General features: G+C 40.6%; 2 protein-coding genes across 2 annotated transcripts; both read left to right on the forward strand.

The window, feature by feature from the left end:
* Positions 1–10471: 10471 nt before the first annotated feature.
* ANXA10 (annexin A10) lies at positions 10472–44425 on the forward strand. The gene is made up of 12 exons (XM_033060703.1): positions 10472–10489; positions 19224–19305; positions 21218–21312; positions 26772–26885; positions 36143–36233; positions 36602–36681; positions 40017–40070; positions 40189–40282; positions 41628–41723; positions 42368–42426; positions 43460–43582; positions 44357–44425. The coding sequence occupies exons 1-12, from the start codon at positions 10472–10474 to the stop codon at positions 44423–44425; spliced, it is 975 nt and encodes a 324-aa protein (XP_032916594.1).
* A 2324-nt stretch (positions 44426–46749) lies between these two features.
* LOC116996824 lies at positions 46750–59129 on the forward strand. The gene is made up of 8 exons (XM_033060846.2): positions 46750–47059; positions 48610–48696; positions 48874–49107; positions 49944–49966; positions 51178–51323; positions 51867–51943; positions 52035–52130; positions 54189–59129. The coding sequence occupies exons 1-8, from the start codon at positions 46961–46963 to the stop codon at positions 55839–55841; spliced, it is 2415 nt and encodes an 804-aa protein (XP_032916737.1). The 5' UTR covers positions 46750–46960; the 3' UTR covers positions 55842–59129.
* The last annotated feature ends 1819 nt before the right edge of the window (positions 59130–60948 follow it).

Here is a 60948-nt window from a genome sequence, read left to right on the forward strand (position 1 = left end):
GTTAACCATCATTATTGTTCAGTTCTGTTCATAGATCCTCATATCCATTGTGTCAGGGCACCTGGGAAAGTGGCTAAGGCATTCACCTCAGTAGTATTATTACTTAGTCAAAGTCCTCACAGAGCTCAAAATATTATTCTTTGTTCTCATCTTAGAGGAACAGCCTAAATCCAGATGAGTATTAGCCTGGTTTTTATTTAAAATCTAACAGTACTTGTATCAACTGAATGTTTCTGCTTTTGCTCAGTAGCAGGTCAGCAGATTCATTTGGCCAGTAACACTCCTGTGCCCACACTTGCTACATATACCTCCAGGCTTAGCCACTGGAAAAAAGTTGCAGAAGCTCATAGTCTTTTCATAACTTGTCTCATCATCAACTGGAACTACTAAACCCACTGTATGCTGAAAAGCAGGAGTATTTTTGAAGGATGTGAAGTCACTTCTTTGTGTCCAGCCTGGATTTTGTGCTTTGCCAAGAAAAGTTAAACCATGACTCTTACAGAAACATGGAAACATTTGTAATCAAAATTTTGGTCAATTGAGGTTCAAAGACAAACAGCTATCAGGAGTGTAAATACAAGGCTGTATTCAAATTATAGTCCCTTCTGTGAAATCTTCAGTCAATCAGTCAATGATGAGGAAAATGTCAGATCACGGATATCGAATCAAAAACATGAACTAAAATATTCAAGGCTGAAATGTTTCCATGAATCATCTGTACAGCATTTGGAAGCTGTACACAACACAAAAGAGGGGAAAAAAGCAGAGTAGAGAAAAAGAGATACACTGACTAAAGTTTTCCTGGCAGATTTTGCAGAATTTGGACTGAATGTTACTGAAGTTACTCTAATTATCTTTTTATTAGAGATTTTGCACAACATCAAGAAAACACAAAGACTGTAACTGAGTAGGTTTCTCATTGATAGATAAACAAAAGGATTTGTGTATTTTTTTAAAAAACCCTTAAAAGACACCAAGTGTAAAGGAATAACTATAAAACACTGATTAAATACACCTATAACTTCACGATTATAAGCCGCACTATTTTGACTAAAATTTTGGTCAGAACCCAAAGTGCGGCTTATAATCAGGTGCGGCTTATATATGGAAAAAGAACAAAATGTTCCTGTTTTAGTTTGGAGGACAGGTGTCTGTTGAGAAAGGCAGGAACTTCTCTTTGAAATGGAGAATGTAAAACCCCTCTCTCCAAATTATTGTAATTTTGAGATCAAGGGGCTTTCAGGCAAAAATATGGGAATTAGGAATAACAGTTCTTTACTAGGGAAATTAAAATAGAAATACAGTACCACAAAGAAACAAACTCCAAACCCTGACAAAGTCACAGCACAACCTGACACCCCGTCAGGCAGGGTGTTGGTAGCAGTCCCATTAAATGGTGGCTGCATCCTCTTGCAGTGACAGATGTGATTCAGTTGAAGCAGTGCTCCTGTACAAGGTGCAGTTTCCCTCCAGAGGTCCAGTGGTGATGTGGAGAAATCTGGTTTTCCTCCGGAGTCCAGTAGAGAAAGGGGCTACCTTAGTGTCCCAAAACTTCTGTTTTTATCTTGGTAAGAAATGTTGGGCTCTTCCCCCTGGCTGGAGCAACTTCCAATGGGATGAAGTAATTTTATCAGTCATACAGTGGGACTCAGTGGGCCATTAGCAGAAAATGACTCGTTGGAGGAAGGATGGGTTGTGAAAAGATAAAGAACAATGCCCTGCCTGGTTTCAATGGATGGCCCATTAACAGAATAGCTGCCGTTTAGATAAGGATCACTGCCCCCACCCTCAACAGATGGTGATAGAACAGATACCTTTTATCACACTCTGTATTGTAATGTGCGGTTTATTATCAGGTGTGGCTTACGTATGGACAAAGAACGAAAAGTTGCTGACACCTGTAAGTGCGGCTTATACTCAGTGCGGCTTATAATCGTGAAATTACTGTAGGTTTCCTGGTATCATGCAGCAATGGCTCCCTTTTGTAAAGAGATGCTTATCAGAGTGCCTCAATGCTGCAGGAACATATAACTTGCTTTCACAAATTGTAATGGCTTTGAAAGAACAAAAAGGAATATAATCCAAGCTGCGTGAGTTTCTGCAAGATAAAAATTCTGTACAGCCATGTACATCCTCAGGCTTAAATATAAGATTCTGCATATAGAGGAAAATTAAAATTGTGTTTGGGTGTATATAAATTCTGCAGTCTGGAGGCCTTTGCAAAAATGAATGTGATCTTTCAATACAGAGATCAAAACAATCATAAGTGAAGCCTCCATTTGCCTCTGACCAATAAAATAACGGGTACTCATAACTTCTTTGCCATGGAGATATTGGAAACCAAGCTTATACTGTTTTCAGTCTAATGTAGTGTTTCCTGCCTCCTACTTTTTAAGTTATTTATACTCACAGAATAATGTATTGCATACAAGATAAAGACAAATGTACCAGTTCTTACTTAATGCTCTTCATGAACAGCATCTAAGGAATTTTATAAAAGGTAATGTTATACCTACTTATGGAGGGAAAATGGAGACAGACAGGGCAATTAACTTTCCTACAGAGCCTCAGGCCATTGGTTTCATATCTAAGAACACAAACCAAGTATCCCAAAGTGTCCTTGGGGGTATTTTTTGTCTTTTTCACAATTCAGAAAATTATGGCTAAACTACAGAAATCATAACCTCAAATTATCACAGAAAAGAGCCATGTTCTCAACACTGGGGTGCAGTTTAAGATGATTCTCTCTTTTCATGGCCGACTTTGAAAAGTTGGGCTAATGTTACTGACTGTCTAAGCTTTCTTCCCTAAGCACAGCAGACATAAATAATTATTTTTTTCAGATGAAAGTGCATATGCTAGTGCCAACCTTGCTCCAGTTACTAGGACAACAAGGAGAACACGCTCACAAAATGCATAAGCCAGATGAAATCAGCTCCATTTATGCATGAGTTGTGATGATCAGCATAGGCAAAGAATTTAAAAACAGATGACTGGCACTAGGCTATTAAACAGACAGCATTAATTTTACTCTTTCTTCTCCTGTATGCACTATATTTCTCTTGCATTTTTTTTACTTCAATTCCTAGCAGAAAATTGTTCTAGCTTAAGTATGGAAGTTATTATCATTCATTCCTTCCTTCAGATTCAGGCATCCAAATAAATGAAACCTCAACAGTGCTTAGCATCAAGCAGCTTCCAGTTTCCAAAGCTAATAGAACTGCTAGGATTAAAAGTAGTAGGAAGAGGCTTAACTACCTGGAATAATGTAGGCAAAATATCATGTCATTTTTATGTGAAGCAATTAGATAGTGAAAAAATAATATCAAGCCTTACATTGAAATAACCAAGGCTAAGTTATAGCATCATATCAAACCTTTATTAAACTAATCTTTGGAAAACAATTCTCAGAAATTCATTCACTCCATCAATAACACTTTAGTCACAGCAGTTGCAACTCTGGTGTAAACAACTTGCTAATTATATTTCTCAGTCTTTATGATGAGAGACATGCTAATGGATTTAAACATGTCATTACAAGAGAAGAGTCTCTTGCAAGAAACAAAAGCTCACAAACAAGCGCCTCTCCGGCTAAATCACAATCGCCCCACGTACACACAGCCACTTTGCTTCTTCCTGAGAGTTTCCATAGGAGAGGAGCAAAATCCATTGTCACTACAAACATTCAGTAGAAATGTTCCATCATCTGCAGGATCAAGTGCTTGCATAATGGAAACAGTGATTTCATTTGACAGTATACAAGAAATCATACATTCATTATGATTTCTACAAGTGTCCCTGTAAATCAGTGGTCTATAATCACTAACGTGTTATATACACTGATTTTGGTGTAAGTTCCAACACATGATAAGACTTAACAACATTTAAACCAGGATTAATGTAGAAAGTTATAGCAACATCTTCCAAATATATCTAGACTTAACAAATTGCCTAAACTCACAATATTTATATTTTATTTGCACACATTTCATTCAAAAAGTAATATGTTATCTATGGGAGCACAGTGAGCATTTCATTGTATATATAAAGTAATTCTTAAATGTTCATCATAAATACATCAGATCCTCCAAGTGCTTTCAGTAAATTATATATGTATAATTATCTGATTTATTTTTGAAATTGTTATTGGATAAGCAACATGTCTCCGAACCACATGCCATGAAATTGATAAAGCTAGTAATAAAATACTCTGTTAATCAGAATCAAAATTTCATCCTTGTATTTTCATAAAACCATATTAATCTAAATGGAACACCATTTTATTAAGAATGCTATGAAACACTGCTGCCATCTACACAAATTAGTATTGAAGAAAACCGGTAATTGCTTCCCTTTCATTTTGCAGTAATATTTTATGCAGCAGCTTTAGGAACCTTGCTGCTGGGATAACTATGCAGTTTATCGAATTTTCTTATTGTTTTTTCCTTTTTGTGTATTTTTTCTCAAAGGAATGGCTTCTTCTTCTGTTATGGTTCTCTAGCAAAAGTTAATTCTGTAAATTTAATAAAACAAGGCATTTTTGAACACTATTATAAACATCCAGGAGACTGTTTTAAATAGTATTCAGAACAATTCTGCTTAAGCATAAGAAAAAACTTCTAGGGAGACTCATTTCCATTTATGCACATTTCCACTACCACACTAGGTAACTTCCTGAATACATCATAGATATATTCTGTGTACTCTATAATTTTACATGTATCTCAGGTTCTCTCCACAAAAAAATCCTAACTCTCTTGCCCAACCAACCTCTGACAGCTACCCTTCATTAAAAAAGTCACTAAAGAAATAGCTCATATAGAGTTGGACTACAGCCAGTTTTTCTATGTCAGCAGAAATCTCACTTAGTTCACACAAATATTTCCTTTTCATGGTGAATATATTTCTGTTTATATTTATATTTATATTTATTTATATTTATATTTATTTATATTTATATTTAGTGACTATATTTAATTCCAGAAAGTCAAAAACACCAGTGCAAGCTTAGCATAATTCCCAAGTATCTAATTCAGTGACATTCAGGACTGAGAAGCAGTTTGTAGGCCCAAGTTTTTTCAGTTTTTTCTACTCATGAACCACTAGAAACTGCAATTCCAAATTATATTGACACAATGGTGAAATCAGAATTTTACACTCACTAAGTCATTGTGCTTCTGTGTTCCTTTACAGCTACACCCTACTACCTCTCATTACCCCCTGTTTCATTGAAACCCTTTTCTCTTTTTCAATAGTCCATATCACCTCATGTGGTCAGCCTGCTGTTGAAAGCTATATCCCAAATGGAACTGGCAGTCACCTTCCCAAGGCACAGAGTACCAGCACCACAGCCCTCACAGTATCTCAAATTGCCTCCTGTGTACACATATCGTGCTCAGAGTTCTTCTCAGAAAAAAGGCAGAACTTGGTCCTCGCAACCCTAAGCGGAATTGGCAGGTAGATAAATGTCCAAGTTCTTTTAGTAATATAAATGAAGACTTGGGAGTTGCAAAAGTTAGAATTTGAATCATAGGTCCTAGAGTGATTCACTGTGTAGAAGCATTTGACATCAAATACGTAATTTAATCATAGTGAGTAACATGCTCCACACATTCTACACAAGCTCCCAGAGACATATTTTTCAAATGCCCAAAGCTGTTACTACTACACTAGAGCTAGATATTATCTTTCCACCCCTTCTTCTTGACCTCTGTACTGTGCTCATGCATTCCATATTCTGATGAGAGCTAGAAATTACACCAGCTCCAGTTATATTCAGATTTTCTTTCCACCACAGAAAACACATGCTCAGCAGCACAAATTCTCATATTTTACTGCTTGCAGCTGCAGTAATACTGGACAAACATTTCAATTATTTGACTATTACAGAGCAAAACCTGAAGATTATTATACCAATATTAATTTATATGTAACTGATACACTGGAAGCTAATTTTCAGGGAAAACAAATAGAATAATTTAATATTTAGTATTATTTATTTCTCACTTTAAATAAAGAATAATTTTTAGATGGATTCCGAATAAAAATTCATTAGATTTCATTATTTTTACTCAAGGTTTCCATTAAAATAAGATGGAAATGGTCATCTGTAATGCCTAAGCATATCAATGAGCAGGATGAGGGAAGTTTGAGGAAGAGCCTTTAGCACAGGTGAGAAATTCCATTGGTTGTAGGGACCTGAATAAGATGAACTGGCCCCTTCTTTCTTCAACAGAAAATAATTAAGACTCTCCAAAAAAGAAGAACAGATAACAAAGTGAGGGAAGAGAAAATTAACTCAGAATAGAAACAGCAACATTTTTAGCAGGAAAAAGAAGAAGGAAAGCAAGCAAGTACCCAGAACAGTAATGAAAATCTCACCTGGTAACAGTGAGAGAATTGCAGATTAAATCAAGGTGAAACAGAGAAACAGGCTTTAATCTGTCCAGTTCGTTGGGAATTGGAGGACTTTTTTTTTTTCCCCTTTCAACATATTTTATTTTTTTTAACTTTTAAGGTCTCCTTCACTGTTCTTTAGTCTAAAACCACCAAGTTTTCCTGTTTTTCCACAGAAATAGCTGCTCTGTTCTACAGTACTTCCATGTAATCTTCTGGTTTCTTTTTTCCAAAGCGAGATTGTGAAAACCCCCGGGACCAGGTTTCTTTGGCTTTCCCCTAGATAAGCTCCTCCCTTAGAAATTACTCACACCTCTGACCTGCTGAGTCTTGAAGAAAATGTCAAGGTGTGCCTCACTCTGGTACACAAAGAGTGGATCCATTTTGCTGAGCATTACATGGACAAATACATTATTCATTTCCTTGTTGGTGCTGCCTCACCTTGGGGCAGAGATGGCAGGAAAGCACAGCCAAAGGACATTCAAAGGGATAGGGGGGTTGAAACCTTTCTCCCTTTTCCTCTAGATCCTCTTACAAATTTTCCCTGAACGTTTAATTAAAAACAGAATCTAGTTCCGTAATCAATTAAGTGCTTTTGTCACATTATATGCCAGGTATAAATATTTCATAGAACAACAGGTTTTGAGTATTTACTTACACCCTATTTTCTTCAAGATTTGGACACACACAGACTAAAATATAATCTTGGAAACTTACAGTAATTTCACGAATACAAGCTGCACTGTTTTGACCAAAATTTTGCTCCCATACCGGGAATGCAGCTAATATTCAGATGCGGCCAATATGTGAATAATTTTCTGACATTTTCAACCCTGGGAGTGCAAACCAAGTCAGTGCAAACTGCAAAGTTGAGCTCCTGCCAGTAAAACCCTGCATTTACACGGTTGTTACAAATTGATACTCTGTTGCACGGCGGGTGGAGTTGCTCCGTGCAGGCAGCACAGGGGGTGGGGAAGGCGGGCAGCTCCCTCCTGCTGGCCCCACGGCTCGGGGAAAGCAGGGGAAGCTCTCTCCTGCTGGCCCCGCGGCTCGGGGGAAGGCGGGCAGCTCTCTCCGCTTGGCTCCGCGGCTCGGGGGAAGGCAGGGCAGCTCTCTCCTGCCTGTCCCCGCGGCTCGGGGGAAGGCGGGCAGCTCTCTCCTGCTGGCGCCGCAGCTCAGGGGAAGGCGGGCAGCTCTCTCCGCTTGGCCCCGCGGCTCGGGGGGCTCCCGTCCCCGTGTGCTGCCGCCGCAGGAGGAGGCAGGCTACATCCCCGGCTCCCATGGTCACTGCAGGTGCTGGCGGGCTCTGTGCCACTCCCTGCCGCCGCGGGGCAGCGCCGGGTCGGGGTGACCAAGCCCAGCGGTGGCGGCGGCCGGCCCCAAGCGGGTTCGCCGAGCGGCAGCGCCGAGCTGAGCCACCCAGCCCTGTCGGCAGCCCCGAGCCCTCATGGCCCGAGTCAAGCCAGTAAACCCCGCCCTGCCGCGGTTCTGTTACTAATTGGCAACTTTGTTGCACGCGGGTCCTCGCTGCGAACACAGAGCAGCTTATACTCGGGTGCGGCTTATTTATGGACACAAACCAAAATGTTTGCCAACACCCAGCGATGCGGTTTATACTCAGTGCAGCTTGTATTCGTGAATTTACTGTAATCTGTTTTCTGTTGTACTGAAGATTAACTGTATTACATTTTAACCACAGCAAGAAAATAGACATAAAATTAAAAATCTATATAAAAAGGTATACAATATTTTATTCTTATCACTGCTTTAAAATATGTATCATCAGGAGACTGAATCCAACTCTAGGTATCACCTTCAGCACCTCCAACCAGCCAGAGCAGATGCTTTATGGATCATTTTTCTTACCTGTACAGTGGAACTGTATTCCCCAGCCACCTTCAAAGGGCACTCGAGATACAGAGATAAAGTACAGTAATTTCATGAATACAAGCCGCACCAATTTGACTAAGATTTTGCTCCTAAACCGGAAATGCGGCTAATAATCAGGAGCGGCTAATATGTGAATAATTTTCTGACATTTACAACCTCAGAAGTGCCTGCCAGAGTGCCGACCCGAGCAGCTGCAAAGTCGGCATTTTGTGATTGTTACAAATCGCTACTCTGTTGCACCGCGGGTGGAGCCTGGCTGCCTGCAGGCAGCACGGGGGGTGGGGAGAGAGGAGGGAGTCTTTCCTTCCCTTCTCTGCCACAGCCCGGGGAAGAGACGGGGGGCACCTGGGCCGCCACTGCCGCGGCTCTGGGAGGCGGCGGGGGACTCGGGCCGCCACTGCCGCGGCCCGGAGAGGCGGCGGGGGGACCCAGGCCGCCACTGCCACGGCTCTGGGAGGCAGCGGGGGGCTCCGTCCCCACCCGCCGCCGCGGGAGTGGGGTGGGCTCCGTCCCTGCCTGCCACCACGGGGCAGCGGCGGGCCGTGGTGACCGAGCCCAGTGGCAGCAGTAGCTGGCCCCCAGTGGCCCCGCCAAGCGGCAGCGCCGGGCTGGGCTACCTGGCCCCGTCGGCAGCCCCTAGCGGGCCGAGCCTGCACAGCCCGAGCCAAGCCAGTAAACCCCGTCCTGCCGCCGTTCTGTTAGTATTTGGCAACTTTGTTGCACGCGGGTCCTCGCTGCGAACGACGGAGCGGCTTATACTCGGGTGTGGCTTATTTATGGACAAAAAACAAAATATTTGCCAACACCCAGAGATGCGGCTTATACTCAGTGCGGTTTGTATTCGTGAATTTACTGTATGTACTTGGTACAATTACAATAAAGTAAAATACCCACCACAGCCCTAATGAAAAAAAGAGAAGGCAAAGGCATGCCACTGTGAAGTGTCTCTTTGTGAAACTCTTCCAACTGTTTCTAAGGATGCACATGTAGCCTTTACACATGGGGTGACATGAAAAAGCTTATACTCAAATCAACACTGCTGTGTTTATTCAAGTCCAGAGATTGTTTTAAATTATTAGAAGAGCTGCTAAGGTATTACAGCTACAAAAGTGACTTTTTTACTCTTTCCAAAATCTTCCTAAATAGTAAGGAAAAAAGGGCCCACACATGTTTTAGTAAGTGCTCCAAAGTCTGTGATGGATACACTAAGAAAACCAAGAAAATTTGGAGCAATTAAATTAATATTTTGAGCTAGTATCACTGTATGATTATTGGGAAATATTAACCCTCTAAAATGGACTTGATCAGGATAACAGTAGCCTATGCCTTCCATTCAAGTGTAGTAGAGGATATATAGGTGACTCGGTACCTCTATTTTTATGTTCCTCTATTTTATATTTCTTTTTTTGTGTATGTGTCTGTGTGTGTGTATGTGTATATGTGTGAGAAAAAACTGGTTTTTATCAATGGTTTATTACATTAATAGCTATCATGAACAGAAATACATGGTATTAGCTATGAAAATATGAGTTTACTCTCAGTTGGATAGTTAGGATTCTGTACAAGATCTTGAACAGAGCAACAGTACAGGATTTTTGATCAGCTCTTTGCAGGATTTTGCAAGTTGTAACTTGTTATGAAAAGATCCTCATTTACAGAGTTCCACTAAGGCTACCTGATAACTCTGGGTGACATATAAGGAAAGCATCTTCCTGTGCATGTCAACTACAAATAGTTATTAGAGCAAGTGATGAGCTGAGCAATTTCAGCACAAGGAAGAAAAAAGGGATCCAATCTGAAAAGTAAATTGTTAACACAGGCACTTTTGGTAGGTGAGTGTTTTATTCTGTGACTAGCTGAATTCTGATTCCTAAAATCAACACAGCAGAATAGAGGGTGTCGTGCTAATGACTTTGTTTACTTACATAATAATCACACTTATTCAATACATGGTTAATGACTAAACCCACAGTAAATCTATAAAGTCCAAGGACACAAGGTACCAAGAGGTGTTCTGCTTCATTGTTACTGTGGAGCCTAATGTACTTGGTATCAGTTTGATTGGATGGCTTCTCACAAATCTCCAAAACAGAGCAAGGTTTAACTACAAAAACTGTATTTACTTCTCTTTTAGTCTAGGAAAGCTACTATTCCATCTCAACAGAACTTGAAGACTTGTATCAAAATGTATTGTGGAGATTACGTGAGTATAATTATTTGTTCTCTGAAATCTTCCAAAATTTTCATTCCTCTGGAGTTGTCATCACATGTGTTGAGATCCATTTCCCTTCATTGGCAGAAATTAATCTTAGGTGAAGAAAATTTATTTGTGATTTGGGTATAATCCTGGTGTTAATTATTATATATATCACAATCCTGGTGTTACACATACAGATATATATATATATACATACATATATATATATGTGTGTGTGTGTGTGTGTGTGTGTGTGTATGTCAATGTCAGAAACTAAGATTGCAATATAAACAATTATCAGTTCCTGTCTCATAATTTCAGACCTTTCAAGAAAAAACAACTCAAACCTCCTTGTGAGGTCCTTTAGATGGGTTTTCTATGCTTGCACTTTGCTGCTAAACAAGAAACTAAATTACATTCTATCACCCAACTGTATTAAAGATAAAAATGTGACTTTTTCAGAAAATACCTATTTCTGGCACTATTTTTGGCACTATAATTTGACAAGACCATCTGTAGCTGCATAAAGTAACCGAATAACTTCATCATTTATAAATATTTAGTTTTGTTCATAGTGTGAAAAATATTTTAAATAAAAAAACACTACCTCTACAAGAGTCATAACCCAGAAAGAATTATCCATGATTGTTCCCCACCAAAATGCTGTACAGTATATTAAATGGTTTCACTAGTGTTCTTTGAGAAAAAAAAAACGTTTCGAGTAAAATTTTAATTCTCTATTCTGGAAACTATTGGAGTTAATATCTCATGATCAAAAATTGCATTAATTTCTTCTCTATTCTTCTTAAACACAATTCCAGATTGAGAAAAAGTCTTAGAAGCACTTTTTGGACTTAGGAGATACTTTTCAAGGAATCCCAGAACATTGAATATACCATTAATTCAGAAGCATAAGAAAAATGAAAAACGAAAAAAAAATCAGAATTATTGCTTTCAAAATGTGCTTTGTTCTTTTAAGATGACCTTCTTTATATTTTATGCAACCCGTATCAGTATTTACATACATTATCTGCGAACAATAAGATAGGATGGAATCCCTCAAGATCAAGAATGAGATGTACAAACCATTAACAGCAGCAGCCCTGTCTGATTCAGCAATGCAAGGCATTATCATTATCAGAGATCACCTACAAAAAATGGCTCCCTATAGTAAGTACCACAGCTAAAACGACCAAAAATTAGACAAGATGACATCTATGACCTTTCTGAAATACATACACAGAGATTGAAGACTTTAGAGAAAGAATTTTCTATGTTTAGAAGTTTCCCTTCTACTACTATCATATATTATTGAAATTAAACGTAACACATACAGTAAACTTACAGCAAACCAAAATACTAATGAAAATTTTATTTAATAAAGTTGCACACAAAGGATATCTTTGCAAAATTATAGATAGCTCATAGCATGTGGTTAGCTAATAAAGAAAGCATTTTATTTTAGTAGATATTCCCTATGGGAAATATTCAGACTAAGGAGTCTGACTTCAATTGTTTGTTATCAGCAGAATGACTAACTGAACAAATATTATTAGAAGGTTGTTCACACTTAAGAATACTTTTTTCATCACATGACTGAATTGCCTGAACTTTACACATTCATAATTTGATAAAAGCCTCACCTTTTACTGATACTTTTGTTGAACTGCTTACTACTTCAGTCAGAAAAAGCTGTTATTTTCTTGCTCTTGCATAGAAGGAAGGTAAATTCCAAGTATAATTTTCCAGAACCATTATAAATTTTTCAATCCCTTTCCAATCTCTTTTATTGTTTTGATTCATTCCACCAACACCACACAGACCTGTTCTGTCTGCTCATCTTATTTTGGAATAAATTCCTTACAGGACAGTTAGAAGAACATGTGCAAACACAGAAAGATATATATAAAGTGCCCACCTGGGCCACCTCGGTTGATCTGTGATTTTAAACATGAGGGTATCCTGAGATCAGAAAGAAGAATAAGTATCTTAATGTCAAAAATCACTGAATCACCTCTGGAGATTTACTTGCCTTATCTTTAAGTGCTTTGACACTTTGTGAGAAAAAAAAGCAAAATATTTTGATTTTTTCCTTCTGAAAAACAGATATCCCCTTTACTAGGATGCTGAAGAGGAAAAACAATATGAAAACCATTTGTCCATGTTCACATACAGCAGTTTGTCAACCCACAAAAAGGTCAAATTGCTCTTGGAAATCACTTTCCTCTGATGCTTTTTGAAGGCATTTTCTTTGTATTGTAGAAAAGTCTGTCACGCTGAATCCTAAGCTCTCAATGAGAGCTCCAATAAAATGATGAATATGTCATGAGGGATGCTAGAATCCAGATACCAAAATTAAACTGTGTGATTCTTCACATCCTTTCAGTGACTAAATAAGACATTTCTCCCATTTTCTCCAGAAAATTTGGCTCTGTTTGTGCATATTTGTCAATCCACCTGTTCCTAGCAGTAACTTTGAACTTTACAATGAATTTCAATCATATTAGTAGAGGAATGCAATCTCTACTGAAGTTTTGTGAAAACACTGTTCAGTGGGGGTGAGGGAACCAAATTCTATTACCAGTCCAAAAATACAGCAGTTGAAACTCAACAGTCACTTATTCCATTGGCCTAGCATAACCTAACTAATACATCCAAACTTTGGACTCAGCCACGGACAAACCATATTTTACGTAGCCAGTGGTTTTCTCAGAAAGGACCCCATGGTTTGTGAATGTAGACAGAACAAGGAGAGGAAGTTAACTGCAAGTAAGTAGAAGAAGAGAGACAAAAGAATGGGAGGGGGGAGGGAAAAACCCACTTATTTTTATCTGCAGTGTTCACAGAACAAGTTGACACCCAGAGCATAATGTAAGTTTCTTTATCACTCAACCCACATTACTAAGACTAATAGGTGTTTGATAATGTTTACTTACTTAAAAAAATTTATTGGAGAAATTCCTGTTAATTTCTTTATTTTAAAAAAATTATAGTATTATTAGATTGAATAGAGAGTTGATAGACCATCCACCTCAGCCTTTGTTCATTAAGGGAAAGAACCAAAAGCACCCTGAAATCAATAAAAATACTTCCATTGACACTATCTGTGAAATTAGGATAAAGTTCTCATAATAAGAATGTTAAACAGTTTAAAAATGTCCCTGCTTCTCCCAACTTACAGAAAAATATTTCTGTTACTTAGTCACAATTTGTTTTACTTGTATGGATGGGTTGGAGAGCACTGTATTTAGAGAAATTATATTCAGTGTATCTAAACTCTTCTTCTGACATTACCAAGACAACCATAATGCAATTTTCATTTATGTAGATTTAACTTTTCCACAAAGAGCAATTTCTGCTCATCCCTATAGTGGACCATCTTAAGTCGTGCAGAAGAAAGATCATGAAATCCTACTGGTAATTTTCCTATGCTTTCCAGAGCTTAGGGAAGCAAAAGATGTTGTATAAGTAAAACAGAAATGGCCCTAGACTCAAAACTGGTCATTCTGATGTCACAGTCCAGTACTCTCTCACTAGGTTCTTTCAGATACTTCACTCATAGAAGCTGTAATATGTAATATCAAGTTAAATTATTTTACACAGGCTTTTCTAACAGAGTAATATAACATCTACTGAAAAAATAACACAGATGAAATACATGTGAGATCTGCATGACTGCCTTTCATGATACGCTCTCTGCTGCAGTGTTAGGCATCACAGGGAAGGAATTAATGGGATTAAGTCAACTCAAGAAATTTGCTTTTTTGCAATTATCTTGCTACCTTTTTAGTATTTATAATCTCTGTTTGGCTTAGACAGGTATCCACTCCCCTCATGCTGATCTGGCCAAGTCAGGAAGACATTCACACTCTTGGTGACTCTTTGGTGAAATCAGGTGTAAACATTTATACTGCCAGTTCATCCTCTCAAGGGTTGATAGCTACAGTCAGTCTGCTTTGTGCAGAGCTAAATAAGCACAACAAATAAGCTTTCTTTGCAACAGTTGTGGTCAGCCACATCCTGCATTTTTCCCTGAACTCCTGGGCACACTCCTCCTGCTCAGCTCCACTGAGTGTTTTTCTCTTACAAGGGTCAGTCACAGCTGACTTAGTGGAAATGACTGAAGTGAGATAGCAGTGCATGTAACTACACTCAAGTGTTTAATCAATCCTAAAAAATGCTCTGCTTCAAAACTGGGCAGTAAAAATTCTCTAGCCAAAAATAACAGAAAGAAACAATCTATTCACATGTAGTTGCCTGTCCCCTGGTCAAAATTCAATCTGTTGTAGTTTCATTCAGTTACCAAATGCCTCTAAAGCTCTGCTCCCTCAGTTCGTGCAGTGATGAATGTTGCTGCTAGCTAGACATTTCCTAGGCACATTTAGGCAGGGCAAGCCTGCATAATTTTGGAGGAAACATGATTTCACACCTTGGGCCCTAGGTTCTCAAAGCAGAACCCTAGCTTTCCTACTATAACATTTCAGTATTTCCTCAATTTCTTGAGGTATTTCAAGTAAAAAACATTGTAAGCACAGATGCTTCTAAAGTATGACAAGATTGTAACAAATCTTTGTAAAACAAAATGCCTGTCAAGTTTACATCTCAGTACAGATTATTCTAAGTCTTGCTCAACAACTTAAGACTATACTACCTTTCCTTCTCCCCAGATAACTACACCAAAGAGCATTAGAGTGGTCATTTGCTCAGAAATATAAACCTGTTGAATTTTTGCATTACTTTAGAAGCAAGGTTTTCCTTCTCACCAGCTGTGTAGCATCTTGTTGCCACAGGACAGAAGTGTTGCTGTCCCAAATGCAGGTTTACCACCTGGTGTTCAAACACCAATTCACACACCAAGATGAAGTATTTCTACTTTTTAATCTAGTTTGTACAAGGTAATGAGCTATATGGTAACGCACAAAAGACCAGCTGCCTGATCATCAGAACTTTAGAGAGTTAATACGTTTCAACAAAGAAAGACATAGTATTCACTGGTTACAAATTGCATAAATTTTTTGTTAATTACTAGTCACACCCCTACTTGCTAGCTATCCCTTTTGCCTCTCATGGTCATTAGCCCACGAATACCGTTCTTACCTCCATTGGAGTCTGGGGTCTGCATAGTCACTGGGTTGGCAGTCATGAACTCCCACTGCCAGAATTACCTTTCCTCCAGTTACTGCTCAGTCCTGCTGATTTCCCTCCTGGTGTCTCTTGTCCTGATGCCCCATCCATTTTAGGATTATCTTCCCTTTTCCTTAAAACAAAAAATTACCCAAGCATGCAATATTAACAGTGACATTGCTTAATCATAACTGTCCAGCTCTAGCTATTAACAACTGAAAAAAAGAAATTTAATCGTTTGGTTTAAGTCTTGAGGTGTAATAGTTTGGTTTAAGTCTTGAGGTGTTTAGATCTTGAGAGGATTCATATCAGTGCCCCCTGCCATCACAGCACTAAGGGCTCATCATCTGATAGCTCTGTGGATAGTCTGCACAGCACTTACTTCAGAGGGGTACAAATAGCCCTAGAATCAATCCCTGGCATCACTGAACTGTACACAGCAAGGTTCCTTGGGTTTGCCTTCCATGGAAAATACTGCATAGCACTCTCAAAGAAAAAAGCTACAACTCACAGCAAGTAGTAGGCAATTACTATGTGACTGCATTGAATTCAGACACCAAATTAACACAGTTCAGCTCTAAAGATTTGGCCCAGATCTGTCAGAGCCCATATTTCAAAAATTCAATGAAAATAAGTGGAATAAATTTAATAAGTTATATACACTATAATATTTTGAAATTAAGTATAAAGGAAGAAGGCTTTGGTGGGTCAGTCAAACACAGAAACTATGAAAGAGATTGCAGAAAAAAACTGACACATGTTGTGATGGGATAAATCTTCCTAAAGGCAGCCTGTGTAAAAACTATGAAGTAGCAAAGTACTTTCTTCAAGGTACACATCATTGCACCAAATCTGTGAGCTATGCCAGCAGTAACACACCACTAGTTAGGCAAAAACTCCTTCCCGGGACCCATGTATGCTCTAAACCCTGGGTCTTAGTTCAGAGAACTGATGCACATTGGTAGAATGCTGAATTTGTGGAGAAACCCCTCTGAAAATCCAAACATAAAGTACAGTGAAAATCCTCATTAAAAATGTCTTCTGTGACATGGAATATGAAGTTATGTACAATGTGTACACTATAAGTGTACATTTTTTATTCAAAAAGAAGTTATATTGTACTGTATCGTCTAAAAAATTTCACCTGAACCTTCATTTTTAATCTGGCTCTACTTAAAAGCATCGTGTTTTAGATCCTGGATAAGAGACAGGCATTTACTTGATAAGGTTTAATCTACTGATGGTGAGCCTCAAATAATAAGACAGTGAATAGTTTATCACAGAGGTGTTCAGCAACTCTGCTGAACCAAGGGAAAATACAGCACATTCAAAAATCCATTAGTTTGCCTGAAAGATAAATCACAAATGTTGTGTTGCTTTTTGGTCAAAAATATACAAGTCTGCAAATCTATATATATCTTTTTGATGATCAGTTCATCCAATACATTTTTGCAATTATGTATTTATGCAGAATCCTTTTCTCATTTGACTGTTTCACGAATAAAGACATATATTCAGAAATTATTAATACTTACCTCCATTCAAACTGAGAGGTAATACATGCTTTGAAAACCACTTTCACTAATGTTTCACTTCAAATACTTAGTGAATGTTTTAAGGGTGCAGGAATCCACCCTTAAAACATTCACTAAGTTAGTCATAAACACTGAAAAGATCAGAGATTTAGCTGTTTATTTTGTGACAAACCTGGATGTGTGAAAGGAAACACTTTGAGATAATTAATCTTTACAAGAACCCAGCCTGTACAAAGCTGATGCAGAAATGAAGAGTCATCATCACTATTTTAAATTAGTTCAAACAAATGCAAACATCCTACATTTTCTCTTTTCCTTACCTCCACCCTTCTGACTAGCAGGGACTGTTATGAACTCTCAATTTCTGACACTAATATCTGCGGATCCCTATTTTACATATACATTAAGTGCCAGGTGAGGCCAAGAGTACACAGACAATTCTCACAATGAAAAGGAAGATGGGACAGAGCATATATTAAGGATGAGTCTGCAATCAATTTTAGATACAACAACATTTATCGATCTAAAAAAATTAGCTTGAATGTCACTATGTCCTCTATGGCCAGTATTTGTCTCCCTATTTCAAACACACACTTTTTTTCCCAGTATTTTCCCAATTGTTTTATGAGTAAAAAGGCCCTACATACTTTATGTTCAGCTGTGAAACTTGTGTTTACATAATGAACAAACTGCAGAAGAATGTCAGTCTACCAATAAGTACAGTAATTTCACAACTATAAGGCGCACCAGATTATAAGGTGCACTTCCTGGTGTCAGTAAATTTCCAAACTTTGTCCATATATAAGGTGCACCGGACTATAAGGCGCACTTTTTTTTTGCAGTGAGGATCCATGCGCAACAAAGTAACAAATTAGTAACAGAATCGCGCCATCACAGGGTTTACTAGCAGGTGCTCAATTTGCAAACATTTTTCACGGATCAGCGTAGCCGTTAAACGCAGCCGAAAAACAAAAAAAAATACAGAGAAAAATCACTCACTTTTATTAAGCCATCGTTTCTGCTCTTGCCCAGGTGAGGGGAGAGCGCGGCCCAAGGGGGCGAGGGCAGCAGGGCCGGGTGGGACGGGGACCTGCCGCCCCGGACTGGGGGAGGTGGCGGGGGCTGCAGGCGGGAAAGTTTCCTGGTGAGCGGTGGAGCCCCAAAGTGCTGCGCCGGCCCACCCTGGTGTTGGGCTGCTCACAGCTCGGCACAGCGCATGGCTCCATGCGGCTTGGCTCAGCGCCGCACAGCACGCAGCTCCGCGTGGCTCCGTGCAGCTCCACGCGGCTTGGCTTGGCGCGGTGCGCAGCTCTGTGCGGTTCTGCACGGCTCACGACTCCTGGCTCACACTTCCGGGTTGTTGGCAAATTTCTGAACTTTGTCCATATATAAGGCACACTGGATTACAGGGCGCACTTCCAGGTTTCGATCAAAATTTTAGGCTTTAAGGTGCGCCTTATAGTCGTTAAATTATTGTATTTTTTTTGTGTACAGGCATGCTGGTCTACTAGTACTTTTTAAAGTAACTCCTTCAAAAATCTGAAATTTCTGACTATGCACCTTTTCTAATTTAGCCACAGACAATTTGCTCCTACCTTTGCTTAGTGGGTTCAAACTAATGATCAAAAGTATCAAGAAATGGTGTCTTCCTTCTTAGCTAAAATACACAATTCTTGTCTGGTGCTTTTTAATTCCTCTGCCTGGATTTCAAGTCAGGCAAGAGTGATTAGTGGCCATGCACAAAACTTGTGTGTATCTCATTATGTGTGAAGTCACAATACCCAAAAGATTTTCAAGCAAGCAAGCAAACAAATTAATTAGCATAATTCATGTAAGCCCTGATTCTAGGAAGTATTTGCAAAAATACCCCATTTATACTTATAAAATATATCCCGTTTTTCTTTCAAATGTAAATATAAAGTTAATGGTGTTTAAGTTCTGTTTTATAAATCAAAAACTATACAACCTGCTCCCCATGAAGTAAAGAAAACAAAGTTATGATTGTTGGTTTGCACCAGAATTACGTATATCATGTTAAAAATGTTAAATATAATGTTAAAGTCTGTTTTTTCCTTTGGCAGACACAAGGAACGATTCTTCCTGCTCCAAATTTTAACCCTATAACAGATGCCCAGTTGCTAGGAGGAGCCCTACAGGGAATTAGTGAGTATCTTCACTGATTGTAACACCAATTTCCTCTTTTTCAGAAAGCCCTCATAAAGAATTAGGCAAAATATAAACCCATAAAATTGTCACCACCTATCTGCAGAATCTTCAAGGAATCACAACAAGAAACCCTGATGTCCAAAATAAATCATTTGCATTTACAGGAACTATAAGTTGATGAAGATTAATCTAAAATCCATACCAACACTTATAGTAATGAACACTTCATTGAGAAAACAATAAAAACAGAATTCTGTGTTACATTATTAGACTGAGGGTCAAGAAATGAAAGGATTTTAGTTGTAACTTCAACAATTAAATGCTACGAAGGTCTGCTAAGTCTCTTAATCAGTGATAAGAAATAAAAATAAATTGAGAGGAAATTTTAAAAATTCTTTACCTTTGCAATTTTTGCTTCCAGTGTTTGTTTCAAAAAACTTTTGTTCACATAAGCATTTTTCTCAGTCCAGATTTTTGTATTTTATTTTCCTATTGAACCTTGTTGGTATTGCTGAGAGTTAAAATGTTGCTTTGTTTTTTTAATCGAAAACATTTTCCTCACTTTAAAACTGTTTTCTTTATCAGAGCTTTTGTATCCCTTGGGCTTTTCACAAAATTGTACAGAAATAAATCTTGCATGCTGTTTTCAATTTCTTTAATGAAAATGTGAGGACCCAGATTTAATTTTGAATGAACCACAATAAGCATTATTCTTCAAGGGGGATCTGAAGTATCTTTATGACCATATTGGGTATAGATTAAAAGTTTTAAACATCTCCCTACACTTTAAATAGTACTTTTAAGGAAATGTTGCTAACATGAAAATAGAGAGACAATATTCCTCATTTAATACTCTAAGTACAAGTACACTAACCTTAATTTTAATCTTCTTATCAAAGTACATGGAACAAAGTTTTAATTTAAAGGACAATTGACAAAATAAACGGTTGTGCTTCAGAAGAGTTAATGTCACCATAACCTTTACAGGGACTGACACTCTGACCCTCAATCCTGCACAAGGTATTCATTCTTATGAGGATGTTCAGTCACCTCTGCTGTCCCACTGATACCAGTGGCACTACACAAGCGAATAAAGTTTTATATTTATGTTTTATAATATTTCCTGTATCTGGATTCTTCTTAGTTTTTACTACAGACACTATGTAAGCTGTAAAGATTCCTAGTGATAATTATTTTCTGAAAAGTAAAATGAAACCTTTATGTACAGTATCCCAACCCTTAGGTTGCAAAACAATTTTAAAACTCCAAAATAATTTTCTGAATATGCTAATATTTTTTTTCATACACAATAACACTGATTCATTATAGAAGTTTACTGGTATGTTCTACCTATCAAGCAAACCATCATAGGTAACCTTCCATAAAATGTCCTTTGGAAATAGAGTAAAATACTATATTTTAAAATTTCATAGCTTACTTTATACATAAATTATAACTTTGAGTTTTCCAACAAACAGTCTAACAGCCATTTGTCATCCCCTATAAAAGAGATCCCTAGTTCTTAAATGACAATTTGATCAATATCAACAGAACACACAAGTATGACTTCCAAGGGTCAGCCACAAATCCTGCTACTGGGCCTAGTTCTGAATCCATGAAAGCCCCTACCTGTTTTATTGATGCTTTCAAATTCATTGAGCTTGTGAGAGGTGATGATGCATCTGGTAATAACAGATTGCTTCACTTTTGGTGGTATTATACCAGGAAGTGCAAGATACACAAGCACAGTAAATATAACTGATGTTGATAAATATTAGTGGGATATCAGTCTGTTGAGCAACTTTTTCAAAAAATTAGTATAATGTTCTTAAACAAAACTCAAACAATCACAAATATAAATAATTAACACCAGTTTGTTAATTTAGAGTCTGTGTAATTTCCTTTTCAGGTTGTAAAAAAGATGTGTTGATTGAAATCCTAACTCAGTGTTGCAACTCCCAGCGGCTCATGATTGCCGAGGCGTACAGAGACATGTACGGCAGGGTATGACAGAAACACTTTGTACTATCATTACTTCTTTCTCTCCTGTCTCAGCTGTCAGCCCTTCTCTCAGGTCAGTCACTGGAATCACAAGCCTGTCAGACAGCTCGCTGGCACAACAGGTTGGCACAACACTGCTTGTTGGCTATCAATACCTCTGATGGTATCATGTTGTCATTTCTACAGCAGAAGTGTTGTCTGCCACACAGAGAGTTAGAAAAGGACAGGAAAAGTTCCTTTTTCTACAGTCCACTCTTCTCTATTGACCACCCTAAAATTTTTGAACTTAATAAGACTTATTTCTTCCTTTATGTGATTTTGGGGGTTCTGAAATATGTTTTTCAAGTTTTTGGAGCAAATAATAAAATAGTATTGTAACCAAAGAAAAACACCAGACAGAGATTTACTGGACTTTTGTTTTACGTAATGATTAATGTTCACATCTCAAGCACTGACATTCTCACACCTCATTCCATGTAATCCTATCTACACACTAAGTACAATACTCTTCTGAGCTGCTTAATGTGAAAGTTAAGAATCCTTGAAAGGTGTTGAAAACATTTTAAAATATAAAAAGTTACTTTAAAAAAAAGTACAGTAATTTCACGATTACAAGCCGCACAGATTATAAGCCGCATTTCCAGGGTGTTGGCAACGTTTAGGTCCCCGTCCATACATAAGCCGCAATGGATTATTAGCCGCACTTTCATTCGTAGCAAGAATCCGTGTGCAACTTTCACAAATGTGCCAATTAGTAACAGAATCGCGGCATAGCGGTGTTTACCGGCTCAGATTGGGGCCAGGCAGGCTCGGCCTGCTCATGCTTGCCGACGAGGCTGGGTGGCCCAGCTCAGCACTACGCCGCCACCGCCATTCTCGCTCACCCCCACCCCGCCGCCTGCACTGCCGTCACCACATTTGCTCGCCCTGGCTGGCACTGCCGGCCCCCGCGCCACCGGGCTCCCCCACGCTGCTGGTCCTGGTTCTGCTGGGCTCCCCCACATTGCTAGCCCCAGTTCTGCTGGGCTCCCCTGTACTGCTAGCCCTGGTTCTGCTGGGCTTCCCCGCGCTGCCGGGTAGCCCCACACTGCTAGCCCAGATTCTGCTGGGCTTCCCTGCGCTGTCGGGCTCCCCAGTGCTGCTGGCCCCGGTTCTGTTGGGCTTCCCTGCGCTGCCAGCCCCAGTTCTGCTGGGCTCCCCCACGCTGCTGGTCTCGGTTCTGCTGGGCTCCCCTGTGCTGCTAGCCCCGGTTCTGCCGGGCTCCCCAACGCTGCTAGCCCCGGTTCTGCCGGGCTCCCCAATGCTGCTAGCCCTGGTTCCGCAGGGCTCCCCCACACTGCTAGCCCCGGTTCTGCTGCGCTTCCCCGCGCTGCCAGGCAGTTCCGCGCCTCCGGGCTCCCCCTCACTGCTAGCCCTGGTTCTGCTGGGCTCCCCTGCACTGCTACCCCGGTTCTGCTGGGCAGCCCCACGCTGCTAGCCCCAGTTCTGCTGGGCAGCCCCATGCTGCTAGCCCCAGTTCTGCTGGGCTTCCCCGCGTTGCCGGGCAGCCCCACACTGCTAGCCCCGGTTCTGCTGGGCTCCCTCGCACTGCTAGCCCTGGTTCTGCTGGGCTTCCCTGTGCTGTTGGGCTCCCCAATGCTGCTAGCCCCGGTTCTGTTGGGCTTCCCCGTGCCAACGGGCTTCCCGCTTCTGCTGTGCTCCCCTGTGCCGCCAGGCTCCCCCACGCTGCTAGCCCCAGTTCTGCTGGGCTCCCCCGCGCTGCTGGCTCGGGCTCTGCCACCCGCCCCCCGCACTGCTGGCCCCGTCTCTGCCAGGCTTTCCCACCTCTGGCAGGGCCAGTCGGGCTCCAGCTTGGCTTGGGGCTGCCGTGGGCTCTCACTTCCGTGTTGGCAACTTTTAGAATATTGTTCATATATTAGCCACTCTGCAATACAGGCCACACTTCCGGATATGGACCAAAACTGTAGTCAAAATGGTGCGGCTTGTAATCATGAAATTACTGTATTTTATGTATACTTACTGTATATAACAATGTAATTTTTGTTATCTGAGTTCTTAAACATACACAGAGATATTTTTCATTCTATTTCCAGATCTACTGTTTCTAACCAACTAACTTTGGGAAAGTTGCAATGCCTGCATTTTCCTTAGTTGCTACAGCAATATAAGGACAAAAATAATAGTAATACCTTTTGCATAATTCCTGTGAAAGTCATGAAAAGCACAGTGTGAAAATAGATACTATTTGATTAAATTGACTAAACATGCCCTTCTCCTGAAAGAAGCCAGACAAATACCTACAACAAAATCCAGTTTTCTTCATTTCCTGAAGCCTATAAAACTAAGGGCTCACCAGAAAATTCCTTGAAGGCCAGTGTCTGGTTGTCATTGAATCGATCAGCAAGAGTGAGAACAATGAGTTTGCACAAATGTTACCACAGAATTATCTTTCTTAATTAGGGCAAACTAGAAAGAGTTCATTAAAAAACTCTACATTATGTGGTGCTTTTACACCACCAGTTCATTTACCAGCAGAACAGTGTATTGTTTTCTTCGGGTAGCCAAATTTTCTAGAGACAACCTTTGTGCCAACTCTATGCTAAAACACCTCAAAACCACTGACCCCTGAATAAGCTCAAACACCCATTTACTATCCTAGAAATGGAGGAAAAAGAGCTGGATTTAAGTAGTGTAGTGGGTTGATTTTGTGTTGTTACTCATCTCCAGGAGATCAATGACTTTATTTGGACTGTTAGAAAAAATTAAACACACAATAAGTGACATTTTAGATGTAGCCTTGAATAAATAAGTGTATTTTATAGAGACCATAAAAAACCAATAACTGAATCGCAGCTATCCACTTTCCGAAGACTGTGACAATGACTGAAATCAATGCACCTAAATTATGAAACCTGTTTTTTCATTATGAGGTACCTACTAGGTTACCATCACACACGCAAACCACATAAGTTCAGTGTTTATCTGTGCAATATTCCTCACTGAGTTTTAATGTTACTTATAGAAAAAGAAAGTATGTCAAGCTCTCCAAAGGTGCCTGTGACAAGAGGCACCCAAGCCCACTCTTTCCAAGTGTTCCTTTATCTCCTTTATCATGGGACAGTCCTTCTCTACTTCATCCATAGCTGGCTGGTTTGTTTTAACCTTTTCTCTACAATGTATCAACTGAACCCAACACTTTTAACAAGGGAAAATGTTTAAATGCTTCATATCATGTTTTTATCTTTAATTTCTGCCCTCTGATACATGAGGATGATCTCGAGATTACACACTATCACAATAAACAATTAGCAAATGTCCTTAAGGAATGCAGTTATTTCATATTCACAGAGAACAATCATTGACTTATTCACCACTAATGTAATTGGTTCTTCTTTTCAAATAAAAAATAAAAATATTAAAAAAAATCAGTAAGCCCCTCTGAAAACACACCACCTTTAAATTCATACCTCTTTCAGCCATATGAGTCAACATGAAGTGCTATAAAGCCAGTTGACAGAGACCTAAAGACCTGGAAGAAAGAAAAAAGCCAAAGAAAACCTCAGACGCCCTTTTTAAGAATCTCAGTCTCTAAATCTATGAATAACAATAGAAGGGAAAGGCAAGAAAACTTTTCATATTCTAGCAATGGGCTACAGAATATTCTAAAAATCATGGAACAAACTCCAATACACCCACAATTTTAATTCAAATGAATTCATTAAGCACTGGGTACACATTACAGTGCAAGATTCATCATGATACTCTTGACAATTTCTAAAAAAACCCCACCAAGAATGCAATGTATCTTGCCTTGAATTGCTCCAGTTTGTGCTTTGAAAGATACTTTAGCACACATTGCACTTCCCTGGCTGTAATTTGACCCACTGGTTATATTGCATTGAGAAAATGCACCATTTGGCAATCCCAGTTTATGAGTGGAAAACACCACAGGACAGAGATGCGGAAAGGTAACAGCAGCTTTAACCTTCTCAGTTTTTATGGTAAACCTGTTGGTCCAATCCTTTCGCCCTCTTTATTTCACTTCAGTCTCCTCAATATAGCAACCACTATGCCTATTCATTAGACAAATATAAATTGGGACACGTTAGAAGGAGAGAAATATTAAAAAAACTTGTTAAAAGTCCTGCACTAGCTGCATGATTCAGACATATAGAGAAGTTTTAAGATTCCTTCTTACAATTAGCCTTCAAGGATTTCTTACATCAAAGATGATTAGGAAATTAAAATAATGAAAACTTAGAGTTGTCTTTTCTTATTTCCAATATTTCCCTTAGTTCTGATTGCAGGAGTAATTTTTAAGTAGTATCCATTTGTATTATTAATCCATTTTCCCACAGGCATGTTGTCAGAAGTAAAATGTCTTAATTAATTTATTTCTACTCCATGTGTGGTTTAGTGGTTGTCAAATGAATCTAAAGTACATTCACTGAAGACTCCGTATGTTTCTTCATCATAAATTAAATTTTTAATATGGATATGTCATCCTTCATTGCTACTCCAGCTATTAAATTAATTATATTCAGAAATGTATCAAAGTACAGGCCTGAAAAAAAATACAGCTCTGGAAACATACTAGTTCATATAATGGGAAAAGTTTCTGGCATGCCTTTCAATTCAGACATAGATTAGAACATATCTTACAGGTGTCTAGTGCTGCACATAAACAAACAACAAAAAGACTGCATAAGTGTCCTCAATCAGAAACAGGAAACATCAACAGTAAGCTAACAAGCTTTTGGCATTTGCAGTGTTTTGAAGGATGCTACTAGGAATGGAGAGAATGGGAAGGAAACTGTGATCCATTACTCAGCAATCTGGCAAGAAAGAACTGAGAAATATGAAGAGGAAAAGGGGGGTTCCATGTTATTGATACAGCATCTACCAAAAGTAGTGAATTCAGTTTGAATGTAAAATATAACTGAATTGAAGCACATAATTTTCCAGCTTTCCAAAGCTGATATTTTTATATACTAGGAGTATTACAGATTATTTTTCTTAAATTATTCATATAGTAACACTGAAAAAATCAAAATAAACCAACTGTGTTTTACGAGATTCATCTTCCAAAGGTGCTTACCTCTCTTAGATTCTCACAGGGAATATGTTAAGGGAAGCTGCAGATGGTCTGCTGTGATACTCAGTTTCACAAGACTTTAAGTAATAGTTGTACTTAAATATCTGCATTTTCTTCTCTGTTCTAATGAACCAACAATCCATTGTGGCCTACTGGGTTGTACAGCCATTCTCATTGCGCTCATACTAGTAGAACAAGTATGTACTGTTTAAAACAATATTTTTTTACTTACTCTTAGCCGGAGTTCATCTTTGGCAGTTCATCCTTAATCATTTACAGAGAAAACCACTAATAATTTTTTAAGCTGTCTTAACGAAGTGTGCCTATAGACATAATCCTGACTGTGCACTTTCTTTTTCTTTTCAAGGATCTGATAACAGACCTAAAAGAGAATCTCTCGCATCACTTTAAAGAAGTTATGGTTGGCTTGATGTATCCACCTGCCTCCTATGATGCCCACGAGCTTTGGCATGCCTTGAAGGTAATTTTCATAGTCAGAATTGCTTAGAGTTGCAGTCATTAATTAGAGTACTGAACATACATGAAATTTTATTTTTTACATTTCATTAGTTGATAAACTACTGAAAGCTAGTACACTGGAGTAGCGTACTATCACCTAGTCCACTAGTCATCAGAAATACAGTGCTATTGCAAGTTTATTCATTGGTATGCTAAAAGCAGTAATATCCTTGTCATGAAACAAATACAATCCATTTAACACTCATGGTAAATGAAGAAGTATTTATACAGGGAAATGTAAGATGCTGTTTTTGCAAGCATTTATGTATGTTACAAACCAAATTTATTTCCACACCAGTACCATGCACTAAGGCTTCACCTTTCTAAAGATCAATACTTAAATTCTTAAATACCAGGTCATTAAATGGTGAAATTCATTCCCACATTGGGCATCATGGAGACCAAAAGCCCAACTGTCCTAGTTTGGAGGACAGGTGTCTGCTAAGAAAGGCAGGAGCCCCTCTTTGAAATGGAGAATGTAAACCCCCTCCCTCCAAATTATTGTAATTTTGAAATCAAGTAGCTCTCAGGCAAAAATATGGGAATTAGGAATAACAGTTCTTTACTAGGGAAATTAAAATAGAAATGCAATACTACAAAGAAACAAACCCCAAGCACTGACAAAGCCAGAGTACAACCTGACACCCTGTCAGGCAGGGTGTTGGTAGCAGTCCCATCAAATGGTGGTTGTAGTCCTTTTGTAGTGACAGATGTGATTCAGTTGAAGAAGTTGTCCTGTAGAAGGTGCAGTTTCCCTCCAGAGGTCCAGTGGTGATGTGGAGAAATCCAGTTTTCCTCTGGAGTCCAGGGGAGAAAGGGGCTACCTTAGTGTCCCAAAACCTCTGTTCTTATCTTGGTAAGAAATGTTGGGCCCTTCCCCCTGGCTGGAGCAACTTCCAATGGGATGAAGTAATTTTATCAGTCACACAGTGGGACTCAATAGGCCATTAGCAGAAGATACCTCTCTGGAGGAAGGGTGAGTCGTGAAAACATAAAGAACAATGCTCTGCCTGGTTTCAATGGATGGTCCACTAGCAGAACATCTCCCACGGAGATAAGGATCACCGTCCCCACTCTCAACAGATGGTGATAGAATAGATACCTTTTATCACATCCTGTATTGTAACCCAAGACATTATCCACTCCTTATTCTATTACCATCTGCATAATAAAACCTTACACACTGTTCTCACTTAAGACTAGGTTTCCCTGCAGTACACAATGGGTTTCTCCATCTTTCTGCATTACCCACCAAGTGTAACCAGGTTCTTGAGTAAAAACAATCCCACGGATGGGTTTGTCCTTGCCTGTGGTGGGACTAATCCAAACAGTCTTTCCTAAAATACCTTTCATGCGTACTACAGGGACTTTATCTCCATCCACTGTGTGCAAGGGTTCAGACTAGGCAGAACCACCTCGATTTATGGACCCTTGGGTGTTGACCATCCAGGTGTCCTTTGCTAAGTTCATTTCCCAATTCTTGAAAGTTCCCCCACCAAGTGCTTTCAGTGTGGTCTTAAGCAGCCCGTTGCACCGTTCAACTTTCCCAGCAGTTGGTGGATGATAAGGGATATGAAATATCCATTCAATGTTCTCTGGCCCAGGTGTTGATAAGGCCGTTTTCGAAATGAGTCCCATTGTCTGACTCAATTCTCTCAGGGGTACCATGCCTCCAAAGGACCTGTTTCTCATGGCTCAGGATGGTGTTTCAGGCAGTGGCGTGAGGCACAGGGTGGGTCTCCAACCATCCTGTGGTGGTTTCCACCATGGTCAGCACGTAGCGCTTGCCTTGGCGGGTTTGAGGCAGTGTGATGTAGTCAATCTGCCAGGCCTCCCCGTACTTATATTTGGACCAACGCCCACCATACCAGAGAGGCTTGACCCGCTTGGCTTGCTTGATGGTAGTGCAAGTATCACAGTCATGGATAACTTGAGAGATACTGTCCATGGTTAGATCCACCCCTCGGTCTCGTGCCCATTTATACGTGGCATCTCTGTCCTGATGACCAGAGGCATCATGGGTCCATCGAGCCAGGAACAATTTCCCCTTGTGTTGTCAATCTAAGTCTATCCGTGACACCTCTATCTCTGAGGCCTGATCTACCTGCTCTTTGTGTCGGTGCTCCTCATTAGCCGACTCTTGGGGACATGGGCATCCACATGACGAACTTTCACAGGTAGCTTCTCTACCCGGGCGGCAATGTCTTTCCACTCATCAGCAGTCCAGACTGGTTTTCCTCTATGTTGCCAGTTTGCCTTTTTCCACCTTTCTAGCCAACCCCACAGAGCATTGGCTACCATCCATGAGTCAGTATAAAGGTAGAGCTTTGGCCACTTCTCTTTCAGCAATGTCCAGGGCCAGCTGAACAGCTTTGAGTTCAGCAAGTTGACTGGATCCACCTTCTCCTTCGGTAGCTTGTGCAACCTGTCGTGTGGGGCTCCATACGGTTGCTTTCCACTTCTGGTTCATCCCCATGATGTGGCAGGAGCCGTCGGTGAAAAGAGCGTATCATGTTTCATCTGCTGGCAGTTGGTTATACGGTGGGGCTTCCTGAGCGCGGGTGACTTGTTCCTGCTTCTCTTGATCAGTGAGACCAAAACTTTCACCTTCTGGCCAGTTCGTAATTATCTCCAAAATCCCAGGGCCATTTGGGTTTCCGACACGGGCGCATTGTGTGATGAGGGCAATCCACTTGCTCCATGTGGCGTCGGTGGCATGGTGGGTAGAGGGAACCTTTCCTTTGAACATCCACCCCAGCACTGGTAGTCAGGGTGCCAGGAGGAGTTGTGCTTCCGTGCCAATCACTTCTGAGGCAGCTTGGACTCCTTCATAGGCAGCCAAGAGCTCCTCTGTGGGAGTGTAATTGGCTTCAGACCCTCTGTAGCTTCAGCTCCAGGATCCCAGAGATCCGCCTCGAGTGTCATCAGGCACCTTCTGCCAAAGGCTCCAGGACAGGCCATGGTTCCCGGTTGCAGTGTAAAGCACATTCTTCACCTCTGGTCCCATCCTGACTGGGCCAAGGGCTACTGCATGAGCGATCTCTTGCTTGATCTGGGCAAAGGCTTGCTGCTGCTCAGCACCCCAGTGGAAATCATTCTTCTTATGGGTGACCAGGAAGAGAGGGTTCACAATCTGACTGTACTCGGGAATGTGCATTCTCCAAAAGCCTATGGCACCTAGGAAAGCTTGTGTTTCCTTCTTGCTGGCGATCTTATTGATGACCTCAGTGGGGATCTGGCACCGTCCATCTTGCCACTTTACTCCCAGGAACTGGATCTCTCGGGTAGGTCCATTGACTTTGCTCTTTTTAAAGGCAAAGCTGGCTCCCAGCAGAATCTGGATGATTTTCTCTCCTTTCTCAAATACCTCCACTGCCGTGTTCCCCCACACAATGATGTCATCAATGTATTGCAGGTGTTCTGGAGCTTCACCCTTTTCCAGTGCAGCCTGGATTAGTCCATGGCAGATAGTGGGGTTGTGTTTCCACCCCTGGGGCAGATGATTCCAGGTGCACAGCATGCCCCTCCAGGTGAAAGCAAACTGAGGCCTGCACTCTGCTGGTAGAGGAATGGAGAAAAATGCATTGGCAATGTCAATGGTGGCATAACACCTCGCTGCCTTGGACTCCAACTCGTACTGGAGTTCCAGCATGTCTGGCACAGCAGCGCTCAGCGGTGGAGTCACTTCGTTCAACGCACGATAGTCCACAGTCAATCTCTACTCTCCATCAGACTTGCGCACAGGCCAGATGGGGCTGTTGAAGGGTGAGTGGGTTTTGCTGACCACCCCTTGGTTCTCCAGCTCACAGATCATCTTGTGGATGGGGATCATGGCATCTCGATTCGTCTGGTACTGCCGGCGGTGCACTGTTGAGGTGGCAATTGGCATTTGTTACTCTTCCACTTTCAGGAGTCCCACTGCAGATGGGTTTTCCGACAGTCCAGGCAAAGTGTTCAACTGCTTAATGCCCTCGACCACTACAGCAGCTTTTCCAAAAGCCCATCTGTATCTCTTTGGGTCTTTGTAATAGCCGCTCCAGAGGAAGTCTACGCCTAGAATGCACGGTGCCTCTGGGCCAGTCAAAATGGGGTGTTTTTGCCACCCCTTCCCAGTCAAGCTCACCTCAGCCTCCAGCAAAGTCAATTCCTGTGATCCCCCTGTCACCCCAACAATGGAAACAGGTTCTTCCCCACATGTCCTGATGGTATCAGAGTACACTGTGAACCAGTATCAACTAATGCCCTATGTTTTTGTAGCTCTGATGTGCCAGGCCATCGGATCCACACCGTCCAATAGACCCTGTTATCTCATGCCTCTCCCTGGCTAGAGGCAGAGCCCCTCTAGCACTGGTTATTATTTCCTTCCTGGGCATACATAGTAGAGGTTCCTTCAAGTGGGTCTGACAGATTATCCTCCCTTCTGTAATACCCTGCACCTTGATTATGGAGGTTGAGACTACCTTCACTTTAGTAGACCTCCTTTGGTTAGTGTTTCCCTCCCTGAGTTGACGCACCCATGCTGCCAGGACAGAAGTGGGTTTCCCATCCCATTTTCCCATGTCTTCCCCAAGGTCACGTAAAAAGAACCACAGGTCAGCTTGTGGGGTGTACCCTCTCTCCCTAGCTGGGGGGCACTGGGTACCGACTTTGGGGCCTGTGACTTGCACTGGTGCTGCATTGATTTCCTCATCTCCTCTCTCATCCCTCTCATCTCCTCCTTAAACTCCTCTTTGAGTTCTTTAACCACAGCAGAGACATGAGCCTGCATTGGGTCATTGATCATGTTCTCAAAATTTCTGAGCTTGTTAGCAACAGAACCCACTGTTTCTTGGTTGTTGTCGGCATTAATCGTTGCAATGAAGGTGGTGTATTGAGATGGCCTCAGGTTTGCCAGATTCCACAGCATCTGTCCTGTGTACCTGACCTTGTCAGGGTCATTGTCATGCTGTCCACCCCTCCCAAAGAGTACCTCCAATACTGCCACTTCCCTCAGCTGTTGGATCCCTTCCTCAAGGGTCTTCCAGTGCTTTCTATGGTGATGCTCCTGCATTCTTTCCCTGTGGACGAACCTTTCTCTCACACTCATTAAAAGTCGCTCACAGAGTGAAAGGGGGCCTGTCTCTCTTACAAATACCTGATCTACACCTGAGTCCTGGGTCAAAGGTCCCAAATTCCTTGCCTCAATACCATCCAGTTGCACACCTGCACCCATAAGGTCCCAGACCCGAAGTAACCAAGTTGTAAAAGCCTCACGGCCCCGTCATACAATGTCTTTTCGCAGATTACGGAGACTTTCATACAACAGGGACTCAGTGACAATCTCAACCTCTGGTTCCTCTGCTTGTTGTGAGGGCCCGCCTTTATTATCCTTATTGTCTAAGTGCTTTGTTTTTGTCTTAGACTTTCTAGTTTCCACAGGGGCGACTGCTGCTGGCTGCGAGTGCCCCTGTAGTTTAGTTGGCACCTGGACAGGCATAACATTAGTATGTTCCACTGCAGCATCATTGGATTCTCCATTTTTAGGGGAGGGGAAGGGTCTCTCACCAGCTGGGGAAAGGTACTCCTTTATTATCTGACCCATTTCACATATCTCCTTCACTAGAACCCCCACCCACTCTGGGTGGTTTCTTTCTGAGGTGGGCTGTGGGGCAGGGTCAAGTTCTGGGGCAGCATCCCTAGTCTCTGGGGCAGGGTCAATGTCTGCAGCACCATCTCTATTTCCTGGAGTAAGTATCAGGGTTGTTATCCAGCTCAATCCCCCCTTATCTCTAAATGTTAAGTAGGACAAGCCTATCAGCAACACCAGCCACTGTATATAATTTGCATTTAGAGGATATCTGAACCCTTCAAAAAGTGGTGGGGTAGACCCAAAAATCTGGGAGAAGGATTGGGAGAAAATTTCCCCTGGTGTCATTCCCTCACAGTAAGTACCATTATTAAAGTAACTCCAAAAACATACAGCAAGTGTGTGATAGCCCTGAATCCATGTACCCGCCTTCCAAAGGAACTTAAAAATCCATGAATTCCTCACCTTGTTAATCCATAAAGCAAACTGGATAACAACCACAGTAGCCTTAGTTATAGGGCTCATGTTTAGATAATGACCTGCAAATGGGAGAAATACAGCCACAACCACATGCCACCCAAACCAGGGTAAACTAGACAACATATTGCCACCTAATGAGGTTTCTGTATCAGCACAAAAAATTAGATGGTTCAATAACTGTTATTCTTTTTATCACTCAATGCCCTCGAGCCCCACGTTGGGAGCCAAAATCTGTCCTAGTTTGGAGGACAGGTGTCTGCTAAGAAAGGCAGGAGCCCCTCTTTGAAATGGAGAATGTAAACCCCCTCCCTCCAAATTATTGTAATTTTGAAATCAAGTAGCTCTCAGGCAAAGACATGGGAATTAGGAATAACAGTTCTTTACTAGGGAAATTAAAATACAAATACAATACTACAAAGAAACAAACCCCAAGCACTGACAAAGCCAGAGTACAACCTGACACCCTGTCAGGCAGGGTGTTGGTAGCAGTCCAGTTAAATGGCGGCTGTAGTCCTTTTGTAGTGACAAACGTGATTCAGTTGAAGCAGCTGTCCCATACAAGGTGCAGTTTCCCTCCCCTCCGGAGGTCCAGTGGTGATGTGGAGAAATCCGGTTTCCCTCTGGAGTCCAGTGGAGAAAGGGGTTCCCAAAACCTCTGTTCTTATCTTGGTAAGAAATGTTGGGCTTTCTCCCCTGGCTGGAGCAACTTCCAATGGGATGAAGTACAGTAATCTCACGACTATAAGCCACACTGAGTATAAGCCGCACTTCTGGCTGTCAGCAATTTTTCATTCTTTGTCCATACATAAGCCGCACCTGATTATAAGCCCCACATTACAATACAGAGTGTGATAAAAGGTATCTATTCTATCACCATCTGTTGAGGGTGGGGGCAGTAATCCTTATCTCAACGGCAGATATTCTGTTAATGGGCCATCCATTAAAACCAGGCAGGGCATTGTTCTTTATCTTTTCACAACCCATTCTTCCTCCAGAGAGTCATTTTCTGCTAATGGCCCATTGAGTCCCACTGTGTGACTGATAAAATTACTTCATCCCATTGGAAGTTGCTCCAGCCAGGGGAAAGAGCCCATCATTTCTTACCAAGATAAAAACAGAGGTTTTTGGACACTAAGGGAGCCCCTTTCTCTACTGGACTCCAGAGGAAAACTGGATTTCTCCACATCACCACTGGACCTCTGGAGGGAAACTGCACCTTGTACAGAAGCACTGCTTCAACTGAATCACATCTGTCACTGCAAGAGGATGCAGCCACCATTTAATGGGACTGCTACCAACACCCTGCCTGACAGGGTGTCAGGTTGTACTCTGACTTTGTCAGGGTTTGGAGTTTGTTTCTTTGTAGTACTGTATTTCTATTTTAATTTCCCTAGAAAAGAACTGTTATTCCTAATTCCCATATTTTTGCCTGAGAGCTGCTTGATTTCGAAATTACAATAATTTGGAGGGAGGGGGGTTTACATTCTCCATTTCAAAGAGAAGCTCCTGCCTTTCTCAGCAGACACCTGTCCTCCTAACTAAAACAGCAACTTTTCGTTCTTTTTCCATATATAAGCCACACCTGATTATAAGCCGCAGTTCAGGTTCGGACCAAAATTTTTGTCAAAATGGTGCGGTTTATCATCATGAAATTACTGTAATTTTAACAGTCACACAGTGAGACTCAATGGGCCATTAGCAGAAGATATCTCCCTGGAGGAAGGGTGAGCTGTGAAAAGATAAAGAACAATGCCCCGCCTGGCTTCAATGGATGGTCCATAGCAGAACATCTCCCACAGAGATAAGGATCACCGCCCCCACCCTCAACAGATGGTGACAGAATAGATACCTTTTATCACATCCTGTATTGTAACCCCAGAAAACAACTTAGTTCATAGAGGACTACAATATATTCTTATATTCTTTGAAATCAGGCTGACTGTCGGATATTGAAAATATTAATTCTTCTAAAATAATAAATATATTCAAATTATATATAATTACATATATAATAATAACTAATAAGTATATATACAGATATATAGATATAGATATATAGAATAATTCAGGAAATTCCTGAATTGCCAACTCCTAAAAGACAGGAAGGCATATCAGAGTTCAACACTGCTTTCCTTTTCTTTCCATGAATATTTCCTACTCTCACAATTTTCTTGCTGTCACAAGCAAGATACAGATTACATGACTTTGGGGAAGATGATTTATCCTGCCAATTTTGAGAATTCTGTCCCCCACAAAAAAGGAGTTAATAGTTTTTCCTTGTTCTCCAGACCTTTAAATCATTTTTTAGAGCTACTGGTATGTCTTTATTAGCATTGGCATTAAAAGGAATATGAAATACCATTGCTAAAAAAGGAATCATGTCTTCCATAAACATCATTGACAAAATTCCCCAAATTTATTTTTTCCTAAATGTGGATCAAACATGAACTTTCTTACAGTATTCTATCTTGACCTGTATTCTCATAGCCAAGACAAAAAAAAAAACCAGTCCATGTGTATCTATGGGCTCTTATGGTCTCCCTTTATCCTAAATGCAGAATGCTCATTAACACTATCCATGTGCATATCAAAACCAGCATATGCACCATATGTTATGTCAATTGAAGTTTATAAAATTAATTGAAACCCTTTGGGAAAATACAGTAATTTGCAGCACTACATGGACTCCATCAGGTGTTCCTTTAATACCAAGATGTATGCTAGATATTACAGACTGCAGCATTCCTAAACACATTAAAAAAAAAAAAAAAAAAAAAAAAAAGGAAGATGATAAGACCAACATAATATCTATGCTCATGTCTACTTCAGGTTTCCTGAACACTTGCTAGGGATATATTCTCAATCTTTGCATCTGATTTCTTTCATTAAACAATAATTATTACCAAAGTTCTAAAATTATTCCCATTATGTTTCTATCAACACTAGTCTTGCTTCATTTCCCACTTGCTAATGTACATGTTGACATTCAGATTTAAAAATATATTTGAATACAGGGTTTTACTATTAAAGTAATTTAAACAGGTAAAATATGCAAAAGGACACTGCACAAACTGCTATTATTTTGTTAATTCTGATAAGGACAGCACTGTTTTCTTTTAAAAACTGGGGTTCCTACTACACAACATTTTTCATATTTACTTCTTTCCATACAGGGAGTAGACACAGAAGAAAAATGTCTAATTGACATATTAGCCTCAAGATCAAATATGGAGCTCTTCCAGATTAAAGAAGCCTACCTAATGCGTAAGCTTTTTTACCAAATGCAGAGTAGCAGCTGTACTCTGTGTTCCGGAGGTATTAGCGCATACAAAGGAACAGAACTACAAAAATGACTCCTCAGTACAGACTGGTTCCCTTCCCACATCCTCTCCCATAACTATAAACAAAAGGCTAAAGCACTATGGTGGGTGGGAAGGTCAAAGGGAACAGTGGCTGAGGGCCCCCAGCAGGGCCAGACAGAAGTGCCAGATCCACATCCAGGTCCTTGTAGAACCTGCCCAGGTTACACTGGAATAGAATAAGCCCATTCATTCTTTATTTGATAATCGTCATAATACTATTTAGAGTATATTCATTTGTGATTTAGATTATATGTTTTTGGTTTAATCTAGAATATAATACCGATCTTCAACAAGATATCGATTCTGAGACTTCAGGTCACTTCAGAGATACACTCATGAACCTTGCTCAGGTACTGTGAAACCAAGAACTATGACTTACATTTCTAAAAAAGTCATAATGACTTTCAATAGTATTTGATAAGTTTTACATTTTAAGGTGACCGTGATTAAACCTAGTTTAGTGGGGCTGCGCTTTTAAACAAGAGGCAGGAGGGAAGTTGATGAGGAAGAGAAACTGAATTCCTTCATTTTCTTAATTAGACTTTGGATATCAGATGGAAGCAAAGGTAAACAGATTATTTTATAAAGTCCCATTGGTATTCAACTGCTGACCCTTTGCTCCGTCTCATCTCAAAATGAGCCTACTTCCATGTACAAATGTGAGTGTCATTTTTGAAAGCATGTATTTTCTCAGTTATCAGAATATATCATAAACCAGTCAAATGTTATGTAATCACTGTTTAAAATACAATGCTCTCTGTGCTATTGGATATGCTAAATCACAAAATGCTAGCACAAAAGCAAAGTAATACTTTCACATACTGACTTTTGTAGTTTTATCACTTTATACAACAGAGTGGTCATCCTTGTCATTCTCATTGTAGAGACTGTGTTCATTATCTTTTAAATCTTTTGTAAACCAGAGTAACAAAAAATTAAGGACTGCCATGGGATAACAGCATATACAAGGTGTATCTGTACTTTCATATAATACATGCTTGGGGAAAAAATTCTTACACAAATTTGAAATAACAGTAGGCTGGCTTCACTGAGGTAAAAAAGAAGTTTCAAAAGTAGACGTCATAAACAGGAAATATTTTTTTTCTCATGCTGGATGTTTTTTTTCCCTAATAATGAAACATCTTTCTTGCTTAAAAACAAAGAACTAGAAATTAAGCAACCACACTTCTCATAATTATTAAAACCATGAGACATACCTTACCCATCAAACCAACCAAATTTAAAATAATCTCAGATTACACATTACTAGTCCTAATTTTCTTAAACTCTAGATATTGATAAAAACGCCTAAAATCAGCAATTTTATGGCTAACGAAATCTGCTGTTTCACTAAAAATAAGGAAAGAGTTGTAGGAAATTTCAACTTGACTCAGTTATACTGTGTACTTCTTAAGATTGTTAGTTAAATCACTCATGCTTGCATATTATCTTATATTCAAACTCATTGATATGCCATTAAAACATACCTTTTCTAGTTCTATAACCATGCAACATTTCCACCCTTAAATGCTTTGTTTTTGCAGAGAACCTCTGATTTGATCTCTATTAAATCAGACTACTGAGAGAAGTAAACATGCTCCACGTATGCAGAGCAAACTATTCAATTGCTATAGTATTGCATTTACGGTTTTCATGTCCAGCCTGAGGCAGATTAGAAGTTATAGGTTATGGTCCTTCCTAAAGAAACTAACAGAGTTAAAAGAGTTTCAAATTCAGGCTAATTAATATTCTAGTCTGAGACAAACGGATTTCATCCTAATTCTCTTTTTTGCGTATTACAGTAATTTCATGACCATAAGGCGCACCAGACTATAAGGCACACCCCCCAGGAGTCGGTAAAATTCGCAACTTTGTGGATCAGATAAGGCACACCGGACTATAAGGCGCACTTTTTTTTTGCAGCGAGGCTCTGCCCCCAGCTCCCCCCGCAGGGTTGCTGGCTGAGGCCCCGCCTCAACCCGGCAGCCATTGGCCCCCAGGCCCACCTGTACCCAGCAGGGGTGGTGCCACGAGTCACCGGGCCCGCCTTCACCCGGTAGCCATGGGCTCCCGGGACTGCCTGGACCCGGGAGGGGGGATGCCATGGCCCCTTGGCCCGCCTTCACCCGGTAGCCATGGGCTCCCGGGACTGCCTGGACCCGGGAGGGGGGATGCCATGGCCCCTTGGCCCGCATTCACCCAGCAGCCATGGGCCCCCGGGACTACCTGGACCTGGGAGGGGCGGCACCGCGGGCCCCCGGGCCCACCTTCACCCGGCAGGGGCGGTGCCGCGGGCCCCTGTGCCCACCTCCAGCCGGCTGCCGTGGCACTGCCGGCTCCTCCCACGGCTCACAGCTCACACTTTCGGTTTGGCAAATTTCGCAACTTTGTACATCAGATAAGGCGCACCGGACTATAAGGCGCACTTCCGGGTTCGAGGGAAAATTTTAGTCAAAAGGGTGCGCCTTATAGTCGTGAAATTACTGTAATTGAAATATGGTAATTTTCTGCAATTTAAAATACAATTATACAAATTTTACTAGAGAAAGTGGGCATTTGACTCATGTAGAGTATTACTGAAATTATTTTATTGTTTACTGTCCCGTCATTATTCTGTTGCTTTCTTGTGTATGCAATTTTATGCAGTCATTCCATCATAATCCACCTCAGATAATTTATCTTACTGCTAGAAATTTCACTGTGTGAAATTCTCACCATTTAATTAACATGTAAATTAACATTTTTAACAAAAAAGAACTACAAATAAGTCATTCTACAAGCTGACAGCCAATACCCAATTTTAATCCACTCCTTCACATATAAGGTAACCTGACAGTAAATTTTTAAGTAAATTACTTCAAGCTCATATTATTAAGGCAATAATTACATGAGTTTCAGATTCTTAAGAGTTCTACAAACAAGGCTGATTTGTATCCTTACAAGATGACTATGGCTATAAAAGCAATTCCAAAAGTAGCGCGCTCTTCTCTTTTTCTGACTATATAATTCAGATCATAATGTGTTTACTAAAGAATTTAGCTTGGTTTGTGTAACTGAAAAGCTATTAAATGTATGGGAAAATTAGAAGTATTCTTTTGGGGTCTGTGTATCAAAGTTTGTCAAACCATTTCCTAGTCTTGGATCTTAATTTTAGACAATGATTATAAGCAAAATCCCCATTATTTGAGGAGCTTGTTCCTACGGTTGTGCAGGAAGAAAAATAACTTGAGAAATTGTTCTTCTGGTAATATGCATATTGATAAGAACTAATCAGTGAACGGCAAACGTTACTCCTATCCTTGTTTTCCCCTCAGAATTGCGTATTAGAATAAACAATATAACATTCATAATTCTGAAAATGGTGATGAGATCGTGGTGGTCAGGTAAAAGCTTATTTAAAATAGGACTAAAAATGGGATCGGTTTTTCCACTTCCCTCACACTGTCTTCTCACAAGATTGTCATTCCAAAATTCTTCTCATTAAAGAAAATTAAGATATAATGTGACAATTTGAAGACATTGTCCACATTTACAAATTCAACCATGCAATATACTGATCCCACCCAAAAGCCTATATATGTTATCTCAAGAAATTCAACACAGCTTCATATGCAGAGAGCTTTATATTCCTACATTGGTTCAGAATTTAACTTTTGAAGAATATGTATCTCTTTTGTTCCCTCAGGGAACAAGGATGGAAGGATATGCAGACCCTTCTACAGCTGCTCAGGATGCAATGGTAAATATGCTCAGATGTGAAGTTCTCAAACACTTCAAAAAACAGAAAACAGATGTTGAAAAGTGATTTGGAACTTACTTAAAATACTTTCTTTTCCCCCATTTTTCTGATATATTAGATTCTATGGGAGGCATGTCAGCAGAAGACAGGTGAACACAAAAACATGCTGCAAATGATTCTCTGCAACAGGAGTCACCAGCAGTTGTGGATGGGTAATCCAGTAGTTCAGCTGTTTGAATACAGAGTGGAAAGGAAAAATGTGACTTGCTAAGAAAGCCATGCTTTGCATACCAAGACAGTTAGTGTGCAGCAGGACATTAGCCTGAAACCAAGTGTGAACTGTTGGAGATCTCAGACTCCCACTGATGTTAGTGGGAATTTGTAAGTAATGCAAAACTGAACTTTGCCCGATGACTACTGACAGCTGTAGACAGAACAGACAGGCATGAGGATGCCTAATAACTCAGAGAAGAATGCATGATCAAAGAAAGGCAAATGCTACAGCTGCACTGAGTCAACAGATGACACAACAGGATGAGGGAGACTTTTCTTAACTTAATTTTTCCTAAGCAGCCCTTATGAGGGAAAACACCTTGGCAGAGCTGGATGGATTATTTTCAACAAATGTCTGCACACGGAAACACATTGCTGTGTTAAAGCTTTTCCCCACAGAAGTTTTTGTTGGGCGCACTTCAGTGTTCACATCTGCTCTCCCGTAATGAACATAAACACAGAAACGTAAGGGTCATTTTTATTTAAAATAGAAAATCAGACGTAGCTACAGATTGCAGGAACTTTACGTGAGCTAAATTTACGTGAGTTATCCAAATCTTCCATTGTAGAAAATAAACCTATTTTATCCAGTGGCAAGTTTGAGTTTCTGCTCTGCAGCAGAAAAACAGCCTGTCCGCTGACAACTTTATCACTGTGCAGCCAACTGCATTTCTTACGTCAGCTTCCAACAGTAGCTTAGAATTCATTTGCTATCATGAATCAACAAATTCATTCAGCTGACGATGAAAGGATTAACACACCTGCTCTATGTTCCACTCTCTTCCTGAGATCTGAGGGCCCTGCCTGTACTATAGGCCTCCATAAGTTTTATAGTCAGAACAAAAAGAATTTTCCTCTTTCCCTAATAGAGAAAGCACACCCTGGATATTTGCATGTCTGCATATCTGCATCTTGCAGTAAGTGTGCACGTCATGCAAGTCTTGGCTCCTTGCCACAATACATGAATCTTGCCAGTTTTAGCCAAGTCAAACAAAGAAGTTGTCTTTGCTAGCAGGACATTCTTAAAAGTGTCATAAACAGATGTTGCTAGATATGTGCCACACATTCATTTTAGACTGTAGGCTGAAGAATCCAGGGGGAGAATGTCCTAGAGGACAGGTTTCAGACCTGGGCAATATAAACATAATGAAACACTGAGAATAATAACAGTAAAAAATAAACTCAATAGTAATAGTACTAGGGAGAGACAAAGGGAAAAAGAAAAGTTGATCATTATTAATGAACTAGAATAAAACAAGATTTTTTTTTCCATCCCTCCTCAAGTTTTCCAGGAGTTCCAAAGTATCTCTGGGCAAGACATAGTAGATGCCATCAATGAATGTTACGATGGATACTTTCAAGAATTACTGGTTGCAATAGGTAATGTAAAGATATTATTTTACTAGCAGCAGACTCTTAATAAATTCTAGTATATTATCGCTTGTGCATCAAGAATATTATTTTTTTGATATTTTATCCACTTTAACCTCCATATTGTGCAATTAAATTTTCAGAGATAATTAGAAAAGAATATTTAAACTACTTTCCCATGTTTGTATAAATCTAAAAATGTATCTATGTAACACTAGCATCTGACTGAGCAAAACCAGTATCTACTTTATTTGATAACAAATTTTGTGTGCTCAATGATAACCACATTTCCAGCTGATCTTACACACATTAATTAACCAGCCATGTTTTTAGGACTTTGGTGGTATATAAATAAGTTTCAAGCTTTATGTACATTTATCTTTTATTTATAGAGTAACAACAAAAAGATTTCTACATATAAGACATGTGAGTGTATTCACTGATACTTAACAGGCCCTTTGATGGAACAGCAATGAGGACCTCCACCAAACTTTCAAAATTATAAATATAGTTGTATTAGTGAATATTGGTAGCTTAATTTTAACCTGAGGCGTGGACAGCACTACCCAGCTTTATATTTCAAGGAGTCAAAAGCCTAAAGAAATTATTTTATAATAATCTTCTGTTAACCTGTTGCAACTCTTCCCTCCTAGTCCTCTGCATTCGTGACAAACCTTCCTACTTTGCTTACAGGCTTTATAATGCAATTCACGTAAGTAGTCATTTTACTTCATGCCATAAAAAGAAGCTTCCCTATTTTTTTTTGTTTGTTTGTTTCATTTTTCTTAAACAAGTACTTACAAAACAGTCTTTTCGATCTTTAAGGTATGATTGTGTGTTTTAAAACTGTTGCTACCTACATAAATTTCAAAGCAGTAGTGTCTAAGCAACTAAGCAGTAAAAGTGCCTAAGCAGTAGAAGTAAAAGTTTAAGTATTTAGATACCTTAAAAAATTATCTGTCTGGTAACTGTCAAAAATTTTTTAATTGAAGATCTTTTTTTCTATGCATGGTAACTCCCCCTATTGCTCAATGACAGAACTCAATGTGCATTATTATTACTATGTAACTTTTTGTCTTCAAAGTTTAATAAGTATGACTAAAACTTAAATAATAAATTAATGTTACATAAAGACAAATGGTCATACTCCTTTGTAGAATTTCATGAAGATTCTTTAATCCTTTAAGTGTTAACTTCTTTTGACTTTTTAGTGCCACTAGATGTCCCCATTCTTCACACAATTGCATTATGAAAATTTATTTAGAAACAGTTAAAACACATCTCAACACAAGCTATGTAAATTCTAAAGCTATGGTTAAAAATCTCACAGAAATCACGAGGCAGCAGTTTTTGTGAAATAGATTACTGCCCTCATTATAGTTTGAACGGACTCCACAACAACAGTCACAACTGCTACTCACAAACTGAATTCCCAAGAATACTGACAAAAGCTTGTCACATTTTCCTTTTTTAAAAGTTTCAGCATATGGATAAATCACTGGCATATGAGGATCCCCTGTTATTCAGGGGAATTCTATTATTTGAAAACTCTGTAGGATAATACCCTTAGATGCCTTTAACATCTAGGATACCTTTATGGGTATACCTTTTATACGTTATGTACTTACATATCCGATATGGGTATATCTTCATCTGTTAAACATTTGTATGAGCATACACAGATGGGCAAACATATATTGTCCAACTATTGTTTCTCTCATTTCTTTTTTTTTTTTTCATTTTAGGACTTTGGATTTCACAATAAAACAGTTATTAGGATTCTCATTGCCAGAAGTGAGATAGACTTGATGAACATATGCCAGCGATACAAAGAGAGATATGGGAAATCACTCTTCCATGACATTAAAGTAAGTTTTTACAAACTTCTGCGTATAATCACCACTGGTATCACACAGGTTGTACCACTGTTTATCCATTTGCTTTAAAACAAAACAAACAAAACAGCAAGGCATAAAAACAATAGCACATTGTGGCTCAGTTTGATTTGAGTAAGTGAGTAATTAATTATCAACTCAATCTCTGTGATTTTATCCCTACCCAATGCAAGATGTGTATATGAACAGGGCATGACAGTGCGTGCTGAAAAAGTTTGTGTAAATGGTTTCTACACTAATTGACAACATCTCATGCTGATCTGTAAGTCTAGGCTGGTACCACTTCTGTGCAAAATTTAAGTAAATATCTGTTTTTATCCTTGTGCTTCGGCAGTACCTTCACAAACCCTGTTCCTCTTGTAGTCTTGGTCTGTTTCTTAAAACAAAACTTTGACCCTGTTTAATTGCACAAAAAAATGTCTCTTGCTAAGACACTACCTTTTTTATGTCACTATAATCCAACTGCAAAATGTGCAGCAACTTTACGAAATCACTCATGAATTTCGAGTACTGAACTTGAGAATTAATAAACAGATTTGATCCAGCCATTCAAAGGTAGATTGTTTCTAGGTGCTCAAGCAATCAAAGGCCACAGCAAGTGAAATTTTAAAAATCTCAGCCTAAAATCCTTATGAAAACAGTGTAATGTTTTACAAAACCTTACAACAGTCTAGTCCTTGTCACACACCAAGAAAAGAAAAATTCAGAAAACTTATAATCACAAAAATGTTGTTTTTTTCCTTGCAGCATTTTGCTTCAGGGCATTATGAAAGTGCTTTACTTGCTATCTGTGCTGGTGATACAGAAGATTATTAAGAAGATGAACTCTGAAAGCCATGCAAACCTATTTGAAATAGAAATTGAAGCAATATGTAATGCACTAACTGTAAGAGATCCCTATTTTACATAACAGAACAGCAAAATTTGTACTGTACATTTGCTAATGATAAATCTTTCTTGAGACAGGAAAAAACGTTGGCAGGAACATGGTTTTATCCCAAGTTCTAATTAATATTTCTGGTTTTATGATTAATGTAAATTAATGGAGCAAGTGATAAAATTACTCCATGTAAGCACTTGTTTATCATTTAGTGTCACAATATCCTAAACATTTATCAACATGCTCTGGAAGAATTTGTTCACTTCCACACTGGAGAGAATAAAATATTTTGCTTTATTTACTTTTAGCAAGAGGATTTCTTCCTTTAAGGATTTTTCCCTTCTCTTTCCTACCTCTTACACCTCATATTTTATGCTCTTGAACATTATTGTTTTAGTTACTATCAGACTAAGCATCTCCCCCATCTATTATCAGTCACTCACCAGAGTGCTTTTGTATTCTCTTTTACTTAGCTCAGATACTTAACGGCCTTTCCCCTATTCTGCTTGAAACAAAAGTAAAAATTAGAATCAAGTACTCCATCCATTCCAGTACCATGCGCTGGGAAACCTGGAAGACTAAGCACCACTTAGCTTTAAGCAGAGAAGTTCCAGAGGATTAAACTCTGAATTCCGTTTTTACCCGTCTCATTTTAACCATTAATTGAATATTTACCTTCAGAACATGGAGGTATGTCCAGGATGCCCTAGGATCCCGGCACAATTCAATAATTGACTCCTAGTGGGTAACACTGCACCTCCGAGTGAGGTTGAAGGATGCAGCGCTCTCTGCGAACAATCTGAGACAGCAGTTCCCACAGCAGCAAGGAAAAGCGGCAGAGCCCGGCCGCGCGTCCTCGCCCCAGGGAGAAACGTGACAAACGAGACCCGAGGTTTAAATAGCCCGGGTTTGCTCAGGGCAGCCTATCCGTGAGACTTCCCAGCCGGGGCCACGTACCTCCTGTCAGCCTCCTAGGGAAACAGGAGCCAGGCAAAGTGCGGTAATGTTCATTAGGATACCTGCCCGTGGCCTCTCTCCCGCCGCCACACGGTGCCCAAGTGATGTGTTTAGACAGGTACTTTCTGCAGGGGCAGTCCGTGAATAAAGCATTGCTGCACAAAGACGCGGTTACTTTTGTGCCGTTCGCACCTGTCGCTCCCCTCAGCCTCTGGAAATAACACTAATTACAGCGCATCTGGCTTCTTCGCAAATACTGGCATCGTGTTACAAATATACTGATTTATAACAACCTTAAAATCTCTTTCGAATCTCTCTTGAGTTTGAGTCATTTCCAAACACTTCGGGCGGATAATAAAATTGTTAAGCCAGAACTTTGGGAGGAACAGCTCTGGGAGTAAAAAAAAAAAGGGGGGGGACGGGTTGGGGAAGAAGGGGAAGGAAGGGAAATGAGCAGACCACTGTGCCAATTGCTCGTCACTAACAATGCACTAAAACGAAATTATGTTCTGATTTTGGAACTATAGCTGGAGGTAGCTCCCAACAGCTATACCTGGGCACTACGGAGTCACTTCGTTTGGACTTTGCAGCTTTGCAGAAAGGAACAACGACACCTCCCAACGCCTCCCGAGCTCCCAGCACGTGAGGCTCGAGCTCCGCCCAGAGCTCGTCGCAAAATGGCGGCGGCACTAGGACCCCGCAGGCGGCACTAGGACCCCGCAGGCGCCACGGCGCGCAGGCGCTCACGCGCCGGGGAGGAGGCGGGTCCCAAAAGCCTCTGCCCCGCCCCCTTGTCCTTCCCTACTTTTATTGGAGAAGGGCGATGTCAATCTCGAGCCTCCGCCTATCGCCAACGCTCCACTGCTTGCCCCGCCCCCCGTAGCCGGGCGCCACTTCTTGGGAAGTTGACGGCAGGAAACGGCTTTCGGAGCGCAGCGCTCTCGGATTCTGTGGTTGTTCGGCCGCAACGCCCTGGTGCCGTCGAGCTGGAAGTGGTGAGGCAGCGGGACGAGCGGGGCCCAGAGCATCAGCAGAAGCCGCCGCTTGTCCTCTCGCCGCCGCCCATGGAGGCGAGCCTGACGTGCGCCGTGTGCCTCTCGCTGTTGGAGGAGCCGGTGACGCTGCCGCTATGCTCGCATAACTTCTGCAGGAGCTGCGTGCTGGAGTGTCTGGCCTCGGCCGAGGCCGCCCGCCTGCAGCAGCTGCAGCGGAGCCCGGGGCAGACCCGTCTCGGCCGCGGGGCGCCGGGCCCGGGCCCGGGCCCATCCTGCGCCCGGGTGCCTTGTCCGCTGTGCCGGAAGCTGTGCCTGCTGCCCCGCGGCGGCGTCGCCGCCCTGCCTGTCAACACCACCCTGGCCGAGGTGGTCAAGCTCTACCGGTCCGGCGCGGCGGGTGCCGCCACGGGCGGGGAGGCGGCGCTGGGGCCGAAGCCCGGGTCCGAGCTGCTCTCCCCGCAGGCGTTCGGAGGAAGCTGCCAGAAGCACCCGAGCCGGCCGGTGCAGCTGTACTGCCGCATGTGCCGGCAGGCGGGATGTGGGCAGTGCGTCTCCGAGGAGCATCAGGGCATCTTCCACTCTGTCAACCTCATAGACACCGTGTACCAGGAAGAGAAAGTAAGTGCAGCGCTCCCCCTCCGCTCTAGGGGCCTGGCTGGGAGGTTGGGCTGTCCACTGGAGATCCCACCGGGAACGGGTTGTTTTTGCTTAGAACTACAGGAAAAACCGTGGCGTGGCGAGCAGGAGAGAGGCAGTAGGCTTGTGCTGCTTTGGGGCAATAAGGAATTGTCGGTGGGCTGCCAGGTTGTGCCTTTCCGGGCTGCCGTCAGACTGCACTCAATGCACACAAGGGCCCAGGTGGTGTTTCAGTAGCAACAGATCTAAACCCAGCTTACCGAAGGACTTGGAGAGTTGATTTAGGGGTGATGTCGGGGTTTTTTGTTTATACAAGTTCAGGAAGATCTAACAACTCCAAAAACCCACCCACAGATGTTTTGTTTCTAGGCTCTCTAGCTGCGATTGGTAATCTGGGTCACAGGTAATTACACATTTAGGGATAGATAGCTTGGGTGAGTAATAGTAAATGTATAAACAAGATGCTTTACAGTCTGCATAAGAAGGTAACTGCCTGTCATAGGGGTTGATTCCCTGGTTGTAGAAGTTGTGATTTTTAACAAAATAGGGACTATTTGAGTAGAATGAGCTTTTCATAACCTGTACAAATTGAGTGCAGGATGGCCTTTGTACTAGACATACTACTACATAATGTAGTGATACTGTAGAGAAGTAAAGGAGGAAGACCCAGCAATAATACCAGTTTAAGCACCAACAGAAATATCTTGATTATGAACAGCTTTCTGTTTTACCAATGTGAGGCATATAAAGATAAAGTGAGTATCACAGGGTTTTTTTGCCAAACTGGAGTAATACCATTAAAACTCATATTGTGATAGATGTGTGTGAGGGGAGGGGATAAAAATACCTGAGGAAAACAATAAGCCTGAGAACATTACTTTGAGAAACAGCAGAAGAAAGTTTGTGTACTGATCCAGGAAAGCATTAAATGTTATTAAGTGATGTTTTGAATCAAGCTTTTTTTACTGTATTGTTCAGAATATCACAGAATTGATAGGGTTGGAAGGAACCCCTGGAGATCATCCAGTCCAAACCCCTGCCAAGGCAGGGCCACCTGCAGCAGGTGACACAGAATTGTCACCAGGTGGGGTTTGAATGTCTGCAGAGAGGGAGACTCCACAACCTCCTTAGGCAGCCTGTTGCAGTGCTCTTCCACCCTCAATGTAAAGAAGTTCTTCCTCATGTTGAGTTGAAAGTTCTTGTGGTTTTGTTTATGGGCACTGCTCCTTGTCCTGTCTCTTCAGTGCGCACCATTTAAAAGAGTCTGTCATGCTCCTTTTGGCATCTGACTTTGACATATTTATATACATCAATGAGGTCTCCTTTCAGTCTTCTCCAGACTAAACACGCACAGCTCTTGCAGTCTCTCCTCTTAAAAGAGATGCTTCAGACTCCTGATCGTCTTTGTACTCATCCACTGGACTCTCTCCAGTAGCTCCTTGTTTGTTTTGATCTGATTCTAGATAAGCACTGAAATGTATTTATTTTATGGAATGGATAAAGTTGTAATAAGGGTTTCAATTGTCTTGCAGTTAACCTTCTTTAGCACTCTGAAACAAATGAGGATAATAAATGAGAAGCTGGTGAATGAAATTTCAAAACGACCGAATGATGCAGATGTGAGTTACAAATGCTGGATATTCTATGTGCATGTGTGTCTTTGTTTCTCTTGTCATGATGGTTTATTCACTACCTGAAGTATACTCCTTGAGGCATAGATGTGCTCTGAGCTTACTTAGAGAAGTGACTCTGTGTGGATATTGCTATTGCATTTACATCTGTTCTTGTGCTTCTAGACGATGCTGAAAAATGATGTGGAGACAATTGAGCTGAAATTTGGAGAAATTTTCAAAACTCTCAAAATGAAAAAACAGCAATTACTAGAAGATGTTGAAAATCAAAGAGGTAAAAAAGAGAAAGAATTTCAGATTTGGAAGAAAATGAAAGAAACTCACAAGAAGACCATTGAGAATTTTTTGAAGGATTGTGAAAAGCTTGTCCATGAGTGTGATCCTCAGTGTTTCCTAGAGGTGATGGCCTTTTGTTTTTGATATCCCCCTCCTTTCTTGTCATTCCCCGTCCTGTTTTCATCATCTTCCTTCTGTGTCTCCTGGTTTGGTTCATAGTCTGCCCATTCCATCTGATCTTCCTCCCCTTTTGTAGTTGGTTCCTTCTTAACTTCTTCTTTTTCCTCCCATTCCTCCTGTTCATCTACTTCCTCTTTCTGCTATTTGTTTTCTTTCTCTTTAACTTAGTATCTCCCTGCCTACCCTCCATAACGGTACATTGGTTTTGTTGCGAAGATCCAGTACAGTGTGATCACCAGGTTTTTATAGGGAAGCAGCTCTAATCCAATCAGGTTTTTTATTTTTGATTATGTGTTCTTTAGGAAGTCTCATGTGACCACAGTGCAGTGTTCTTCACTTCTTACCACCATTATCTGCCTGATTTAAAACGAACAGACAGCTTTTTTAATAGTATAGTAGCATATTGAGAGCCCATGGCAGAGGCTTTCCTCTCCAAGAAATACAAAATAGTCCTTCATTTGAATGTTTGCAAGTATCTGAACTTGTGAAAGTGGTCAGGTGACCATATGGGCCATGCTTTGAATGCCTTTATTTAGGTCTGAAGGAGTTCTTTTTGTATTTATCACAAAATATTACAAGATAAATAATTGTCACAGACATACTTGTTTAGGTTGGGGTTTTTTGTTTATTTGGTTGGGTTTTTAATATTAACAGCTTTATTTTCTGTAGTTCTATGAAATGAAGAAGGGCCTTTAGTCTCTCAAATATTTTGATAAAGCAATAACTGCGTGATAGTTGGAGAAATGCTCATATCTCACAAATTCTTATTTTATTTATAGGTTGCCTGTGGCTTGAATACAAGGTATATTTTTTTCATGTTTTGTTAGTTCTCTAGATTTCTTTTAGATTTTTAATATTAAAAACAAAAAATAGCTACATTGAATATCATAAGATAAGCAATTTGAGAAGAAAATATTATTGAGCAATTAAGAGACTGTAATACTTTCAGATTTCTGGATGCCCAGTATTCCAAATTTTAGGAAATGTGTCAAAAGTTTGAGTGATGTAGTATCTGGGATTAGAGATAATCAAGCTTTTGAATTGTCTCCTTAATAAAAAGTGAATATAGAAATTCATTAATACTTGGTGATTGCATATTTTCAGATATCTTATTTAAACTCAGGAACACTGAAGCATACTTGAAGCTTTTACAGAAATATTTCGGTGTAAGAGAATGTGTGGAGGTTCTGCAGTATTGTTGTTTTTGTGCTGGTATTGCACATACCCTGTAATGTCTTCTATGGGTTTTTAATTGGAGTAATTTCACGCGTATAAGGTGCACCCTTTTGACTAAAATTTTGGTCCAAACCCAGAAGTGCGCCTTATATCCTGGGGCATCTTATATGTGGACAAAGTTCAGAAATTTGCCAACCCGGAAGTGCAAGCCCACCCGGCCCCAAGTGGGGCCGGGGCCACTCCCCGCGGCAGCCCTGAGCGGGGCCGAGCCCGCCTTGCCCTGACCTGAACCAGTAAACCCTGTGATCATGTGATTCGGCTACTAATTCATTACTTTGTTGCACGTGGATCCTTGCTGCAAAAAAAAAAGTGCACCTTATACTCCAGTGCGCTTTATACTCGTGAAATTACTGTACATTTCTTAGAACCTTTTAACCTGTATTTAAGAAAGAATATTGGAAATTGAGTTCTTTAAAATACATTGTGTTTCAGACTGACATTAACAATGCCTGCTGAAGAAAGAGTATAATTTAGATTCGGACAATGTACACTAAGGAAAGTGGGTGGGCAGCTTTTTCCTGACCTACCAGCACTACTTCTTGCAGTTTTCATTGATTATGAAACCCAATTCAAGTGAACAAGTTCTAAGAAAAACAAATCTAGAGAACGTGAAATTTTATTATTGACATAATTTTTCTGATTTCTTCTCCTTTCTAGTGATTTCTTTATAAAAGATTTTTTTTGTATTTGGAGGTATAATTTAGCTGCCATATAAGCATGAAGAAAAAATCCTTAAGTTGGTTTATTGTTTGGTTTTTTTTTTTTTTCCTTTTCCAGAATGAAAACTCAGCTTGATGTTATGAATATAGCATCCAACTTGGAAAAGCCACCAGTGTATATGCCAAAGAAGATAGATATCAAGTCTGTGGTTAATGAAATCTTAGCATTGGAGTTAATACCTGTTGATGCAGGCATTATTCAAGGTGGGGAAGAAGAACTTAAGACAAGGTTTGGGCAGTCTAGAAACCTGGAATTTGTGGAAGCAATTGCTAATAAGCAGTCTTCGTGGCAACCACATGCAGGAAAGCATCTGAACAAATTAAATGAATGATAAAATCATGAGGGGTTTTTAAATGGGTTTTACAAATCTACATTCTCTAGGAAGTTCCTAGGCTGTATTTCTGGAATCTGCAGATCCATACTTTTCATAGCCAACCGACAGCACCACTGTCAGAAGTGTGTTGCTGAATTAGATAGGCCTTTGCTATAGTGTCATGCAAATGTTGGCTATGCTCACATTAAGTGCCTTTACCTCACAGGAGGAGGCCAGGCATATCCAGCATTTTAAAAAATGTATTACATAGGCTTCTTGGTTTATATCACATAAAATTCATCAAGGGCTAGGGTCTCACTTAGGACACTATATTTTTGTTCTTAAATGGAATCTGTTTAGCTTCACAGGAACCATTCAGTGTTTTGTATATTTAATGTATTGTCCACCACTATCCCTGTGTTCTTTCTTATAGAACTACCTTATGAAGGAAATGAGAGCTCAACTCTACTTAAAGATATCTTAAAGCAGAATACACCCAACATATTTCTTGTAAGTTTTTGGCTATGTGGTCTTCAGCATGGTATTGTCTGTTTTGGCTTATCAAAATGAAATATAATGTGTGCTGCAAAATACTTTTCAGCCTGTACCAGGACAGGATGAAGTTGATGGCCGCAGGGTCCCTACTCGCTTTATGTCAATATCAGAAATGTCAGCATTTCAGAATATGAGCCATGAGGTATGATTGAACATCAGTTGTAAGTATGGCTAAGTTACTATTTGTTGTGATGCAACTTTCTAAATAAGCTTTTAAAATGTTTTTCAGTTTCCTAAGTAACCTTTCCAATTCTAGAATGAAATCTGACTAGGTATTAAAGCTTTCAGAATTTTACTTTTTTTTTTTTTTGCCTTTAGGAAGCTGAAACCTAATCTTACTACTGACTTCAAATGCTTACTTTTATGTTTGGTGTGGCTTTTTGAGTCACATCTGTAGCTTTCTAATCTGAATAAACTTCCGTAGTGTATATTTGAAGAGGAAAACATCTGCCTGTGTTCTGTTTCTTGAAGAATAGAGTTCAATCTTGTAAGACCAAATAATAATTTGACATGAAACTGAATTCAGTCCTTTTTCTTACATTTTGAATGATGTAGTTATATAACTAGATTTTAGATTTTTTTTTTTTTTTTACTTATGAGCAGCTCCATGTGGGTGGCTGAGTATTGTTCTGTACAGAATGATTCCAGATACAGTTAGTGAAGCATGGCTGGCAGTGAATCACATTATGCATGTTCTCAGAATACTGTGGCAGGTGATTGAATTCAAAAGTTGCTTAGGTCCTTTAAATATAGAATTATATTTTTCTTGCATTATTTTGGAAAATACGTATTTCTTATTGCCATTAAAAATGCAATTACAGTAGTTTCACAAATACAAGCCGCACGGATTATAAGCCGCACCCCCGGTGCCTTGACAATGTTGCTGTCTTTGTCAATAGATAAGCCGCACCCCGAATATTAGCCGCACTTTCGTTCGTAGCGAGAATCCGTGCGCAGCTTTCACAAATTGGCCAATTAGTAACAGGATCGCGGCATAGCGGGCTTTACTGGCTCGGGGCGGGGCCAGGAAGGTTCGGCCCACTCATGGTTGCCGACGGGGCCGGGTGGCCCAGCTCAGCGCCACGGCTCGGCGGGGCTGGCCGGGTGGTGCTGCCGCCGCCGCCGGGCTCGCTGGCCCCCCTCTCCCGTCAGCACCGCCCCGCTGCCGCGTTCGCTAGCCCCGCCACCGGGCTCGCCGGCCGCGCCGCATTCGCTAGCCCCGCCGCCGGGCTCGCCGGCCGCGCCGCGTTCGCTAGCCCCGCCGGCGGGCTCGCCGGCTGTGCCGCGTTCGCTAGCCCCGTCGCCGGCCGCCCCCTCCCGTCTGCACCGCCGCCGCGTTTCCTCGCCCTGGCCGGCACTGCAGACCCCTGCACCGCCGGGCTCCCCCACCCTGCTGGCCCCGATTCTGCTGGGCTTCCCCCGCTGCCAGGCAGCCCCACCCACCGGCCTTCCTGCTTCTGCCATGCTCCCCTGCACTGCTAGCCCCAGTTCTCCCGGGCTCCCCCGCCCTGCTGGCCCGGGCTCTTCCGCCCCCCTGACCCGCCCTGCTGGCTCAGGCTCTGCCGCCCGCCCCCCACACTGCTGGCCCCGCCTCTGCCAGGCTTTCCCACCTCTGCCGGGGCCGGCCGGGCTCCAGCTTGGCTTGGGGCTGCCGCGGGCTCTCACTTCCGTGTTGGCAGCTTTTAGAATTTTGTTAATGTATTAGCCGCCCCGGAATATTGGCCGCACTTCCGGGTTTCCACCAAAATTTTGGTCAAATTGGTGCGGCTTGTATTCGTGAAATTACTGTATATATAATAACAAAAAAGAACAAAAACCCCATCATCTAATCTAATTTAATTTCAGTTAAGGCTGTTTTTCATGAGAATTTGATTTGAGACTGTTGCTTAATATCTAAGTTAGTGTTTTTATTTATTTTTGATTTTGATAAATGCAGTTTTCTGCTGTCTTCTCTTTCAAAACCTACTTTGTCATTAAAGTTCTATGTGTATCTTGTTCAATTGTCTTTAAAGCACCTTTTTCTGTAATGTCTTGTGTTCTGTTCCCTTCCAGTAGCAATGGAAAAATACATTATAAATTCTCTAGAATTTCTCTCTATTGGAAAACTTTTCTTTAGTCTTAGTATTGAGTTTTATAAACTCTAAATTCACAAATGCTATGTTAGATAACATGATTTTTTTTTTTCTTGCTGTAATTACAGGAGTTACGTTACAAATACTATATGGAACTTCAGAAGCTCACCAATGTATTTAAGACTCAAAATTTCCCTGCAAACAAAAAGTATAAATTTGTAACTGCTGAGGCCTCCAAGGATAACTCCTCAGGAACTTCTTTTATGTCTTCACCTACCAAAGCAAATAACACAGATAAAATAAAAATGGGAACTCTGCGAAGAGGAGGTGGCTTAGACAAAAGAAACGTTTCTGGAAGCAGCGCTCATGGCATCCCATCCACAAATACGATCTTTTCTGAAACAAATGGTGACTTAAAATTATTTAATGAGGGAAGTGGCCAGGAAGTATCCACTCCAGCCTTGTCAGAAACCTCTCCAGACTTGTTAATTAAAGAAAAATGGTCAAGACAGGCACCAGCAGGTACTGTTTCCAATGAAATGAACTCGGATTCTAGCACTTCATTCAACTTAAAGCCAGTAGAAAGAGTGACTGTTTCTGTTTCAAATTCAGAATCTGTAGATGTTTCAGCAGAGAGACCTTCAGGTGTACCTTTTACTTTCGGTGCATCTAACAATTCATTACCAAGATTTAGTAAAGATAGAGGTACATTTTCCTTTAAAAAGCAAGACAAGAGATGTGCTTTCCCTCAGTTTTATTTAGGGAGATGTGATAAGGTGGATAAAACCAATAACCAGGATAAATACGATCCTGAAACCAAAAACACAGTTTGTGGTGCTTCAACAAGTCCTAATTTAGACTCGGCAGAAAGTGAGAAGCAACACATTTTGTTTCCCTTTGGAGATTCAGAAAGAAATTGGTTTGCAGGGCCTGAAGTTAGCAATTCATGTAAGGTGTTACCATCATCCTCATTTTTTAGCCGATCTGAGAAGCCATCTGACAAAGAAACATTATCTCACATGAGGGAAAAAACACCTTGTGCAGAGGAACTTGCAGGATATGGTACACAGAAACCATGTGTCTTAGGGGAACAAAACCCTCACACCTCAGAATCCAGCACAACTGGAGCTTGTGGTACTTCAGAAACCAACACTGAAGCTGGGGTGAGTGGTGTCTCCAAGACCCCCCTTACCACCAATATTTGTGCATTTTCTTTCAAAAGTAATTTCCCTTTGCCTTCACCAGTATTTTCATTTGGAGGCATAGTCCGAAATACCTCTGATTTGCTGACTTCTTCCATGTTTTTTTCTGGAAACAGAACAGAAAAAATGGATAAGGAGAAGATGAAATCTCCTGACAAAACACTTCTAAATCTAGGGAAAACTGTGTCTCCAGAGTGTGCAGATCCTGTTTCTCTTCAGAGCCATCCAAAATGCGAAGGCTCATGTTTGCCGATGAGCTCATCTAAAAACACTGACAATGCAGAAAGGCTTGGTGATGATAACACTCCTTGTCAACCTTTATGTTCAGGAGTCCTTCCTATTGAATATGAGAATGCATCTTCCACTCAACTCACCACAGCAACACAACAACAAAAAAAGGTAAAAGATGAAGAAACTCTTGCTGAAAACAGCTGTGTGTGTGCTAGAAGGGAGGATGAACCTGAGCCTGTACAGTTTCAGAACACTCCTGGCACATGCAACAATCCATCTTTAGGAGGTTTTGTGCTTGCAGTAAGTGAGACAGGAGGAATGCTAAGAGACAACACTTCTGACACTTAAGAGCTAAGTCAAACATCTGTCTCTACTGATACCACCCATACACCAGAATATTTTTCTATTGCTGAACACAAAATGTCTGGTAGAAGAAAATCAGATATGAAGAGAGACTGAAAAGGAAAATAAGCTGGAATTAAATAAATGCTACTTAATACATTAAAAGGTGGGGATACTTGCGATTCTACAGCTGTTCTCCCCACTTCTTGCCAGTCAAGGTATCTCTGTGTTGGAAACTTAACTGCTTTTGAACAGTACAATGCAATGAAGTGATTTTTATATTATAGTCACAAACTCAAAAAACAACCAAAAAGGTCATGTCCTGCTCAAGACCAAAGCATAGCCATAGATGCTTCATCTTCAAGAATGCGAGCCTTCTGGGGTATATTTGGGGGATGGGGATCTGAGTTGTCCCAGAAAACAAGTTGGGGGAAGCTTTAGTGGCAGAAGGCAGTAAATTGCTGTCTGTGTACAGCAGCATTTGTACTTAAATGGGTAAGAACAGCCAAGAGCATTCACCTCACAGGCAGGGAGGGAGGAGAGCCACAGCGAAAATAAAGGATATTGAAGGCATTACTAAAAATTGTTTTGCTTATCTCCCTGTTGTTTGCTTATCTCCCTGGCTGTTTCCTTTTCTGTGATGTGTTTAACTTACGTTGAAGGTGTAAGTTTTGAGCGTAATTTCAATAATTTCTCTTGCGTTTTTGAAATTAAGGATCATATTGGTGTTCTTGCTATACACTGCAGAAGGTGTCAGCTACACTTCTGAAGTGCTGCCTTCAGGAAACAGATAAATTAAATTTCATAATTAAATTTCAGCTTCTTGGTAGTAGCTTGGGAATACTTGCACAGATGAACTTGCTGTTTTATTGAAAGCTTTTGGTGAACCTAGCTTTTAAAACAAAAATTCCATTTAAAATCTGTGTGTAATGACAAGAAAGAAGGAAAACAGCGCATCTCACTAAATGTATTAATGATATAAAACTCATGGAATTTTAGTCTGAAAATCGATACAAAGTTAGGATAAAAAGACCATCTTTTCTACTTTGCTGGCCATTTTGTTGGATCCAAGAGATAACTGTGCTTTAGTTATTGGAATACACAAGACAGGGGTACTATTTCAGAATAAAGCTATATTTTTTACTGTTCATGCTTCTGCAAAAGCTGATACTAGGCTTTAAAGAAATTAATTCTGTATTAGATAGATATGTCAACTGGTAAGTATTAAAGCAAAGTGCAGAATATTTAAGTTCCTTCAGAAGTTTTCACTGGCTCTTGGAAAAATCAATAATCTGCTAATTACCTCTGTAACTCTGTAAGAAAAATATTACTTAAAGTCTCTGCAGTGCTTACTAATATACTTACTATGACATAATACTTAGAGAAACTATTCCTGTTTCAGGAAACGTTGACCTAATTTGATTTGTGATAAGTTCTTGATCTCAGTTTTTCTGTGCCAGTGCATTCCTTTATTAAATATGCTGAAGAAATAGTTTCTAGTATTTATAACAATTAATAATACTGCTTTTTTGTCTGCATTATAGTAAGGAAGGTGGTGAAAATCCTCTTTATGGTTAGTCTTTTAGTTCTTCATCTCTTAAATATTACTGTATTTCAATTTTCTCCTAAGATTTTAGGAGAAAATTGCTGCTGTTATCTCTAGACATTCTTGTCATGTTCTGCATGTGTAGGAGAGAAATGTTACTTCAAATCACTGGAAGACAAAGACTGAGGAGATGATAATGGTAGAAACTGTCACAGGTGGAGGTTGGTCTCACTAATAAAAGTGAGAGAAATTGAAAAATTTTAGAGTCAGATGAGGCACCTGTAAAATTCATTGCCAGAAAGTTGCAGAAAATGTTTGTTTTCTTCCACAGTGACAAAAATATTCTTAATGAGCTAGGGTTAATCAGAACTATAAAAAGTTTCTGAAGCTTACATATTTTCAACCTGTCTTCTGTCAAGTTCTGTTATTTCATGAGAGTTTGATAAAGTTAAAATTCCATGCAAATACGTTTACCTTAGTGAAAAGACACTATCATAGACTTATAAAGCAAATAGACAACTATGCTGCTTTGAAAGTAGAAGTTGTGGATGAGGGGGTTTGCTACTGTCCTAGGGCTACTTTTCAAGTGTTGTCCAAGTGCCTTGTGGATCAGCTTTCAGGTTTTACAGGGCAGGTAAGATTCACACAAAAATCCCCAACAACAAGACACTTGTCCATTCCCTTGGCGATACTATGTTGACCCAGAAGGGAGCCCTTCCCCTGTTCCCTGAAAATGATGTGAGGTACAGAATAATCTCTGGGTTTTGGGCATGCCTCCTCCTGACTACTGTAAAAATTAACCCTGTCCTGGCTGGAAGCAGGTCAGTGATCTTGAATGAACACCAGAGCGAATTCAAAGAAATGGGATTCAGAGTTGTCTTTAATGTGTATTTTGCTTATTATCCATAGACAATAACTTATGCCACTATCTTGGTCATCATAATAAAATTCTGTGTAGTGGTGAGGACTGATGTCAAAAGCCTCACTTTCCTAGGTCATCTAAACTTAGGTACGTGTGTATATTTTTTCAGATTACAGGTAAACAAAAAGGCAGTGTTAAAGTGAAGCATTTGTCTGAAAATACGGCTAAAAACTTTGCCCTTCCCCCCAAAAAATCGCAAACATAAACCAAGACAAAAAAGAAAACTAAAAAAAAAATCCAAGGAAATAATATACTTTACTAAACTCAGTAATTTATTTTACATAGTCCTGTACTTTCTGATTCCTTAAGGTACAAGAGGTAAAAAATGAAGCAATTCTACATATGGCTGGAAAATTTTATTATTCAAACTTTGTTGTATAAAGTCCTCTATATATTTCAGATTTAGTAAACTAAATTTGCAGGCCAGTTTGAAAGATTTTATAGTGCTTCCTGAAGATACTACTTCATGATTTAATAGAAACAAAACCTTAGAAAACAGCTAAAACAATTTATTTTATTATATTTGTACTTGTTGAACATACTTCACAAAAGAGCTAAAAGTTTCTAGGGCTGAAAATTTCTCCTGAGAGGCTAATCTCTCCAGATGTAAGAACTGTGATGTTTGTGTTAATATATACCTGAAAGCTATATTAAAATACGTCACTGCCTGGAGAAAAAGTGCAACTGAAAGATAAAGTACAATTATTCAGTTTTGTAACTGTTTAAAAAAAACTACAATTTATTTTTTAAAAAAAATTTAGTTGACATTAGAGCTGTTCAAATGTCAATTTGTAAAGGCTAACTTAATAAAGCCAACTTTGCATTATTTTGTGGTTTTGTTTCACTGTTGTATTATGGGTTATTAACTAAAACTTTATTCTGAAATTGTATTTGATAGCTCAGAGCTGGTGACTTTCTAACTCAAAGACTGCTGATCTGTGTGGTGGGGTGTTAAATACAGTAATTTCACTATTATAAGCCGCAGCATTTTGACTAAAGTTTTCGTCCATACCTGGAAGCATGGCTTGTATTCCGGAGCGGCTAGTATATGAAAAAAAGTTCAGAAATTTGCCAACCGGAAATGCAAGCATGCAGCAGTGCCAAGCCGAGCCTGCCCTGTCCCAAGCAGGGCCAGGGACCGCCGGCGGCCGCGGGGGAGCAGGGCCGGCAGGGGACGGGGGAGCCAGGTCAGGGCAGCTCCGCGGCAGGGGAGGCAGGAGCTGAGCCGGGCTGGGACAGCTCCGCGGCGGGAAAGGTGGGAGCCAAGCCGGGCCGGGGCAGCTCCACGGCAGGGGAGAAAAGAGCTGAGCTGGGGCCGTTCCCTGGCGGGGGAGGGGGGAGCCGGGCCAGGGCAGCTCCCCGGTGGGGGGGGCTGAGCCAGGGCAGGGCAGCTTCCCAGTGGCAGCGGGGGGGCCGAGCCCCCATGACCCTGAACCAGTAAACCCCGCGTTCCTGCGATTCTCTTACTAATTGGCAACTTTGTGAAAGTTGCACACGGATCCTCGCTGCAAACAAAAGTGCAGCTTACAATCCAGTGCGGCTTATATATGGAGCAAAAACGAAACGTTGCCGACATCCCGGAAGTGCGGCTTATAATCGGTGCGGCTTGTAATGATGAAATTACTGTACTGTTGCTTTGGTTGGTTTTTGTTCTTCAGGTAACATACTTCACTTTCTCTTCGTAGTTTTCTTCCAGCTGTTTAAATGCCAGTAGAACATTATTTGGATCATCGCAGTTCACTCAGACTTGTTCTGGTTTAATTAAAAGAAAGGGATCATTGTTCCCTTTTAAGTTGCTTTAAAAATGAAGTACATATTTTATTCTAAAATGCACAAATTTATCGCACGAAATAGATTTAATAAGGAGTGAAAAATCCTTGAATGCATAGTAAGTATCTTTATTTAACCTAAAGGAAGAAAAAGTCAAATAGATATGCACTGGAACTGTTTTGTTGTTAATAAACCCTGTTGTGTATGTGGTGTAGGGATGCAGAAAGCATTTGGCATGACTTTAATTACTGATATATTAGTTCCCTGGGATCACTGCAGAACGGCTATAAGCTTAAACTACTAATGCTGCAGAGGGTCATGTTTCTATAATTATATTGAGCATATAAGACTCATGAGTAGTATTAGAAAAGATAATTCATTAATATTATAATGAGAACATGGTTTCAACTGTTTAAATAACCTGTTGCAAGCTAAACTGGAACACTGAAGACAAATCTACCGGCTAAATTGAGCAGGAGATTGTGTGAGCTCTCTATCAATGATGAAGACCCTATGTCTTACAAAAAGTACCACTGATTACTGAAATGGAACTTAATAAACTCAGGTCCTAGTAATCAAGAATACCACCTGTTTTGGGTTTTTTTTTTGGTTGGTTGGTTGATTTTGGGGTTTTTGGGGGGTTTTTTTGTTGAAATATTGGATCTATTGAAGCTTTTGGGTTTGAAAGGACCTTAAGGGCCATCCAGTCAGTCTCCTGGGTTGTTGCAGTCTTAGGCATAAAATCCAGGCTGAGCAGGAAATGGATTGAGCCCTGCAGAGAAGCACTTGATGGGGGGGATGATGGTTGATGAAAAACTTAACAAAAGCAGCAATGTGCACTCACAGCCCAGAAAGCTAAGGGAATCCTGGGCTGG

Source organism: Catharus ustulatus, chromosome 5 (assembly GCF_009819885.2).
Source record: "Catharus ustulatus isolate bCatUst1 chromosome 5, bCatUst1.pri.v2, whole genome shotgun sequence".
Classification (NCBI taxonomy): domain Eukaryota; kingdom Metazoa; phylum Chordata; class Aves; order Passeriformes; family Turdidae; genus Catharus; species Catharus ustulatus.

Bases quoted from the DNA above. Each gene is read 5' to 3' on its own strand.
- ANXA10 (XM_033060703.1), top strand. The intron at 21,313-26,771 runs GTATGACAGAAA...TTTCTTTTCAAG, and splicing joins ACAGAGACATGTACGGCAGG to GATCTGATAACAGACCTAAA. The intron at 26,886-36,142 runs GTAATTTTCATA...CTTTCCATACAG, and splicing joins AGCTTTGGCATGCCTTGAAG to GGAGTAGACACAGAAGAAAA.
- LOC116996824 (XM_033060846.2), top strand. From the start codon at position 46,961: ATGTGCCGGCAGGCGGGATGTGGGCAGTGCGTCTCCGAGGAGCATCAG. The intron at 47,060-48,609 runs GTAAGTGCAGCG...ATTGTCTTGCAG, and splicing joins CCGTGTACCAGGAAGAGAAA to TTAACCTTCTTTAGCACTCT. The intron at 51,324-51,866 runs GTGGGGAAGAAG...TCTTTCTTATAG, and splicing joins TGATGCAGGCATTATTCAAG to AACTACCTTATGAAGGAAAT.